General features: G+C 42.8%; 2 protein-coding genes across 2 annotated transcripts; both read right to left on the bottom strand.

Annotated features, from left to right (window-relative positions):
• Positions 1-26,654: 26,654 nt before the first annotated feature.
• LOC125509132 (ABC transporter A family member 7) lies at positions 26,655-33,267 on the bottom strand. Its single transcript, XM_048674021.2, has 18 exons — positions 33,069-33,267; positions 32,279-32,663; positions 32,098-32,180; positions 31,852-31,996; positions 30,495-30,608; positions 30,133-30,257; positions 29,880-30,038; positions 29,621-29,783; positions 29,380-29,505; positions 29,216-29,299; positions 28,770-29,131; positions 28,486-28,686; positions 28,280-28,389; positions 28,100-28,184; positions 27,795-27,923; positions 27,597-27,702; positions 27,391-27,479; positions 26,655-27,312 (listed from the first exon to the last, which is right to left on the bottom strand). Exons 1-18 carry the CDS (start codon positions 33,141-33,143, stop codon positions 27,013-27,015), a joined length of 2,841 nt encoding a protein of 946 aa, XP_048529978.1. The 5' UTR covers positions 33,144-33,267; the 3' UTR covers positions 26,655-27,012.
• A 10,727-nt stretch (positions 33,268-43,994) lies between these two features.
• Positions 43,995-46,538, bottom strand: LOC147971520 (uncharacterized). Its single transcript, XM_087522794.1, has 4 exons — positions 46,427-46,538; positions 45,261-46,261; positions 44,863-45,142; positions 43,995-44,732 (listed from the first exon to the last, which is right to left on the bottom strand). Exons 1-2 carry the CDS (start codon positions 46,465-46,467, stop codon positions 45,940-45,942), a joined length of 363 nt encoding a protein of 120 aa, XP_087378920.1. The 5' UTR covers positions 46,468-46,538; the 3' UTR covers positions 43,995-44,732; positions 44,863-45,142; positions 45,261-45,939.
• Between the last annotated feature and the right edge of the window lie 25,551 nt (positions 46,539-72,089).

Raw genomic sequence — 72,089 nt, 5'->3', positions numbered from 1 at the left:
CGAGCGTCTTCTTGTTGTCGTTCTTGAAGAACTTGGCGCTGATCGCGACGAGCTCGCGGATCTGACGACACGGTGGAGTCGCTGTCGAGGTGGACCCGGCGAGTCAGCGATCTTGGCCTTCGGGGTGGAGAGTGCACAGTAGTTGCACCCCCACCAGTCTGTCGTCTCTGGCTCGTGCCTGGCTGGCTTGCCGCGGCTGAGACGTGCTCGGCTGCCGTGGAGAGTCGCCATTGGCGAAGCCGATGAGACTCTGGATAGTGGCCCTCCAGTCGTCGATCTTGTCCGCCGCTGGAGGGTAGTCTAGGAGCAGCTGAGCTCGTGCCAGAGCTTCTGCTGCGGTGGTGGGTGGCGGTGGCGAACGGTGCGAGGAGCGGGATATGCTCGGACTTCTAACTACGTTAGAAGGAGCAGTATCTCGTCCAGGCGACCGTGTCTCGCTCGCGCCAGCAGGTTGACGTGCATGGTGGTCCTGAGCGCTCCGAGATCCACCAGCTCGATCTTGATCTAGCGAACGCATGGTACCGTGAGTACCATGACGCTGCCGGTCCCGCGCCTCCTGAGATGGGCGCGGTGCATGCACGGACGCCGAGGTCTTGGAGTGCGCCCGGTCATTGTGGGAGCCGGCTACGCCGCCGATGGGCAGCGCAGCCTTGTCCTGGGACCTGGCAGCACCGTGAGTTCCCTCGTCGATGCGTGTCCTTCCGCCGGCGCCTGCCCCACCAACTGTTTGCTCCGGCGGTGGCTGGCTCGGCGCGGACGGAGCAGCTGCCTCCGAAACTTTCTTCTTCGGCGGCATGTTGATGAAGATGGTGAAGATCTAGCTCGCGAGAACGCCGGATCTGGTTCGCACAACTTCGACCCCCCTACCTGGCGCGCCAGAGATGCCGGGGTGCTGATCCACGGGCACCTATGGGACCGGCGGACCGGGTCCCTTTCGGTTCGGTGGGGGCGGAGGTCGCGCAAAGAGCAGATCGAGGCGAAGCACGCGAGCGATTTACCCAGGTTCGGGCTGCACGGATGCGTAAAACCCTACTCCTGCTTTGTGGTTTGGTATTGATTTCTAGCTCAGGAGCGCGGAGTGCTACAGTACACACCGGCGGCTAGCAAGACCGAGCGTGAGTGTTCGAAACGTTAAGCGTGCGGACGCTACGGGTTCGAGAACTATGTAGACATGACCAAGACACGTCTCCGGTCAATAACCAATAGCGGAACCTGGATGCTCATATTGGCCCCCGCATATTCTATGAAGATCTTTATCGGTCAGACCGCATAACAACATACGTTGTTCCCTTTGTCATCGGTATGTTACTTGCCCGAGATTCGATCGTCGGTATCTCAATACCTAGTTCAATCTCGTTACCGGCAAGTCTCTTTACTCGTTCCGTAATACATCATCCCGCAACTAACTCATTAGTTGCAATGCTTGCAAGGCTTAAGTGATGTGCATTACCGAGAGGGCCCAGAGATACCTCTCCGACAATCGGAGTGACAAATCCTAATCTCGAAATACGCCAACCCAACAAGTACCTTCGGAGACACCTATAGAGCACCTTTATAATCACCCAGTTACATTGTGATGTTTGGTAGCACACAAAGTGTTCCTCCGGTAAACTGGAGTTGCATAATCTCATAGTCATAGGAACATGTATAAGTCATGAAGAAAGCAATAGCAACATACTAAACGATCGGGTGCTAAGCTAACGGAATGGTCAAGTCAATCACATCATTCTCCTAATGATGTGATCCCGTTAATCAAATGACAACCCATGTCAATGGCTAGGAAACTTAAGCATCTTTGATCAACAAGCTAGTCAAGTAGAGGCATACTAGTGACACTTTGTTTGTCTATGTATTCACACATGTATTATGTTTCCGGTTAATACAATTCTAGCATGAATAATAAACATTTATCATGATATAAGGAAATAAATAATAACTTTATTATTGCCTCTAGGGCATATTTCCTTCAGTGTCCCACTTGCACTAGAGTCAATAATCTAGATTACACAGTAATGATTCTAACACCCATGGAGCCTTGGTGCTGATCATGTTTTGCTCGTGGAAGAGGCTTAGTCAACGGGTCCACAACATTCAGATCCGTATGTATCTTGCAAATTTCTATGTCTCCCACCTGGACTAAATCTCGGATGGAATTGAAGCGTCTCTTGATGTGTTTGGTTCTCTTGTGAAATTTGGATTCCTTCGCCAAGGCAATTACACCAGTATTGTCACAAAAGATTTTCATTGGACCCGATGCACTAGGTATGACACCTAGATCGGATATGAACTCCTTCATCCAGACTCCTTCATTTGCTGCTTTGTTTAGGACTGCACCAACTGACAGCTCCACCATTCAATGTAAATACGTATCCGGTTTGCGATTTAGAATCGTCCGGATCAGTGTCAAAGCTTGCATCAACTTAACCGTTTACGATGAGTTCTTTGTCACCTCCATAAATGAGAAACATATCCTTAGTCCTTTTTAGGTATTTAAGGATGATCTTGACCGTTGTCCAGTGATCCACTCCTGGATTACTTTGGTACCTCCCTGCTAGACTTATAGCAAGGCACACATCAGGTCTGGTCCACAGCATTGCATACATGATAGAGCCTATGGCTGAAGTATAGGGAACATCTTTCATTTTCTCTCTATCTTCTGCAGTGGTCGGGCATTGAGTCTTACTCAACTTCACACCTTGTAACACAGGCAAGAACCCTTTCTTTGCTTGATCCATTTTGAACTTGTTCAAAACTTTGTCAAGGTATGTGCTTTGTGAAAGTCCAATTAAGCGTCTTGATCTATCTCTATAGATCTTGATGCCCAATATATAAGCAGCTTCACCGAGGTCTTTCATTGAAAAACTCTTATTCAAGTATCCCCTTATGCTATCCAGAAATTCTATATCATTTCCAATCAACAATATGTCATCCACATATAATATTAGAAATGCTACAGAGCTCCCACTCACTTTCTTGTAAATACAGGCTTCTCCAAAAGTCTGTACAAAACCAAATGCTTTGATCACACTATCAAAGCATTTATTCCAACTCCGAGAGGCTTGCACCAGTCCATAAATGGATCGCTGGAGCTTGCACACTTTGTTAGCTCCCTTTGGATCGACAAAACCTTCCGGTTGCATCATATACAACTCTTCTTCCAGAAATCCATTCAGGAATGCAGTTTTGACATCCATTTGCCAAATTTCATAATCATAAAATGCGGAAATTGCTAACATGATTCGGACAGACTTAAGCATCGCTACGGGTGAGAAGGTCTCATCGTAGTCAATTCCTTGAACTTGTCGAAAACCTTTTGCAACAAGTCAAGCTTTATAGATAGTAACATTACCGTTAGCGTCAGTCTTCTTCTTGAAGATCCATTTATTCTCAATTGCCTGTCGATCACTGGGCAAGTCAACCAAAGTCCACGCTTTGTTCTCATACATGGATCCCATCTCAGATTTCATGGCCTCAAGCCATTTTGCGGAATCTTGGCTCACCATCGCTTCTTCATAATTTGTAGGTTCGTCATGGTCTAGTAACATAACTTCCAGAACAGGATTACCGTACCACTCTGGTGCGGATCTTACTCTGGTTGACCTACGAGGTTCAGTAACAACTTGATCTGAAGTTTCATGATCATCATCATTAACTTCCTCACTAATTGGTGTAAGTGTCGCAGAAACTGGTTTCTGCAATGAACTACTTTCCAATAAGGGAGCAGGTACACTTACCTCATCAAGTTCTACTTTCCTCCCACTCACTTCTTTTGAGAGAAACTCCTTCTCTAGAAAAACTCCGAATTTAGCAACAAAAGTCTTGCCTTCGGATCTATGATAGAAGGTGTACCCAACAGTCTCCTTTGGGTATCCTATGAAGACACATTTCTCCGATTTGGGTTCGAGCTTATCAGGTTGAAGCTTTTTCACATAAGCATCGCAGCCCCAAACTTTCAGAAACGACAACTTTGGTTTCTTGCCAAACCACAGTTCATAAGGCGTCGTCTCAACGGATTTCGATGGTGCCCTATTTAACGTGAATGCGGCCGTCTCTAAAGCATAACCCCAAAACGATAGCGGTAAATCAGTAAGAGACATCATAGATCGCACCATATCTAGTAAAGTACGATTACGACGTTCGGACACACCATTACGTTGTGGTGTTCCAGGTGGCGTGAGTTGCGAAACTATTCCGCATTGTTCGAAATGTACACCAAACTCGTAACTCAAATATTCTCCTCCACGATCAGATCGTAGAAACTTTATTTTCTTGTTACGATGATTTTCAACTTCACTCTGAAATTCTTTGAACTTTTCAAATGTTTCAGACTTATGTTTCATTAAGTAGATATACCCATATCTGCTTAAGTCATCTGTGAAGGTGAGAAAATAACGATATCCGCCACGAGCCTCAACATTCATCAGACCACATACATCTGTATGTATGATTTCCAACAAATCTGTTGCTCTCTCCATAGTTCCGGAGAACGGTGTTTTAGTCATCTTGCCCATGAGGCATGGTTCGCAAGTACCAAGTGATTCATGATCAAGTGGTTCCAAAAGTCCATCAGTATGGAGTTTCTTCATGCGCTTTTACACCGATATGACCTAAATGGCAGTGCCACAAATAAGTTGCACTATCATTATCAACTCTGCATCTTTTGGCATCAACATTATGAATATGTGTGTCACTACTATCGAGATTCAATAAGAATAGACCACTCTTCAAGGGTGCATGACCATAAAAGATATTACCCATATAAATAGAACAACCATTATTATATGATTTAAATGAATAACCGTCTCGCATTAAAAAAGATCCATATATAATGTTCATGATCAACGCTGGCACCGAATAACAATTATTTAGGTCTAATACTAATCCCGAAGGTAGATGTAGAGGTAGCGTGCCGACTGCGATCACATCGACTTTGGAACCATTTCCCACACGCATCATCACCTCGTCCTTGGCCATCTTCGCTTAATCCGTAGCCCTTGTTTCGAGTTGCAAATATTAGCAACAGAACCAGTATCAAATACCCAGGAGCTACTGCGAGCATTAGTAAGGTACACATCAATAACATGTATATCACATATACCTTTGTTCACCTTGCCATCCTTCTTATCTGCCAAATACTTGGGGCAGTTCCGCTTCCAGTGACCAGTCTGCTTGCAGTAGAAGCACTCAGTCTCAGGCTTAGGTCCAGACTTGGGTTTCTTCTCCTCAGCAACAACTTGCTTGCTGTTCTTCTTGAAGTTCCCCTTCTTCTTCCCTTTGCCCTTTTTCTTGAAACCGGTGGTCTTATTGACCATCAACACTTGATGCTCCTTTTTCATTTCTACCTCCGCAGCCTTTAGCATTGCGAAGAGCTCGGGAATTGTCTTATCCATCCCTTGCATGTTATAGTACATCATGAAGCTCTTGTAGCTTGGTGGCAGTGAATGAAGAATTCTGTCAATGACGCTATCATCCGGAAGATTAACTCCCAGTTGAATCAAGTGATTGCAGTACCCATACATCTTGAGTATATGCTCCCTGACAGAACTATTCTCCTCCATCTTGCAGCTGTAGAACTTATTGGAGACTTCATATCTCTCAATCCGGGCATTCTTTTGAAATATAAACTTCAACTCCTGGAACATCTCATATGCTCCATGACGTTCAAAATGTCGTTGAAGTCCAGATTCTAAGACGTAAAGCATGGCACACTGAACTATCGAGTAGTCATCAACACGTGACTGCCAGACATTCACAATGTCTGCAGTTGCTGGCGCAGGTGGTACACCTAGCAGTGCTTCCAGGACGTAACTTTTCTGTGCAGCAATGAGGATAATCCTCAAGTTACTGACCCAGTCTGTGTAATTGCTACCATCATATTTCTACTTTGCTTTCTCAAGAAACGCATTAAAATTCAACGGAACAACAGCACGGGCCATCTATCTACAATCAACATAGACAAGCAAGATACTATCAGGTACTAAGTTCATGATAAAATTAAGTTCAATTAATCATATTACTTAAGAACTCCCACTTAGATAGACATCCCTCTAATCCTCTAAGTGATCACGTGATCCATATCAACTAAACCATGTCCGATCATCACGTGAGATGGAGTAGTTTCAATGGTGAACATCACTATGTTGATCATATCTACTATATGATTCATGCTCGACCTTTCGGTCTCCGTGTTCCGAGGCCATATCTGTTATATGCTAGGCTCGTCAAGTTTAACCTGAGTATCCCGCGTGTGCAACTGTTTTGCACCCGTTGTATTTGAACGTAGAGCCTATCACACCCGATCATCACATGGTGTCTCAGCATGAAGAACTTTCGCAACGGTGCATACTCAGGAAGAACACTTATACTTTGATAATTTAGTGAGGGATCATCTTATAATGCTACCGTCAATCAAAGCAAGATAAGATGCATAAAAGATAAACATCACATGCAATCAATATAAGTGATATGATATGGCCATCATCATCTTGTGCTTGTGATCTCCATCTCCGAAGCACCGTCATGATCACCATCGTCACCAGCGCGACACCTTGATCTCTATCGTAGCATCGTGGTCGTCTCGCCAATCTTATGCTTCTACGACTACCGCTACCTCCTAGTGATAAAGTAAAGCATTACATGGCGATTGCATTGCATACAATAAAGCGACAACCATATGGCTCCTGCCAGTTTCCGATAACTCGGTTACAAAACATGATAATCTCATACAATAAAATTTAGCATCATGTCTTGACCATATCACATCACAACATGCCCTGCAAAAACAAGTTAGACGTCCTCTACTTTGTTGTTGCAAATTTTACGTGGTTGCTACGGGCTTAGCAAGAACCGTTCTTACCTACGCATCAAAACCACAACGATAGTTTGTCAAGTTGGTGCTGTTTTAACCTTCGCAAGGATCGGGCATAGCCACACTCGGTTCGACTAAAGTTGGAGAAACTGACACCCGCCAGCCAGCTGTGTGCAAAGCACGTCGATAGAACTAGCCTCGCGTAAGCGCACGCATAATGTCGGTCCGGGCCGCTTCATCCAACAATACCGCCAAACCAAAGTATGACATGCTGGTAAGCAGTATGACTTATATTGCCCACAACTCACTTGTGTTCTACTCGTGCATATGACATCTACGCATAAAACCTGGCTCGGATGCCACTGTTGGGGAACGTAGCAATTTTAAAAAAATTCCTACGCACACACAAGATCATGGTGATGCATAGCAACGAGAGGGGAGAGCGTTGTCCACGTACCCTCGTAGACCGAAAGCGGAAGCGTTTAGCACAACGCGGTAGATGTAGTCGTACGTCTTCATGATCTGACCGATCAAGTACCGAACGCACGGCACCTCCGAGTTCAACACACGTTCAGCCCGATGACGTTCCTCGAACTCCGATCCAGCCGAGTGTTGAGGGAGAGTTTCGTTAGCACGACGGCGTGGTGACGATGATGATGTTCTACCGACGTAGGGCTTCGCCTAAGCACCGCTACAATATTATCGAGGTGGAATATGGTGGAGGGGGGCACCGCACACGGCTAAAAGATCAACTGATCAATTGTTGTGTCTCTAGGGTGCCCCCCTGCCCCCGTATATAAAGGAGCAAGGGGGGGTGCGGCCGGCCAGGAGAGGGGCGCGCCAGGAGGAGTCCTACTCCCACCGGGAGTAGGACTCCCTCCCTTTTTCATAGTTGGATTAGGACTTGGGGGTGGAGGAGAAGAAGGAAAAGGGGGGGCGCCGCCCCCCTCTCCTTGTCCTATTCGGACTAGGGGGGAGGGGCACGCGGCCCTTGCCCTGGTCGCCTCTCCTCTCTTCCACTAAGGCCCACTATGGCCCATTAACTTCCCGGGGGGTTCCGGTAACCTCCCGGTACTCCGGTAAAATCCCGATTTCACCCGGAACACTTCCGATATCCAAACATAGGCTTCCAATATATCAATATTCATGTCTCAACCATTTCGAGACTCCTCGTCATGTCCGTGATCACATCCGGGACTCCGAACAACCTTCGGTACATCAAAACATATAAACTCATAATATAACTGTCATCGAAACGTTAAGCGTGCGGACCCTACGGGTTCGAGAACTATGTAGACATGACCGAGACACGTCTCCGGTCAATAACCAATAGCGGAACCTGGATTCTCATATTGGCTCCCACATATTCTACGAAGAACTTTATCGGTCAGACCGCATAACAACATACGTTGTTCCCTTTGTCATCGGTATGTTACTTGCCCGAGATTCGATCGTCGGTATCTCAATACCTAGTTCAATCTCGTTACCGGCAAGTCTCTTTACTCGTTCCGTAATACATCATCCCACGACTAACTCATTAGTTGCAATGCTTGCAAGGCTTAAGTGATGTGCATTACCAAGAGGGCCCAGAGATACCTCTCCGACAATCGGAGTGACAAATCCTAATCTCGAAATACGCCAACCCAACAAGTACCTTCGGAGACAACTGTAGAGCACCTTTATAATCACCCAGTTACGTTGTGACGTTTGGTAGCACACAAAGTGTTCCTCCGGTAAACGGGAGTTGCATAATCTCATAGTCATAGGAACATGTATAAGTCATGAAGAAAGCAATAGCAACATACTAAACGATCGGGTGCTAAGCTAACGGAATGGGTCAAGTCAATCACATCATTCTCCTAATGATGTGATCCCGTTAATCAAATGACAACCCATGTCAATGGCTAGGAAACTTAACCATCTTTGATCAATGAGCTAGTCAAGTAGAGGCATACTAGTGACACTCTGTTTGTCTATGTATTCACACATGTATTATGTTTCCGGTTAATACAATTCTAGCATGAATAATAAACATTTATCATGATATAAGGAAATAAATAATAACTTTATTATTGCCTCTAGGGCATATTTCCTTCACACACTTCTATTTATTTACAACTCAATGATTACAACTCGATACTAGAACAAAGTATGACTCTATATGAATGCCTCCGGTGGTGTACCGGGATAGCAATGATGCATGAGTGACTTATATGAAAGAATTATGAACGGTGGCTTTGCCACAACTAAGATGGCAACTACATGATCATGCGAAGCAATATGACAATGATGGAGCGTGTCATAGTAAACGAAATGGTGGAAAGTTGCATGGAAATATATCGCGGAATGGCTATGGAAATGCCATAATAGGTGGGTATGGTGGCTGTTTTGAGGAAGGTATATGGTGGGTGTATGATACCGGTGAAAGGTGCGCGGTATTAGAGAGTCTATCAATGGTGGAAGGGTGAGAGTGCGTATAATACATGGACTCAACATTAGTCATAAAGAACTCACATACTTATTGCAAAAATCTATTAGTTATCGAAGCAAAGTACTACGCGCATGCTCCTAGGGGGTAGATTGGTAGGAAAAGATCATCGCTCGTCCCCGACTGCCACTCATAAGGAGGACAATCAATAAATACATCATGCTCCGACTTCTTAACATAATGGTTCACCATACGTGCATGCTACGGGAATTACAAACTTCAACACAAGCATTTCTCAAATTCACAACTACTCAACTAGCACGACTCTAATATCACCATCTCCATATCTCAAAACAATTATCAAGTTTCAAACTTCTCATAGTATTCAACACACTCATAAGAAAATTTTATTATTAATCTTGAATGCCTAACATAATTAAAGCAAATTACCATGCTGTTTTGTAGGACTCTCAAAATAATCTAAGTGAAGCATGAGAGAACAAAAGTTTCTATAAAACAAATCCACCATCGTGCTCTAAAAGATATAAGTGAAGCACTAGAGCAAAAACTATATAACTCATAAGATATAAGTGAAGTACATAGAGTATTCTAACAATTTCCAAATCATGAGTGTCTCTCTCAAAAAGGTGTGTGCAGCAATGATGTTTGTGGAAAAATAAAAAACAAAGACTCAAATAATACAAGATGCTCCAAGCAAAACACATATCATGTGGTAAATAAAAATATAGCTCCAAGTAAAGTTACCGACAGAAGTAGACAAAAGAGGGGATGCCTTCCGGGGCATCCCCAAGCTTTGGCTTTTAGGTGTCCTTAGATTATATTGGGGGTGCCATGGTCACCCCCAGATTAGGCTCTTGCCACTCCTTGTTCCATAATCCATCAAATCTTTACCCAAAACTTGAAAACTTCACAACACAAAACTTAAAGTAGAAAATCTCGTGAGCTCCGTTAGCGAAAGAAAACAAAACACCACTTCAGGGTACTGTAATGAACTCATTATTTATTTATATTTGTGTTAATACTACTGTATTACAACTTCTCTATGGTTTATAAACTATTTTACTAGCCATAGATTCATCAAAATAAGCAAACAACACACGAAAAACAGAATCTGTCAAAAACAGAAAAGTCTGTAGTAATCTGTAGCTAACGCAAGATCTGGAACCCCAAAAATTCTAAAATAAATTGATGGACGTGAGGAATTCATCTAATAATCATCTGAAAAAATAATTAACTAAATATCACTTTCCAAATAAAAATGGCAGCAGTTCTCGTGAGCGCTAAAGTTTCTGTTTTTTACAGCAACATTAAAAAGACTTTCCCCAAGTCTTCCCAACGGTTCTACTTGGCACAAACACTAATTAAACACAAAAAACACAACCAAAACAGAGTCTAGATAAATTATTTATTACTAGCAGGAGAAAAAATCAAGGAATAAAAATAAAATTGGGTTGCCTCCCAACAAGCGCTATCGTTTAACGCCCCTAGCTAGGCATAAAAGCGAAGATAGATCTAGGTATTGCCATATTTGGAAGGCAATCCATAAGTGGCTATCATAATGGATTCATAAGGTAATTTAATTTTCTTTCTAGGGAAGTGTTTCATGCCTTTCCTTGATGGAAATTGAATCTAATATTCCCTTCCTTCATATCAATAATTGCACCAATCGTTCTAAGGAAAGGTCTACCAAGAATAATAGGACAAGAAGGATTGCAATCTATGTCAAGAACAATAAAATCCACGGGCACATAATTCCTATTTGCAACAATAAGAACATCATTAATTCTTCCCATAGGTTTCTTAATAGTGGAATCTGTAAGGTGCAAGTTTAAAGAGCAATCATCAAAATCACGGAAACCTAGCAAATCACACAAAGTCTTTGGAATCGTGGAAACACTAGCACCCAAATCACACAAAGCATCACATTCATGATCTTTAATATTAATTTTAATAGTAGGTTCCCACTCATCATAAATTTTTCTAGGTATAGAAACTTCCAACTCAAGTTTTTCTTCATAAGATTGCATCAAAGCATCAACGATATGTTTGGTAAAGGCTTTATTTTGACTATAAGCATGAGGAGAATTTAGCACGGATTGCAACAAGGAAATACAATATATCAAAGAGCAATTATCATAATTAAATTCCTTGAAATACAAAATAGTGGGTTCATTAATATTTAAAGTTTTAACTTCTTCAATCCCACTTTTAACAATTTTAGCATCAAGATCTAAAGACTCTAAATATTTGGAACGCCTTCTAGGTAAAGGTGGATCATATTCAGTCCCATCATTATCAAGATTCATATTACAAAACAAAGATTTAATAGGGGACACATCAATAACTTTTAGATCTTCATCTTTATTATCATGGAAACTAGAAGAACACGCTTTTATAAAGCAATCTTTCTTAGCACGCATCCTAGCGGTTCTTTCTTTGCACTCATCAATGGAAATTCTCAAAATGGGAATCGGCCGACCCGGCCCTGGCCCCGGCCCTGGCCCCGTGGCCCCAAGGTCAATATGTGAGGCCACGGGCTGGCCCATTTCATCAGAATTTTGTGGCCCCATTGGCCCATTGGGTACATGAGGCTGACCCAGAATTTAGCAAATGTTTACACAGCCCAGAGGATTACAGGTATTTTGAACCAAATGTTTGCACAGTCCAACAATTGTGGCCTCGCCAAATTACTAATAAGTCCCCAAAAGATTAGATATGTCAGCAAACGTGTACACAATACAGTAAAATGAAAGGTCTAACCTTTTCACATTTAGTAAAATGGCAAGATCATGAGATTACATGTTTCAAGAGCATCAAGCAAAAGAACTCAATCCAACAGATTCGAACAAGATCAAAAGATTAGAAGTTTCAAAGAACGTCAAGCTAATGACCTCAATCCAACAGACTCAGACAAGATCAAAATATTACAGGTTCAACATGCTAAACTTTTCACATCTAGTAGGTTATAGAGAAAGTTGGCATATCTTTGCTTCACCATCTGCTTCAGGTTCAACATCAATTGCTCCAACAAGCATCAGTCCTCGATATCTGTATTTACAAAGAAATGTTACAAGAGTGATTCTGTGCACATTAGCTAAATAGTATATTTATCCCTCAAAAAAACTAAATAATATATTTATGAACAGAGGAATATTCTTTGTAGCAAAGGCGTGTTCCAGAAAACCAATTCATGATCAGGTTTGCAAGAAAATACACTTCTAAATATCCATTATACACTACTCGTCATCCACTCCGCAACATATTCTAATCAAGTTACTTTAGTTAGCAAATGCATATATTTAATATAGTTTGGCGATGAAAAAAATGAATCTGAACTACACATTCATATCTGAGAGAAAAAAGAAATATATATTAGAGATCAAGTATAACTTGGGGAAACCAAAAACAAAAAGCATTAGTTCTGTGTGTAAAGCACTCTATATATTCATCTACATGTTTGGGCTGCATCTTGCAAATAGTTCCCTGGAACAAACTGTAGATATGAAATCCCTCATTAAAAAGCAGACCATTAATTTGCATCCCTAGAAAAAGATAGATTAACAATACTCACCATGATAAGCTCTACAAATGTTTATCGAAGAAGGAGACACCCCTGGGGGTGGTTGAGCCCTTCTCATTGTCGCACCGGATATCAACGATGAACCACCACTTTGGTATTCCTCATGGTCCCCTTGTTCCTCTTCCATTTTTCTGATCAGAGGGAAATATAGGAACATTAGAGAGCATTAACTTTCAAAATCAACAGCATATGTAATACACAAATTTCATTTACTTGTACTAGTGCAGGACAACCAACAAATTTTGTATATGAACTTAACAGAATTTGGTTTGAGAATCCAAACACTTAATAGGATTCGGGGGAAGAAATTTACAAAGCACTGATAATATCTGAACACACACACGAACATACATCAATGGAGCCATACACTACTAAACCGCCTCATCGGCGAGAAAATTCTGCGCATTTATTGATCACAACTACACAAACAAACTGCTACGAATTAGTTATCAGAAGTCATAACATGTTCCAAATTTGATAAATAGTACTATCACAAACCAATCCGGTCCAGGCATGGTTTTTGTTCTACTTTGACAAGCAAAATAAACAAAGGTACTACCATGATCCCCAAATCTGTTGCTTGCCCTGGGCAAAATGATCCACTATAAAACATTTCCAATCAAATATGATCTAGTTCTTCATGTAATTGTTCATGTACACTGACTGAATGACAGGGACCAACACTGTAGGACTACTACAGAACCAACACTGCAAGTAACAGGTCCCATGGCTACAGAGTACACTGATTGAAAGTAGCAGAATCAATACTGAAACAATTGCAGACAACACTGACCAAGAACCAAAACAAGATCGGTGCTTGCATTGCAGCTGCGCTGGGACAGGGAGGAAGCCAGCAAGAGTCTCACCTGCGAGATGATGACGTTGAGGACGGCGACCGGAATGGCGAGGTAGACGGTGGACGGGACCGCAGGTCAGCGAGCTCGACGGCGACCAAGACGATGAACGAGAGGCGGGAGGAACGTCGGCGGCAGCAGGCCAGCAGAGATGTTCAGGGGCAGCCGGCGGCGGCGGCAGGTCGACAGAGAAGGTCGGGGGCGGCCGGTAGAGAAGGTCGGGGGAGGCCGAGGGCGGCAGAGATGGCCGACGGCGGCAGAAATCGTTGGGAGCGGCCTACAGAGACCGTGGGGGGCGGCGGCAGAGATGGACTAGGGCAGCGCAATCAGACGGCTGGGTCAACTCGTCTGGTCCATCGGGTCACACGGTGCCGGCTCCGCTGACCCGTTTTATGTTTCGAGGCCAACCCACCTGGCCCATTGGCCCCGAGATTTCGGGCCGGGTCAGTGACCCAGCGGGCCGACCTGACCCATTCCCATCTTGAGGAAATTCTCATGGCTTTGAGAGACTCATTGATATCATGCTTAGGAGGAATAGATCTAAGTTTCAAAGAATCAACATCAAGAGATATTCTATCAACGTTCCTAGCCAACTCATCAATCTTAAGCAATTTTTCTTGAATCAAAGCATTGAAATTCTTTTGCGAGGTAATAAATTCTTTAATATTAGATTCAAAATCAGAGGGTATCTTATTAAAATTTCCATAAGAATTGTTGTAGGAATTACCATAATTATTAGAGGAATTAGTAGGATACGGCCTAGGATTAAAGTTTCCTCTATAAGCGTTGTTACCAAAATTATTCCTACCAACAAAATTCACATCCAAAGATTCATTATTATTCTCAATCAAAGTAGACAAAGGCATATCATTAGGATCAGAAGAAACACTTTTATTAGCAAATAATTTCATAAGTTCATCCATCTTACCACTCAAAACATTAATTTCTTCTATCGCATGCACTTCCTTATTATTAGATCTTTCGGTGTGCCATTGAGAATAATTAACCATAATATTATCTAGGAGTTTAGTAGCTTCTCCTAAAGTGATTTCCATAAAAGTGCCTCCCGCGGCCGAATCTAAAAGATTTCTAGAAGCAAAATTCAATCTGGCATAAAAAATTTGTATAATCATCCACAAATTCAAACCATGTGTAGGGCAATTACATATCATTAATTTCATCCTCTCCCAAGCTTGTGCAACATGTTCATGATCAAGTTTCTTAAAATTCATAATATCGTTTCTAAGAGAGATGATCTTAGCGGGAAGAAAATACTTAGAGATAAAAGCATCTTTGCACTTATTCCATGAATCAATACTATTTTTAGGCAAAGACAAAAACCAACCTTTAGCACGATCTCTAAGCGAAAAAGGAAATAGCTTCAATTTAACAATATCATTGTCCACATCTTTCTTCTTTTGCATATCACACAAATCAACGAAGTTGTTTAGATGGGTAGCGGCATCTTCACTAGGAAGGCTGGAAAACGGATCTTTCATGACAAGATTCAGCAAAGCAGCATTAATTTCACAAGATTCAGCATCGGTAAGAGGATCAATCGGAGTGATAATAAAATCATTGTTGTTCGTATTGGTAGTCACACAATTTGGTATTATCTTGAGCCATCGTGACAAGCAAGCAATCCGACACACAAGCAAACCAGAAACGAGCAAAAAGAGGCGAATAGAGAAAGAGAGGGAGGACGGAGAGAGAGAGAGGGTGAATAAAACGGCAAGGGTGAAGTGGGAGAGAGGAAAACGAGAGGCAAATGGCAAATAATGTAATGCGGGAGATAAGGGTTTGTGATGGGTACTTGGTATGTTGACTTTTGCGTAGACTCCCCGGCAACGGCGCCAGAAATCCTTCTTGCTACCTCTTGAGCACTGCATTGGTTTTCCCTTGAAGAGAAAAAGGGTGATGCAGTAGAGCAGCGTAAGTATTTCCCTCAGTTTTTGAGAACCAAGGTATCAATCCAGTAGGAGGCCACGCACGAGTCCCTCGCCCATACACAAACAAATAAACTCCTCGCAACCAACGCGATAAAGGGGTTGTCAATCCCTTCACGGTCACGTACAAGAGTGAGATCTGGTAGATATGATAAGATAATTTTTTTGGTATTTTTATGATAAAGAGAAATAAAGATGCAAGTAAAATAAATGGGAAAGGAAATAACTAAGTATTGGAAGATTAATATGATGGAAAATAGACCCGGGGGCCATAGGTTTCACTAGAGGCTTCTCTCCAGAGCATAAGTATTACGGTGGGTGAACAAATTACTGTTGAGCAATTGACAGAATTGAGCATAGTTATGAGAATATCTAGGCATGATCATGTATATAGGCATCACGTCCAAAACAAGTAGACCTACTCCTGCCTGCATCAACTACTATTACTCCACACATCGACCGCTATCCAGCATGCATCTAGAGTATTAAGTTCAAGAGAACAGAGTAATGCTTTAAGCAAGATGACATGATGTAGAGGGATAAACTCATGCAATATGATATAAACCCCATCTTGTTATCCTCGATGGCAACAATATAATACGTGCCTTGTTGCCCCTACTGTCACTGGGAGAGGACACCGCAAGATTGAACCCAAAGCTAAGCACTTCTCCCATTGCAAGAAAGATCAATCTAGTAGGCCAAACCAAACTGATAATTCGAAGAGACTTGCAAAGATAACCAATCATACATAAAAGAATTCAGAGAAGATTCAAATATTGTTCATAGATAAACTTGATCATAAACCCACAATTCATCGATCTCAACAAACACACCACAAAATAAGATTACATCGAATAGATCTCCACAAGAGAGGGGGAGAACTTTGTATTGAGATCCAAAAAGAGAGAAGAAGCCATCTAGCTAATAACTATGGACACATAGGTCTGAAGTAAACTACTCACACTTCATCGGAGAGGCTATGGTGTTGATGTAGAAGCCCTCCGTGATCGATACCCCCTCCGGCGGAGCTCCAGAAAAGGCCCCAAGATGGGATCTCGTGGATACAGAAAGTTACGGCGGTGAAATTAAGGTTTTGGCTCCGTATCTGGTAGTTTGGGGGGTACATAGGTATATATAGGAGGAAGGAGTACGTCGGTGGAGCAACGTGGGCCCCACGAGGGTGGAGGGCGCGCCTGGGGGGGTAGGCGCGCCCCCCTACCTCGTGCCTTCCTCGTTGATTGCTTGACGTAGGGTCCAAGTCCTCTGGATCATGTTCGTTCCAAAAATCACGTTCCCGAAGGTTTCATTCCGTTTGGACTCCGTTTGATATTCTTTTTCTGCGAAACCCTAAAATAGGCAAAAAAACAGCAATTCTGGGCTGGGCCTCCGGTTAATAGGTTAGTCCCAAAAATAATATAGAAGTGTATAATAAAGCCCAATAATGTCCAAAACAGGATATAATAATATATCATGGAACAATAAAAAATTATAGACACGTTGGAGACGTATCAAAGAACATATACTTCTTCCTCAAGCTTACCATTGAGGAATGCACTTTTCACATCAATTTGATATATTACGATAGTTAACGTAAGCAAGCAATATGTGAATAGCCTCAAGTCTAGCAACAGGTGCAAAAGTTTCATCGAAATCAATTCCTTCAACCTGTGTGTAGCCTTGAGCTACAAGCTATGCCTTATTCCTCACCACAAGGCCATTTTCATCTTGCTTGTTACGGTAGATCCATTTGCTGCTGATGATATTGTGCTTGTGTGGGTCTAGTCGCTTGACAAGTTCCCACACATTGTTGAGCTTGAACTGATATAATCCCTCTTGCATTGCTTGAATCCACTCAGGTTCCAAAAATGCCTCATCTACTTTGGTGGGCTCTGTGATAGAGACAAAAGCAAAGTGCCCACAAAATTTAGACAAATGTGAAGCTTTTGAGCATGTGAGAGGACCTGGTGCTTTGATGCCGTTGATGATTCTCTCAATCTGCACTTCATTAGCAACGCGAGGATGAGTTGGTTGACGACGTTGAGGGGGCTCAGCATTTTCTTCAGAGCCATTTTCCTCAGGTGCACCAGCATGATGTTCTTCACGATCAGGAATAACTTCTTCAACAGATTCTTCGGTAGGGATGACATCCTCAGTGGCCTTGAACTTAATGGATTCCTCAGGTGGTCTTTCATCTAGCACGGGAGGTAGGTGCTCTCTTTGCGAGCCGTTAGTTTCATCGAACCACACATCTACAGTTTCAACAACCTTGTGGTGATAGGTGTTGAAGACTCTGTAGGTGTGCGAGTCCTTTCCATAACCAAGCATAAAACCTTCATGTGCTTTCGGTGCGAATTTAGAATTGTGATGAGGATCTCTAATCCAACATTTAGCACCGAAGACTTTGAAATAACTTACATTGGGTTTCTTGTCAGTGAGGAGTTCATATGAGGTCTTTCTGAAGAATTTGTGAAGATATACCCTGTTGATGATGCGGCACGCAGTATCAATTACCTCAGGCCAGAAGCGAGGAGGCGTCTTGTATTCATCAAGCATAGTGCGGGCCATCTCAACAAGAGTCCTGTTTTTGCGCTCCATGACGCCATTCTGCTGAGGAGTATAAGGAGAAGATAACTCGTGAGTAATACCAAGTTCATCAAGATAGTCATCAAGACCAGTATTCTTGAACTCGGTTCCATTGTCACTTCTGATGTGCTTGATCTTCACACCAAAGTTGGTCGAAGCCCTCGAGGAAAATCGTTTGAAGACTTCCTGCACTTCAGTTTTGTAAGTGATGATATGCACCCATGTGTAACGAGAATAGTCATCAACAATGACAAAGCCATATAAAGATGCAACATTAGTAAATGTGGCATAATGAGTAGGGCCAAAGAGATCCATGTGAAGCAATTCAAATGGATGAGTGGTAGTCATGATGGTCTTTGAGGGATGCTTGGCATTGGTCATCTTTCCAGCTTCACAAGCTCCACACAGATGGTCCTTGAGGAATTTTACACCCTCGATGCCAATGACATGCTTCTTCTTCGCTAGAGTGTGCAAGTTCCTCATGCCAGCATGACCAAGTCCTCGATGCCATAGCTAGCCTTATGAAGCTTTTGCAAGTAGACATGTAGCAGGTTGTGGTCCTGTAGAGAAATCAACAATATACAGATCTCCTCTCCTAAAGCCTTTGAATACTTTGGAATTGTCAGCTTCCATGATCACAACACAACGATACTTGCCAAAGACAACAACCATATCAAGATCACAAAGCATTGAGACGGACATAAGGTTGAAACCTAAGGACTCGACAAGCATGACTTTGTCCATGTGTAGATCCTTTGAAATCACAACCTTACCTAGACCCAATATCTTGCTTTTGCCTTTGTCAGCGTAGGTGATATGCTTCAGATGTGATGGAGACAAAGCAGTGTCCATCAATAAGTTCCTATCACCAGTCATGTGATTTGTACATCCACTGTCGAGGACCCACTCAGTGGCTTTGGGTTGATCATCCTGCAGATGAATTAGTGCATCTTACGAACTCATATACTTCAGTAGTGAAGAATATGACATCAATTTCACCAGATCAATTTCATCAAGCGATAGAACAGAAATAGCAGTATGAAGACGTGAGAAATGAAAATTCATTTCTTCATGATTAGCTTGCATCCTTTCAAGCATGTTCAGATCTCCAGCAAATTCTTCAGACGTTTAGTTTCGTCTGGAGACTTGACACTTCATAAGAGATTAGTTCTTTTTCTTCACCGCCCACATCTGGAGGGGTGGCAAAGAGTTCATCATTCCGCGAGCTCCATATGAAAAAGGTGGCATAGAAGCCAATCCACTTTATTTCACATGAAAGGGGTTAGAGTAAGCATATGAATAAGCAGAGAAATTCTTCAAGGACTTATGAACATAATGATTTGAAGAATAATGCACATATTCATAACCCTTAGATCTTCCCTGTGAAATAGAAGTGTTAGCACGATGATGTTCATATGAAGATCTGGATCCGTATGAGGAATTTGATCCACGTGAGGAATTTGGTCCATATGAGGACTTGGATCCATATGAAGACTTTGGTCCATATGAAGAATTTGATATAGGGTTCCTATTCTTCACAGGTGGTGTCATGATGACATTCACCTGAAGACTTTCAAGGCACCTTTTGGGAACCCAGATTTTCCTCATAGGGGGACTGTTCCTGCAGTTAGTGCCAACATATCTAGCAAATACTTCACCATTCTGATTTTTGAACAGTTTATAGTTGGAGTCAAATGAATCACCAGAAGAATATGAAGATTCACATGTAAAGCCAGATAGGGTAGATGGATCCACTGAAGGTCCCTTTGCAGCAACCCATGAGGTTTTGGGATACTGCTCAAGTTACCAGTAGGTCCCATCAACATTGAGTTTCCTCTCAAAGGCAATACCCTCTTTCTTAGGGTTCCTGATGAGGATTTGCTTTTTAAGCACATCACAAAGTGCCCGATGCCCTTTGAGGCTTTTGTACATGCCTGTCACATACAATTCCTTCAGCCCCTGCATGGTCAGTGATACTAGCAGCATCCTCAGATGAGGAATTAGTGATAGCAGAGATAGTTGAAGAATTTGCAGCAATAGAAGCATTTGTACTTTCAGGTGAAGAATTAGCAGATTCACGTTCAATGCACTTCAAACATGGTGGAACGAATTCAACCTGAGCAGAACTGATTTGTTGAGCAAGTAATGAATCGCGTTCCTTCTGAAGATCTTCATAACTCGCCCTTAGCTGCTCAAGATCTTGCTTTCTTTGAAGAAATTCATAAGAAAGCTTCTCATGATCAGATAAGAGAGTGTTATGATGACTCTGAAGATTATAAAACTTAGTCTGAAGTCTCTAAAGATTTTCAGTCAAATTTTTAGTGCGTTCCATTTCTTCACCCAACATATCATCGCTTTTGTCTAGCATATTTTGAACCTTTTCAAGAGCCTTCTGTTGTTTCACAACAATTTTAGCAAGTTTAGAATAGCTAGGCTTGAGGCTTTCATCAGATTCATCCTCACTTGATTCAGAGGAGGGATATTTGAGTACCTTTGCACCTTTTGCCATGAAGCAATAGGTGGGAGCGTAGTCATCATCGCCATCATCAGCAGTGTTGGGGAGGTCATTTTCCTTAGAGTTGAAAATGGACTTGCTGACGAACGCGGTAGCGAGGGCTAGGCTTGCCACACCAGAGTCTGACTCATCAGATGCCTCCTCTTCCTCCGGTTCAGCCTCAGAGTCCATTTCCTTGCCAATGAATGCCCGAGCCTTCTTGGAGCTGCTCTTCTTGTGAGATGAAGACTTCGAGGATTTTGATGAAGAGGACTTTGAAGATTTCTTCTTCTTCTTTGAATCATCAGAACTATAGTCCTTGTACTTCTTCTTCTTTGATTCCTTTTCCCATTAAGGACAATCTTGAATGTAGTGACCGGGTTTCTTGCATTTGTGGCAAAGTCTCTTCTTGTAGTCACAGGATGAGGAATCTGATCTTATGTCATCACTTCTTGAGGATTTGCCAAAGCGACCACGTCTTTGGAACTTCTGGAATTTCCTCATGAGCATTGCTAGCTCCTGGCTCAGTTCTTCAGGATCACCAAGGCTGCTGACAGAATCCTCACCTTCGGATTCAGATACTGCCTTGGCCTTTAGTGTGCGTGATCTGCCATAGCTCGGTCCATAGAGATCTCTCTTCTCAGCAAGTTGGAACTCATGGGTGTTTAGCCTCTCGAGGATACCAGTGGGATCAAGTGACTTGTAGTCTCCACGTTCTTGTATCATCAGTGCGAGCGTGTCAAATGAGGAATCAAGCGATCTCAACAATTTCTTCACCACCTCATGTTCGGTGATGTCAGTGGAACCAAGTGCTTGAAGCTCATTTGAAATGTTAGTGAGGCGATCGAAGGTTTGCTGAACATTTTCATTGTCGGGTCTTTTGAAGCAGTTGAAGAGATTGCGAAGAACGTCAACTCGAGAGCCGCACTGTGTTGAGACTCCTTCATTGACCTTGGAGAACCTATCCCAGATAAGCTTTGTTGTCTCCAAAGCACTCACTCTACCATACTGCCCTTTGCTCAGATGGCCACATATGATGTTCTTCTCTTGAGAGTCAAATTGCTTGAATCTCTTCACGTCAGCAGCGTTGATGGTAGGAATGACAGAGGGAATGCCATTTTCCACAACGTACCAGAGATCGTTGTCAATCGCCTCAAGGTGCATTCACATCTTATTATTCCAGTAGGGGTAGTCCGTCCCATCGAAGGTAGGACACCCAGCAGAGACCTTGATCATACCTGCATTCGACATAACTAAAACTCCGGGCGGTTAAACCAAAATCACACAGAACAAGGGAGTACCTTCATCTGATACCAATTGAAAGTGCGTTAAGTCGACTAGAGGGGGGTGAATAGGCGATTTTTACAAATTCGGCACTGAGGAAATTCCTAAGTCACGAACGACTAGCAGCGGAATAAGTACTCAGATGCAAGCACAACAGAACAGAAGCACAGTCATCATGATGAAAACAAGCACAAAGTACAGAAAGCGTAAACACAGGATTAAGCAGGCTGAAGACAAACTGACTGAAGAAATAGGATTGAGGAAATGGAGAAAGTATTCAGTCAAAGTCTTCAAACAGTAACGATCAAGAACAACAACATAGTAATGAGGAAATGAAAGGGTTGAGAAAATAGAACCAATTAGCTTGGTGAAGACAGTGATTTGGTAGACTAGTTCCAACTGTTGTGACAGTTGCACGTTTGGTTGGAGCGGCTGGGTATTTAAACTTGAGGACACACAGTCCTCACCGTATTCTCCTTGAGCTAAGGTCACACAGACCTCGCCCAATCACTCGTGGTAAGTCTTCAGGTGACTTCCAAACCTTCACAGACTTGGTCACTCGGCGATCCACAATTTCTTCTTGGATGCTCTAGACCATGAAGCCTAACCGTCTGGAGGATGCACAGTCCTCAAAGGTAACAAGCGTCGGTTCCACACAGAAACAATCTCTTCAGTGATGCTCAATAACTTTGGGTTTGTTGGTGTTTGGTTTGGGGTTTTAGGTTTTTCCTCACTTGATGATTTTCGTTCAAAGTCCTCGAAGGATGGGATGCTCTCAATGACAAGTGTCAGTTTCTCACGAAGCAGCCAACCAGCTAGTGGTTGTAGGGGGTGGCTATTTATAGCCTAGGGAGCAGCCCGACATGATAAGACATAAATTCCCTTTGATATGACCGTTAGGTGGGTAGATATTTTGGGACAGCTGACGCACATCACAGCTACGGTCGGAAATTTGGCTATCAAATTCCTCATGGCTATCATGTTCCTCACTTGTAGGAAATCCGCACTGGCGAATTCCTAACTCCTCAGTGAGAACAAATTCCTCAAAGACCAGAAGAACTTCGTCTCTATCACTGAAGAAATGGACTGAACTGTATGAGATTTCCAATGGCTTCACTCGAAAGGATTGGTAGGTGTAGGATTTTGAGATGAGCATCACTTGGAAACTTTTCCTTAGTTTTTCCTCGACCCCCTTTAACAATACGTTGTTTCCTATGACTCAAGAAAGAGAAAAACGAAACTACAAAAACAAGAGTCTTAAGCTTCATATTCGTCGCATGAATATCAAGTCTTCACGGTCACACCAATTTCTTCATTTTCAAAGTCTTCAGAAAGCTTCAGTTGAAGACATTCATTTTTAGGGGTCGACTTTCTCTGTAAATATCAAACTCCTCGTAGACTTATAGACCTATGCACACTCACAAACACATTAGTCCCTTAACCTATAAGTCTTCAATACACCAAAATCACTAAGGGGCACTAGATGCACTTACAAACACACTTATTTAGTTCTTTGCTTCTATACCCAACTACTTGGAAGTTTGCATATATGTGCCTAAGACAGAATCTTTGAGGTGAATCAGGGAACACCTCATTTATTGCCTTAAGTAACCCCTATACATTCAGAAAACAGGGTCACACATGAACACACTGAAATAGTTCTATGAAGTACTATACTATAGCAACAATGATCAATGATTTACTTGCTAACCTTTTGCTTGTCAGATATTATTGTGTATGTTCCAAATTTGTTACCACTACCAATGCAGCATCTCAGCTAAGTTAAAAGCCAAGTCCAACTGTCTCCATCTTCCTTGTCAACCACACCAAAAGCTATGGGGTAGATGTTGTTGTTGCCATCCCTTCCTGTGGCAGCAAGAATTTGTTGTCCAGTGGTTAACTTGATGAAACACCCATCAAGCCCTGGATGCAGTAAAACATTAGCTACAGACCAAATATGACCCAAAATTCATAATAGTAAATTCAACAACAATTACCTATAAATGGTCTGCAACCATTCAGAAACCCTTCCTTTGAAGCTGCCAAATAGTAGAACATGTACCTGAATCTAGGAGTGGGTGCAGGGTTTTGTGGGTCAACAAATGTTGTTACAATACATCTGCTCCCAGGGTTTGTGTCAAGAACAACTTGAAGATAATCCCTCAGTCTCAAGTATTGTTGCTTGTGGTCACCTTGCTTCACATCAACAACCTTCCTCCTTGCCCTATATGCCACACTTCTTGAAACATCAACTAAAAACTTAGTCTTAGTCTTTTTTATTAATGCATCCATAGGTGCTCTAATGTCTTCTCTCAATGCTGGTTGTACTGATTTGGACAACCACTTTATAGTAACCTTTGTGTTCTCTGCACATGCTCCACAAGTGTGCAGCATATCACACTTCTTGATGCAGAAAGTTTTCTCATGAGCTATCTTAGAGGCACAGATATAAAAATCACATCCATGTGCTCTCTCTGAGCACCAAACAATAATCCTATCAGGGGCATTTCTGTGATACTGGAAATTCCTCAAAGTTCTGATGTGAAAATCTCTAAGTGCATCTCTGAACACATAAACATTGGTGAAGCACAATCCCTTACAAAGCTGTTCTTGTGGATCTGGAAGCTTTTCATTGAACCATACCCTTTCCTTTATCTTCTTCAACCTTCTCTTCCTACCACTTGGTAGTTTGAAAGCTCCTTCAAGCTTAGCTTCTTCATCACTAATTCCAGGATCACCAGGAAAACAAAATTCATCTGCTTCAGGAAACCAATCTGGTTTTTCCTTCTTCTCAACCTCATGGTGCGATCTACTTGTTGGACCAGGATTTCTCACTGCCTTCAGCTTCTGGACCACCGATCTATTTTGTATTGCAGCTTCTTCTTCAGAGGAGGAGCCTATATGTAATTCCACATTGTTGTCATCTTCATCAGAAAGAAATTCAGACACATCAGTGTCACCTTCAAAATGGTTAAGGTCAGCTTCTCTCTGAAGATTGTTGTTCTTAAGCTCATCCTTTTTGTCTTTGGTTGCATCCACTAGTTTCGTGCAACTTTGTTGTGTGTTAATGCAATGTTCAGCAAAATAACTATCTCTATTTTCATCTGCATTAGAAGGCTCATCTGCTCTGACAACTCGTATGTTCACAATCTTTTCCTTATCTAATTGGATCAACATCTGCTGCACATCATCTTCACAATCAACATGCTCTAGACCTTCTATTCCTTTCTCCTCATCAACAACATAGTACATATAATCATCAGCTCCACAGCCCTCACACGCAATAAGAGAAACCAGAGTAATATATGATATGTCTGACTGGTAAATTCTTCTAACCACAGATTCTCTGGCTAGGAAATGAAACCAAATTTTCCACTTTGGGTCATCAATACTGCAACATAGATTAAGATAGTTATAATTAAACAGCCTGGATAATATTAAGATTTCAGACAATTAACTATTTTTCAGTTCTCTCACAGTTTGGATTCACTGAAAACACAACACAATGTTAAGGTTCCTAACAGATTTCAATTAACCATTGTGCACAAACATGGTTCTAATCTGAATCTAAGTGTGCAACTAGCCTATATACCATGCTTCTAAAATTAACCTAAAATTACATAAACACTATGAGAAATCAGTTGCCATACCTCGCTCCGCCATCAGGACGAGGAAGCTTGCGCCGGCCTCGACCTACGCTTCTTCTCGTCGACGGTACTACAACCGGAGGCGGCCTCACCGACATCTGGGACGGCTGTCATTGCGGTTGGGAAGGCTGTGGAACCACGAAGCTTGTGCTGCCTAGCCACTTATCAACCTCGGAGAAGCCGGCAACAGCGCCTCCCACCATGTCGGGGGGGATGCCTCCAAGCGATTCAGCGCCGGAGTTTGCATCCATCGCTGCCATGAACGCCGCCGGCTAGGGTTAGGAGAAGAGCTCGAGGGAGAGTGATGGAGCAGGTGGGGACGAGCGGCCCGGTCGGCCAGCTTAGTCCTGGTCCGACCAGGTGCGACCGACGACCGACCCTAACGGCTACGCGCGAGCGCCGTTAGCCATTATCGTTGGCGTCCACTTGACATGTGGGCCACTGCTGTCAGAATCGGGTTTAAACGCTCTAAAACGGTCGTTTCGTCGACTTGGTAGTTTTTAGTCACGCGATTCCAATTTTTTGGTAGTTATCAGCCACTTTTAAAAAAGTGGTAGTTCTATGGGACGGAAACCCCAATTGTGGTAGTTTTTTGTCAAACACTCACCAAAGTACTAATATATTTACAGAATACATGAAGCAAAATATGATGAAAATGCTTTGTTTTACAAATGCTCTCTCCTGATTTAAAAAGGAATGACGTTTAGACATACCCAACTTTTTTTTACCTTTAACTTCAGCTAGAATATAAGTATAAATCCCAATGTTTGTTGTATTATAAAAGTATCTTCCAAGAAAAAATATATACATATAATTTTCACACATCCCGTCAAAATACTACCTCTAGTCCTTTTTCACTTCGCGTATTAGATTTGTGTCAAGTCAAACTCAACAAAGTTTGACCAAATTTATATTAAAAAATATCAACATCATGTCAAAAGATTTTACAAACTATGAGTGATTCAAATTTAAAACCTTAGAAATAAATAAATACAAAATGTTAAGTTGCTTGGGGATTGAACAAGGTGTTCGGAAATGCAAAATGGAATTTCACTTTCAGAAAGTGTTCAGGAAATAAATCTATCTGACAAACTAAAGTAACCAACGATTCTGCTCTGCAATAACACTGTCAAGAATCTGTCTCTGTTTTTCCTTTTTCCTTTTTGCACTTTCTCTCGAAAAGTTGAACCACATAAAAAATCATAGATAAATAAGGTTTTCCCTTAAAAAAAACTACATGCTATGATTTTTTACCCTAGCACAGCCTACATGCTATGAACTCACAAGATTATCTACGAAGTCACATGGAATGCTTGGGGTTGGGGTCCCTTGGCCGTCCATGACGAAGACACTCTCCAGGTTACAATCTATGCAACATCATTGAACACCGGTGATCCCTTGGCAACCTTGATGAAGACATCCTCCAAGGTAGTGTCAACGAGACCCCAGGCATGTATACTGAGCCTGCTTTTCGCCCTCTCAACTGCATGAAAGACATCGGCTATTCTCACATCCTGCTTCGGCAGCTCAAACTTTTGAGTGCCAGAAAGACTGTAGATCTTGTTTGCCCTTGGTGATAGACGATGGACTAGCTCTTCGATCTCCGGCTCTTGTTCTGGAGATGTTGTCACAGTAAATATGTATGCACCCCCGTATCTTGCCTTCAGCTGTATGGCATTATAGTGATAAATATTTTTAGAAGTGTTGCTACAGTAATTTTTATAAGGTTTAAGAAGATAATGTACCTCTTTAGGGTTTCCGAGGCACTGGAACTCGCCATCGACGAATATGCCAAGTCGGTCACAAAGTACTTCTGCCTCCTCCATCGAGTGTGCTGTCAGATGCATTTGAACAGATGATATTCATTGTTATTTTCAGATGCAGTAAAATGGTGGACAGGAGAGTCTATGATGGAGATGCATGAGTGGACAGGGAAAAGAATCATAATTACTAGTAAGAACAATTGCACGGTTTCTCTTAGCCTCCTTCACAATGTTCCACAGGTTATTTCTTGATGCCGGATCTAGTCCTGTACTTGGCTCATCCATGTAGACAACCTAAGGAATGTTTCCTTCAGCTTCAGAACCAATTTGCAAATAAATTTCTACAGTAAGGGTTGAAACTTGAAACATAAAAGCAAGAAGAGTACTTTGGGGTCTCCGATTAATGATATTGCCACACTGAGCCTTCTTTTCATGCCTCCGCTGTATTTTCCCACTTGCTTATCACCAACACCACCATGAAACAGATTTACACTTTTCAGAGAATCATTAACAGCCTGATAATGAAAGAAAAGTTGATGTGTTTAAATGGGGCCAGCAATGCTGAAGAATAATACTGTACATACATTGAGATGCTGAATAATATGGCTGATGAATGAAGATAGCAGTTTGAATTCTCTTAAAATGAAATGCAAGTACTAGACCAAAACAAAGTTACAGAGATTAGATGTACCTTCACTAATGCAGCACCTTTAAGATTCTTCAACCTAGCATAGAAGAATAGATGCTCTTTTCCCGTCAATGTTTCCCAAAGTAAGCTGCATTTCAGACAAGACCAGTTACCATGAGAAGACAATGTGATGTGGTAAAGAAAGCTAATGGCCAGATGAGCTATAAGTTGCAGTATAAATACTCATGCTGTGGGCACACGCCCATATTTGTATATATGTTATCCATATCCATCCTTATATCCATTCCATGTGCATAAGCAGTACCAGATGTAGGTTTAGTAAGTCCAACCATCTGAGGAAAGATCAGGTCAAAGTTAATCAAGGTGTGTGGCAATACTTTACGCAACTTCCACGAAAAATGCCACTGCATGCTGTTTCAGTACTGTACCATACTAATGAATGATGTTTTCCCAGCTCCATTTGGGCCAAGCATTCCGAAGCATTGGCCTTTTGGTAGGGCCAAAGATAATCCTCGCACAGCCAGCTTGTCTGGGTTTCCATCCTTTCCAGGATAAACCTTCCTCAGATTGTCACAGATGATAGCTTGGTTTGCATTGGAATCCATCAATAATTGCTCAACTACTTGTCTCTGAATAGATATCAAAGCACGAGTATTAATACAAATGTGCTGTAGAAAAAGATGGAAGTGCCAAACTATGGCAGGTAACCTACTTCTTGAGCAACATCTTCTTTCTCCATATCAACGGCTACTTTATGATTCTGCTGCACAAAGCTACTTTGTAATGGTGGTGCATGTTTCTTCTGCAGACATCTAAAGAAGAGTAAGGGGTTTCCTACACTGCCACCTATTGAAGAGACTTGATCCAAATAGAATGCTAACACAAGCATCAATGCCCATTCTACAGTCATTACGATCAAGATATCACGCATTCCATTGATTGGGTCTTTCAAATTTTCCCACGTCATGCCAGTGGCTCCCATAGCATTTCCAGAGAATGCATATTGACCAAGCTCATACAGTCCTCGATAGAGCGAAAATCCTGGGACAATCTCCATAACTAATATCCAACCACCTGAGTAGACAATATGAACCTTGTTACTCATATGGCCATATAACATATAAATCGAATTGCAGATTGGCTAGGCCAGCAACTTACGGGGAAAATTTATGTCCTCAATAAAAAAGCGGAAAAGAAAGGCCCCTAGTAAGCCAGAGCCAAATACATAGATGTAACCAATCACTGCAGCAGGGGGGTAGACGAAATTTGTCAATTCCAAGAAGAAAATTTAGACTTCGATATTACAGGTTTAAGTCACTGACCTGTGGCTATCTTGACAGATGAAAAGAAAGATGCCACAAAAAAGGCAAAAGCAATCTGTAAATTTATATAGACAAAGAAAAAAACAATCTGTATGCCATAGCTATTGACTCTGAAGAAATTGAGACCTGCACAAAATAAGGTCAATTTGGAATACATATATATTTTTCCCACAAAAGCAGCTTCATGAGTAAAATTGGTTCTTTCAAGAATACTCGTAAATAAATTGTGAAAACTCATTACCTATCAAGGATCCAAAAATCACAAAAAATGTCATATACACAACCGATAGAATGAAGAAATAACCATAAGATATCATCCAGTAAGGTCCGTCCTTCAGACCTTGCATCTTCATCATAATTTTTAACTTTTGTTGCTTTTCATACACCAGATACGTCAACATAACCTGGAAAGGAGAGTTAATTTCCAAGCTCTACTGACTCTGTAATACGCCCAGCCCTTTTGAGTGCACTTAAGGAATGTTACATCTCATCATACTCACTGGGAAAAGCAGTTCAACGATCCATGTGAAGAATAGCGGACTGATAAGAGAAGAGAGGTCGAACCTATAACTTGTTCCAACTTTGGGCATATCTTTTACATATTCCAATAACACTTCCATCCCAGGTCCTCGGATATATTTGAGATATGCGTTGGATACCTGTAGGAAACGAACACGATGTAAGAAAAGTTGCCATGTTCCACAATAAATTGGAAATACTCAGAGATGAATTAATGGGAAACAGAGCACATACAGCATTCACCAAGCGTGGAACTCGTAATGCTGCGATAAATGAAAATGCGGTTTTACCGCCATAGGTAGAGTTGTACCACACGTTTATACCGAGGCCATACTCCGTTGAGCTCAAGAAGTCATAACCTGCAAAGAAGAACACAACTATAAACTATACATGGATGCAAAATAAGTGTTGCTAATGAGATTTCATTCTCATATTTGGGTAGATGAGCTCAAGCAATTATTAAGAACACGGGCAGCATTCAAGGGCCAGTTTATCAGAAGTTATTACGAAATTGTTTAACAAAATCTCACTGCTGTGTAAACCTGCTACAAATGCAAAGAGGCAAAAAATTGGTGCTACAAAGATAGGAAGATAACCTGCAATAAACTCGTTTGTTTTTCCTCCTCTTTGTATATAACCCTTTAATAATACATCATTGATAACTGATGTACTCTCACGCCACAACAACACACCTTCAACACACTGTATATCTGGTTCATTTCATAAAGACGTCAGAGCAGCAATAATAGCAGGTCTAAAAAAGAATCCAAACAAAAGATTAACATGTCTAATTATTCTGGTCAAACAGACTACACAAAAAGTCAGTGTTCCGTAGTCAGTACCAGTAATTATAACCATACCAAGATACAAAATCCACTGATTCACAATTAGTTTTTCTCTAACATAGTAACTAGTCAATTTGTTCCTGTCTGATTGTATTAAAAGCAGAATGCAAACAAGAAAATGTGAAAGTGAATTATGAATTATTTATAATCCATGTTTTGAATAGCGGATAGCAGGTTTGTATTCTTTGTAGTGGATTAGCTTCACTATAACGGATATTGGATAGTGGGTGCTATAGCGAACGCTATATTCCCAGATCATTTATGAAAATATTCATCATTTTGAGTTATGTGTATAACTGTATATGCAGAAAGGTTTGTTGTAAAAAAACTAACATGGAATAAATACTATGTATTTATTTACGGGACATAATACACACATATTGTCAAACAAAACTGCAATTTCAACTTACACATTGCTACAGTTGCTACCTCACATCGCTACAAAGGTACCGTTGCTCTCTCGGCTGCACAATACCGCTTGTTTTACTCTAGACCATCATTCTGAACCACTATGTTTTACCCTGCCACCGCTAAACAGAAGCTACACCGACTGTCAAGTATATAATATATATAATTAGGAGAATCTTTATACAGAAGTATGTTTTTTTAGATATTTGCATGCTTCAGTTATTTTCCACACAAAAAGGGCATGCACTTTAACTAGTTATGAATATTCCAACATAAGATCCATGTAAAGGCACTCGCAGTCACCCAACACTTAGAGCTGTACGAGGTTGTTCTGCTAGTCCACAGTAACTGCCATTTGCAAAGTTTGGACCTTTTGGTGTTTCTGTATTTTCTCATCTTCTTTTATGTTTGTCGGTCATTTTGAAGCCTAGGGTGTTATTGTATTTGTCATTCTGTGGTCTTCTTCTTTCTAATACAAAGATGTGCAGGTCACTTGCGTATTCGAGGAAACAGAAGGACCCATCAAAGACTGAACTATTGAAAGTCCACATCTAAATAGAGTTCCTTCAAATGCAGATAAATTTTGGTGTAAAACAGTACGTCACATATCTACACTTAAGCTACTTTCCAGTAAATTAATTTAAGTTTCCCAATACAAAACTGTAAATTAAATACCTTACGGAAGGAAGTTTTAACTTACTTAGCAGGAGGGGTATGCCCCCGGCATTATATGAAATGGTCTGCGACAAGTAGGGCACACACTGAGGCTGGAGCAGATACAAAGTATCCGAAGAAGAAAATGCAGGCTCTACCAATTGTGTATACCCTGGAATGGTGTCTGAACCCTGAGACAAATCAACACAACCAGTACTTCCGTAAACACAACAAAAGAAGCCATGCAACTTATACAAGAGAAAAAGCTTAATTGGGCATAGAAGGAACTCACAACAACTATCCTGGAGAGAGCATCAAGATAATCTGTCACATTAAGAGTGGGAGCGAAAACAGGAAACAGACCTCCTGCAACACCTGTCAATTGGAAAATGGGAAGTACTCAACAAGTAAGATACATCGATCTTAATTATGAACAGTTGGTATGCATAGAGTTGCATTGTGGAAGCACGTACTTTCAGCAAACCTTCGGTCCTTTCCAGTGATGAGGACACTGGCAGGGCAAGACAAAGAGTCACGGCATGACATATCGGGCAAATCATCAAATGGCTGGGAGACGGTTCTGACAGCCCGGAACTGAGGCTGGGGAACCTGAATCAGTGCTGGCCACCGCGGCGGGCTGGGAATCGCGCAGCTCCAGACCTGCTCCAGCGTCGAGTATTGGACGCCACACTCCCTCTTCCTGCAGGTCCCGTACATGTCGGTGTCGACGCAGGCACAACCGCAGTTGTACTTGGGCTTGTCGAGCTCATTGTTGATGATGTTCTGGAGCACGAGGAGCAGAACGCAGATGAGGATCGGGAAGATGGTGATGCCGATGTTTGTCTTGAGGTTCCGTTTCTGCATCGCAGTCAGCCATGAAGAGGGTCAGATGCTGCATTACTGCGTTATAAGAATGTGCATGCCTACAAGAAATCTTATTAAAGGGCATCAAGGTTTTAAGAAACATGCGGCGTTCCATGCTGCCATGTACTAGTCTGCAACGCCGTCGAATCCTAGAAAAGCTGGACCAGCAGATTTATGCCGAACTCGGCTGGTGCCAAAATTTCAGCGGCGCCACTGGAAATTCTCGAAACACACAGGATCAACGGAACTTTCCGCGCTCTACCCACCGGGAACCAATTGCGTCTCCGAGAACCGTGCAGGCATACTCACAAGCACGTGGTGGGCGCACCCAAAGCGGCGTATCAACTATCAACACAGCACAGAGTAGATAAAAGCGAACAGGCAAGGGAGGAGAATTGCCTGGAGGCAGAGGTTCTTGCGGAGGAGCGCGTTGGCCTGCGTGAGGAAACCCGCGGGGCGCCTCCGGGAATCCATGGGGAGGATGGCTTAGGTCTGGAGGAGGAGGAGGCGGGGAGATGGGGAAGAGGAGCAGATGCGCATGGAGGCGTTCAGAATCAGGAGAGCTGGGATTCGGGACGAAACCGATCGAGGGGTTTAACTTTACCCCGGTTATATAGCCGTCGGGATGAAGGACTCCCGCGCTGGCCGAGCTTTATGTGTGGGCGAACTTTTCTTTCTCTGGTCCTGATCATCCGCCGACCAAGCTGTTTTCCACCAACCACCCCTGGAGCTGTGTGGGTGTGTGGACTGTGGAGTGTGTGACTTTTGGAAGCTTTGTGCCAACTGTACCCTTCCGTTTTGAATTATTAGATGTTTTACTTCTTTTCTGAATCAAATGTATATAGACGTATTTTTGCGTGTTTGTTCACTTATTTTGGTATGTATTTAATTTATTTAAAATGTTTTATAATCCGAAACAAATGCTATACATATCTACTATATTCTATATACCATTAGAAAAAGAGCGAGTTGCGAAGATCTAGCGCATCTCACCCGTTCAAACGCGTCTATCCAATGGTCTATGTTGCTCCGGTGTTTTTAGCGTGTAACTAAATCGTACCTAATATCAACTTTAGTGGTAGCCACGTAACTACATCCTACCCAATATCAACATGCGTGCAACGCAATTGATATCTTTCCTAATATAGTGTTTTAATTATATTCTACTCCCTTCGTTTCACAATGTAAGACGTTTTTTCAAGCTAAACTAGCTTTAGAAAACATCTTACATTGTGCGATAGAGTAGTACCTAATATCAACCCGCAAACTATATCTTTTTTAATACTACTACTAATGTGCAATGCAATTAATATCTTTTGTGATATGATAACATGCATTGCACGTACACAATTACTAGTGTACACAAATACGGCAAGTACTCCCTCCGTAAACAGGTACAAGATGTTCTACGTACCTCTTTCTTATTAAGATGTATATAGACACATTTTAATGTATTTATTCACTCATTTCAGTCTGTATCTAGTCCATATTAAAGTATCTAAAATGTCTTACGTTTGTGTATGGAGGGGGTATTATTTTCTGATGGGAAATATGACAAGCATTAATTCTGTCAAAATTATCACACAACTGTCCGATTTGTTTCGTATTCCATGGAATTGTACCTGTGCTGCGCGAAGAAATGAGGGCGGCGTCCCTTAGTTGATCTCATTATTTGTAAAGCTTCAAATTAGTTTGGTAGCAGAGTTTTTTAAAGCCCATAGTATTTGAAAACTTAGCTATATCAGCATAAGGGCAATGAATATTTTAATTTTTCAAAAACTGTGGCTTTTCACAGTTTTGGCAATACTACCGAAATGTCTGGCCGGCACTGCCTTTGTCATAGTTTTGACCGGTAGATACGCATGGACGAGGGTTGAACGTACTAACTCAGTGACACTTAACATTGTGCTGCCAAACACATCAAAGTACGTATTTATAACCATGCGATTATCTGAAAACTCCAAAAATATTGCGCTGCCAAACGTAGCCTTCATGTTTTATGGCTGATATATAGAACCGAGTAAAATGACCCGGCGGCGTTTAGTGCAATAGATCATCACAGCCATATGCCCATATCGAGTCTTTTGCGGGCCCTATAGAAGTTGCAATTGCATACTTGCACCCAATTTGCAGTTACCGGACTGTGATCTGCTGAACTTACTTTATGGTTTGGCGTGAGAAACAGTCACGACAACATAAAAGGAGACTTGGTCCACTGTGATGTTATGCCAAACGGAACAAACCGAAGATAAAACGCAGGTGTGTATGCTTTTGACAGAGGGAGCGCATACCGCCGCAGAGGGTGAAAGCAAGCCAGTCTTGCGTTTGTCACATCGTATCATCTGGTCACAACACCGTGTCCGTGTGGCGTGGTCATATTCATGTTGCCATGCCATGTGGCGAGGGACGCACGCAGCAACTCAACTCTTTGTTGTGATTGCCATTTTCCCCATCCGCGTATACTGGTTTGTTTCTATTGTACTCCCTCCGTAAAGAAATATAAGAGCGTTTAAATTACTACAATAATGATTTAAATGCTCTTATATTTGTTTACACAGGGAGAGTACTTCTCAGGCTGTCAGCCAGCTCCGCACCCGGCCACCCACTAGAAAGAGAAACCTTGTAGTATGATTCATTACGTACAGAGATAAAATAATTGGTACAGGTTAATCAGTACCAGCAACAGAGGGTACCAATAACAGAATTGAGTTCAGTCTTCAGTCTTGTGGTAGGTAACGTGCACACAGCTTTTGCTGCAAGATCAGGCACCAGAGGCGCAATCTGCTTGCTAACCGACAGCAAAGTGAACAGGCGCCGGGTCTGTACGAACTCTACGAAATCGGTATAAGCATTTGAGATTTGAAAAAATCGCAGTAGTAGCATGTATGCTATCAGCAGCAGGTATCATCCAAGATCCTAGTAGAGAGCAAAATCAAGATTCTGAAGCAGCGATATGGCGCTAATCCGTGCTGCAGGAGAAGAAACACAAGTGCTAATGTGATCGGCTATTTCTGCTTCACGTGTCTCTGCGTTCAGATAACTGCACGATCAAAACCGAAACTGATGCAATTTTCAGGCGCGCATGGTCAGCTGCTCTCTGCTTTCTGTTAGATTTATTAGTAGGCCTCAGCTCACTAAATCTTTGGACACCTGCCGCGCGGTAGGCCGTCGGCCCATGTAAGCTTCCGTGCACTCGGGACGAACAACTGTTACCTTGGCACATCCTCCTCCTTCTCTTCTTTCTTCTTATTCGAAGACGATTCTTTCTCCTCCTCTTCATTTTCTTCTCCTTGTTCTTCTTCGGACACCTTTCCCGCTGCCGCCGCATTCGGTTGCTTGGAGTCGGCGTCCCGTGGCTTTACGGCGGGCGGCGGCACGACGCCACCCTGTGAGGTCGTCCGTGGTGCCATGAAAAGGCCGCGCGCGAGGCTGGTGCTTGGAGGAGGGCCGCCTGCGGCGAAGCCGAAGCTCATCCCCGCACTAGGGTTTTTGGCAGCGGCAGAGGGGTCGCGGGTGTAGGGAGGGGTTGGGGGATGTCGGCGCGGCCTTCCATCGGTCGGATTTCGCCGGCGGCAGCGCGGGGCGGGGCGACCGAAGAGGTTGGCGGCAGTTGGTCGCGGGCGCTCGAATGTCCAGCGCGCGGTAGCGGGCGCACGAAATAAGCTGTGCGCGATGCCGTTTTCCTCCGCGCGCTGAACCGGTTATACCATGCGCACGATTTTTGCGCGACTTCTGGAGCGCCCGTTTTGGCTTCACGCACGCAAAAAAACAGTTTTTTTCCAACGCGCGGCTAAGATAGCGCACGATTTTTGCGCGACTTCTGAAACGCCTGTTTTGACTCCACGCGCGCAAAAAACAGTTTTTTTCAACGCGCGGCTAAGATAGCGCACCTGATGAAGATGCTCTAATGAGAATCTGAACCGGGGTGCGATTGCAACCGTCTGCCGGGGTAAGGACGGCATTTTCCAAGGAGCGTCGGCAGTGGTCTTTAATGGGAGTGACTGATCCTGCTACCCTCGAAGCAAATGCATATAGAGAAGCCATTGCTTTGGTGGAGGACTTGCATGTAGATAAAGTACTAGCAATGTGTCTGTGCGTGCAACGGATACAAAGTAGAATAATGTGTTCATAAACTTGGAAGAAAAACACTCGAATTTTGATCTATATCACTAAAAATATACTTGTATTAGGTTTCACTTAGAATATATTCCTTATGGTTATTTTGGTGAGGTGAGGTAGAGATGTGATTGGTTTCAAGATACTAAGGCTAGTCATAGTGAAAAGTAACTTACACTAGTGTCATGCATATGACATTAGTCTATATTACTATCTTCATGATGGGGAGTAACATAGAGATAGTGTCATAGATGGTTGTATTTATTAGCTTGTAGACTCATATCGCCTTGAAAAAGTGTTATGTGATGGTAACATAGTATGTTACTCCAAACACCCCTCTCCTCATTAACTATCTGCCACATAGGCAAACTTATCTTGGGGTACGTTATGTTGCTGGCTAAGTTACTTCCACTATGACCAGTCTAAGGGGTTTTCTACAATTGAAGCAGAGAAGTGAGGTCTTGTTTTAAAAATGCCACAACTTACTTCACAGTCGTTAGATGCATATCTGATGGTCAGAAATGACAGATGACAGATACACCATCATCACCAACTGAATCTTTTATAGGAGTAAAAAAATGTTGCAACAGACTGTATGAGAGTCGTCAACGAGCTTTGAGATGTCACACATTTTGACCCCTACCTACCGCATGGTTCTCATAGATATTCAGACCAGGGCAGCGACACCATATGAAGTATCCTTTAGACATGAAAAACGTGAGTCCATGATGAACCACATAGATTAGCCAAGCTAGCAACTTATTTAGATGTGGATAGACGTGTTTGGCTGGATTTACCACTAGATCACCTTTGTATCCCTCGGACTTTTGAATTTTGAATTTATAAATTGCATGCCATTACTAAACAAAATTGTGTATGAGAATATTAAAAAATGTTAAACATGTATAAAAATATTTCTGATGTATGCGACAAATGTACAACATGTAAAAAAGGTAGGCATTAAAAACATGTATTTAAAAAGTGTAATCATGTATTAGATAAATGTTAAGCATGTTACTAATGTATACAAAAATCTAAGGCGTACATGAAGAAAATAGACATCAAAACATATTTTTGTTTTTTTTGTTAATTACGTATAAAAAATGTTTTTGATATATACAAAAAATGTACAACCTGTATTAAAAAGTAGTCATTGAAAATATATATTGTGAAAAATGTTAATCATTTATTTAAAAAATGCTAAACATGTATAAAAATATCCTTAATGTATAAAAAATGTATATTATCCGTGAAATAAGTAGATATGTGTTGAAAAAGGAAAAATAAACAAATAAAACCGATGAAAACTAGAAAGAGAAAAGGAAACCGACAAAAGAACAACGAAAATAAAATAAAAAATAAAACCGAAAGAAAAAAGAAGACCAAAAAACAAAGCAAAAGGAAAACGTTTTTTAGGCAAACAAAAGGAAATCGTAAAAAATGCATTGAAACCTGCTCCAAGAAACCCCTATTGGGCCGGCTCATCTCGGGCTCGCTGCAGTAGGCGAGACATAGCTCTCGCTGGCTTGCAGACCCATAAGCCAACGTTTGCCTTGGAGCCCGCCTCAGGGCTTGGTTTTGCAAAGTTCAATGTTGATGGTGCAGTTTTACGAAATGATAGAAGGAGTTGTTGTGGCTATTTGCCGAGAGCAAAACGGCCTCTATCTTGGCTCATCTTAGTTGCATTTAGTGGCATAATTGGTGTACGACTCTAGAAGACCTAGCATGCCGGGAAGCCCAAGAGCCAAGACCTTGCCAATAACCTAATAGCTTTGGATTGTGTCACAGTTGTAAAGGATATCTTCGATAAAGTAGGTTGGCATCATGGAGCGATAGTCAATTAATGCTCGTGTAATTTCGAGAAATGCAACTTCACATATAACAGTCGAGGTAGAGTTGATGTTTAGGTAAATACTCTCTAGATTTTAATTTTGGATGTCATGTCCGGCTTGCCGCACCACATGCTCATGTAACAATTCCTCTGTTTGCAGCCAATTCTTTTTATATTTTCTGTGTTTTCCATTAAAAATGTTCACTAATTTTACTAAAGTGACCTAAATTTTATAATAATATATATTCATGAGTTGAGTATAAAAAAATTCATGTATTTTGGAAAATGAAACCAGAGAAACAAAAACAAAAATGTTCATGAATTTAGAAATCTTTGTGGATACTAAAACTGTACATGGTACTCTTTATAATCGATCATGTACTTTCATATTTCCAATCATGTTCAGTACACAAACAATTTGTACAAGAGAGCTACAAGTTTTCTGTTAGGTATCAAGCTATCAACAACAGCATGACTTGTTATAGCACCTTGCTAGCAACGACGATCACGATGCAATCTCGCCTTTCTCTAGGTCTTCTTCGAAGCTTTGGCGGTGCTGCTGCTGCTGCTGCTTTCGGTCATCGTCGTCAAGCTTGAGGCAGAGTCCAATCTGCCGCAACAAGTTGTAGTTGTTGGGCCTCGCCGTGTTGTACTCATCAATGCCGAGCCTCTTCAGATCCTCTGGGTGTAGGGTATCGTCGGGCATTGCCGTCTTCTCCATCTGGAGCAGCTCCTGACGGGCCTTCTCCCTCGCCCGGGCTGACCACGCATGCGAGACAGGGCTTCCGGTGCAGCATGGCGGCGTGCGCGCGGGAGGTGTAGGGCGGGGGAGGCGTGGGGCGGAGGAGCTTCGGCTACGTGCGGGGGAGCTGCGGGGGAGCCGAGTAGGGGAGCTCCGGCGCGGGAGAGGAGCGGGGGAGACGACATGAGTTAGGGGCTTGTCGGGAATTCGCTGGGTTTTTTTTTCCTGAAAAAAGACCACGAGGACAAGATTTATGGGACGGAGGGAGTATTTAGGAACGGAGGAAGTATATTTGAATTCTTTGCAACAATATTGGACTTCAGACCGTGTTGCCCGGCATGCTTGCAAGGACCGGTATGTTTGGTTTGATGTGCTAGAGGTTAGAGGTTGGAAAAACTTCACACCGACGACTCAAGCTGCTACAATAGTGGCTTGGTGGACGGCAACGAGTGAGGTGCTGGGGGGGGGGGGGGGGGTGAACACACTAATCATCCTAGTCTTGCATTCCATCTGGAAGGAGAGGAATCGTAGAGTGTTCGACAACGTGGCTATGACTAGGAATGGTTTGGTGTCGCTTATTTGGGATGAGTGGAGCGTGTGGCAGTTCATGCGGCGGTACAAACTAGCTGGGCATGGTAAGGTGGGCTTTAGGGAGCAGTAAACTTGCAATGTTACCAGTGGTGTGTGGTGCCTAGGGAGTGGGGACCTCATATATCTCGAGTGCGCCGTTGTAAAGTTTCAAGTTTTTCTTCTCATAATGAATCGAAGCGCAAGTCTCATGTGCGTAACAAAAAAAAATCTTTGCAACAACCAACAATGAACTTTCCTTTCTTGTAGATTGATGCGATTCTGTTTGAGATAGAGTTTCATAGCTTGCTCAAACATTTGGAGGTGGCTAGCCCTGAATCTGGCAACAAGACGATTGTGGGAAGGCTCTTAGAAGCAAAAGCAAGAAAACTAACGCCATAGAAGAGGTGTCTACAGTTGCTTGATGAATGGTCATCAGTTTTTTGGGTTGTCCTTATGGCATGGCCTGCCTTTCTGGATTTGGCCGTGTATGTGGTCTTCGGCCGAGGTTCTCTTGTTGGGGGTTTCTTTGTGTTGTGGAAATATGGGGGTGGTGCTCATTGCATTTTGGATATGGTTGTCAGATTAACCGTGCGCTCACTGGGTTGTATGCTCTATGAGTAGCTCGCATGTGGTTTGTTTGTATCTGTTTTCGTCCGGTTTTATGTTAATTAATTGGGCAAATCTCTTATGCTTTAATTAATCGGTGAGGCAATTTTTTGCCTCCGTTTAAAAAAACTTTCATTTCTTGTCATGGATAGCAACCCCATTGGTTCCCTTTAGACTATCTTCAATCAAAAGAAAAGCATCAAAGTTAGGGCATGTTTGGTTACTTTCTAAGCAAGGCCTAGTTGGAAGGAGGAAAACGAGTCAGGCTAAGCAGGGCTTGGTTAAGAAAAAACGAGGCAAAAGACGACGTTGTCAAGTAGTTTCGTTGTATGCATAAAGTGTCTTGCCATTGTGAAAGCAATTTTCACATGGTGTTTGGTTGCATACATACATGGTGATTAGAAGTTAACAACTACACTTAACAGGAAGATTACAGTACATGTGCTTCGGCCGCAACCAAAACGACTATGGCAGAGGGAACCACGGGCACGTCTACCGCTCGGCACCAGCACTGCCGTCGATGCTGGTGTACCAGCCGCCGCCCGCCATCGCTATTAACGAGGCCGGGCACAAGGACGACACAACGTAAATGGCGGCCGCCGCGAGAAGCGAGACGACTACCCATGACGACGGGAAGAAGTGCAGTACGTAGCCGCCACCTCCGGCAGCACCTCTTCATCACGTACTCATGCATGGCCGACCCCACCATGTCGCTGCACTCCTCCCACGTCACGTCCGGGCGCACGCCCAACATCGCCTTGATCTCCGCCTTGTTGACAAACTTGCCGGCGTCCACCAACGCATACAACCACTGCTTGGCGAATCGTAGAGCGTGGCGAGGTCCGTGACGTTTTGCAGTCGTCCGAGCACGCGGCCCCGCGTGTCCGACGCCTCCCGCCACCACCTCCGTCTGCAATGCCTCTAGCTCCCCACACTGCCGTGCGTTGACGAGCCCCGTGAAGTAGGCCGAGTCGGCGTGCGTGGCCACCTACACGACAGGGTGCGTGAGCCCGTTCCCGATGGCCACGCCGCAGAGGATGTTCGCCGACGGCGGGCTGGTCCCTGGGGATGAGGACGACCGGGTGACGACACGACGCTAAATCTGATGCCAAGCGATTGTTGAGGAAGAGCAGCAGAAGCGGCGATTCCAGGCAAAGGGGTTGCGGGGGAGCACGGGGCCTCCAGGGCCAGTGCCCGGCGGAGCTATGGCGACTGGCGACATGGCGTGGGGCGAGGACGAGGACGAGGTGGATGCGCCGTGTAGGAGGTCAGGGAGGCCGGATCTGGCGTTTTTTGGCTATGTTCCCACCAAAGGTACTACTAGACAATTGCTATCAATTCCATCGATGATGCCTGCCTCAAAACTGGCGACTAAACTTGATCTGCTGGCAGTGCTCACGAGTAGAATTCCCACTCATGTTTAAACCAGATTTTTCTCATATATTTTTGTGATAGTCACATCGATTTGCCTACAAATGACTAATAAATTCGAAGGGTTACAAATCTCCTTGTTTATATTGTTCCTTACAAAAATGGGTGATTTACGTGAAAATGACCGCTACTCGTACCCCTGCCACCGCTTCGATGACACCATCCCGATGACTATCGCAAAAGTACCCGATGTTGATTCATAGTACAGGCGCCCCAATATCTGTGTCTATCCATTTGCACTATATAAAGGAGAGGAAAACCCTCGAGGAGTCTGAAGGGTTTTGAGTTTGCCACTTTACCTTCCCAGTAGTCACCATTCCCATCCACGTCGCCTTTGTGCTGCCACCATCGCCATCTCCACCACCATAGCCTCCATCTACATTAGTTTAATTACTTGCAATCGATATTACATCATGATCATGAGCATTGTAAGACTTGCAATCATTTATCTTCAAGTAACTTTGCTTATAATGTCTATTCTTTGTGATTTATTCGCGATGTGTGAATAGTCCCCTCGGGCTAAGGGCTGAGGCTTAGCTTCGCAGCCCCATGTATGTGCATTAGGAGATTGTTAGTTTACTTTGAGATAATATTATTTATATATGTTGTGAAACTATACTGAAGATCGAAACACAGAGGGTTAAAGTGTTGAGAGGAGTTGAAAGCTATGTTAAACGTCGGTTATAGTAAGATTAATATGATAGCTGGAATAAAACCTTTAGTGGTAATTATGGTGTAGTCAGTAAACGCCTAATGTGTTTGTCTGGTTATCATTAATAACGGAGATAACCCCATGAGTCAGATAGGGTCTCGGTTGGACAACAGAACCTCGATTCGGTGGTAGTCGGTCCTGGGGTTGGACGCATTTCACACATACCTCATGCACTACATATGTAACAATATTTACTAGTGCCATGTTGATTTATCTAGTTTGTATCCCGAGCCCATGTGCACGAGTGCGGATGAAATCTTAAGTCTGGGCCTATTTCTTTATTAATGCTTTCACCGCTTCTGCGATTGGTCTGGCAAACTCGAACGTCTTGAAATAACAAGTATTTGCAGATATTTTTGTATCAAGCATCATCACTTTGTGGATTTGATAAATTATAGGGTCTCTAGAGAAGAAGGCTATATCTACATCCAAAACAGGATCGATGATAATCAACCCTTTTTCTGGCTCCACTCACAAAGAAGATTCTTCCCTAGTAAGATTACTCTATTTTCACGTCAGTTTTAATTTATTTTTGTCGTTAATCTATTTTTTGCAAGTTAAGAAAACTCAATAATTTACCATTATGGCCACCAAGAAACTTGGGACTTCAGTGCTTCCAAGAATGATTATATGTGTGCACCTATTCGAAAATGGCCTTTGGTGGCCGAGCTACCTGGAGGACGTAATCAGCCCCGTCAGTGCCCGTCGCGATCGGTGCCAAGGGGTATGACGCTACTGTATTCTGCATGTATTTGCAGAAGAGGACGATACACCGCACTCGTATTTGCCAGTAAATAAACAATGCGGGCTCACGTATACTGGCAGGCACAGGAGTGCTGTACAGCTGCATGTCGTGGTCACAGTGCGCATCCGCTCAGAGACATGTGTACACGGCACAGGATTGACTCCGCCAACATGTCCCACGACAGGGAGCTGTTTGAGTTCGGACGTTGAGGAATCTAACCGTTGCCCTGGTCTCACCGGCTACTTATAGCAGAGATGGGTTGGTCTTCCTTCTCAAACACAATCGACATGGCTTCATCTTCATCCTCAGTTCATTCCAGGGAAAGGCTTCTGCCGCTCATCATTTGCCCAGAGTGTGGCGAGGTTCAGGTGGAGACCAACATCAGCGGGGTAGACGGTGGCTGTCATTCAAAATAAGAAACCCGCACATTAAGTGACGTTTTTTCCCTGAGAAGCTTGAATCTTAAGTGATACACCAATCAAAGAAATACAGTTTCATCACCAACAGATTGGAAAGGACCGAACAAGAGATTTCAAACTGAAAACACAGAGTCTCCAACTAATTATCCACAACAACGAAACTACAGATACAGAGATTCACTAATATATGGCAGAGTCACTAGCAGTCTGACAGCCAACATAAACACAGCTACATGAACTGTTATACTTCAACCATAAAAACAAAACAAAATCAGTCGTAGAAATCTGCAATGGGCGCGTTGGTGTATGTGTTCCTTCTGTGGCCTGTCAGACTGCACCTTTAGCAGCGAGGCGACTTCCTCGGCGCCTTGGGAAGATCGCAGCGCTACGGACACATAGTGCTCTTGTGCCCTTGCCCACGGCAGATCGAACATAACCGGCTCCTTTTAGCTGGCTGTTCATATGGCGCTTTCTCGTGGCTTGTCATAGGTCGCCCCGCTGGTCTCTTCTTTGATGGTGCCCCAAAGCTATCTGAACATTGCGAGACACTCTGTGCCTGATTTGTTGGACCAAAATGTTGCTTGTGCGCTATAGATGAACCTGCAGAATCACCCGGCAACTCTTCGTCGGATAACCCCATGCCATCACGTACAATAGCCACCGGCTCCGCAATGCTTTCACATTTCTTAGCTGCTCCATGGCAAGAGTATATGCATCCACATTGTTGTCACCAAGTCTAACAATTTCAAGGCAAAGCAGATGCAGATTGTTATGTCGCCGTGAGGAGTACTTGAGAGGGCCTTGGTCTTTCTGGTAACGGAGAAGCTCTGGAGGCGGTATATCCATTGCATCCCTTGTCCAACGCTTCAGCACGTGTTTGACTGGAACCTCCTGCAGACCAAGTTGGATCATCAGCTGAGAATAAAAAGGCTCAGTGTCAAAATGTACCATTTTTCTGATCTCGGTAATAACTTGTCTTGCAGACATAACAAAATAACATCATCAACAACAAAAACCACACCTTTAGTGCATGGCTGCACACCATGCCGAAATGCTCAAACATTCCACATTCACACTTGAATTCATCAACAAGCTCATTGACCTGGACGAGGAATTCATTTTTACACCATTTGTCTCGAGAATCTTTCTTACATGCCTTGCTATGTATTCACAGCGAGGCACAATTTCAATCAGAACACATGACCCACCCTCATATAGCATCTCGCCAAAATTTTCAAGCATAGCGCTTGTGTGGATGCATGAATCTCGATAGGTAGGTTCTGAGCTAGGACAACACCACCCTGCGTGTGGAGACATATAATTAGCACGTGCTGCACATGATGTTCATCACCATCATGGCATGATTCATGGTAAGATAGAAAATGCATGTGGGTGAACATATAAACATTGTACTCTTACCAGTTTGGTTCTGTTCTCCTGATAACTCTCCTTAGAATCTCTGTCAAATTGCATCTTCTCATATTGCCTAACAAACAGGTGCATCCGCGATCCTGGTGGCACATATCTCCAGCCCGCATTGCGTTGAACACCTCTATTGTCTTTGTGGCATCATTGTCTGATTGCTCTCTGTTAAGTTTTCCACAGAGTCTTCAGAGATCTCTTTGTGAATGGCACCTCCTTCACCGATCCAAAAAAACCGCCCACTAAGCTGTAAACCTTGCTTAGGCTTATATTGTCTTCTCTTAGCTGTTTCGCCAGAAGCCTCAAGCGCAAGGACTCTGCTTGGGTTGGCATCCCTCTCTTCTGCCTTGTCAATCCTAATACTACAATCTTCCAAAAAATGGTGTTAACTGTATTTTCTAGCAATCGAGACCGAGATAAGAAGAGTAATTCTTAAAAAATTAGTACTGACCATTCATACAAAATCATGCATTAATTGTGGTTTAAAAATTGTGGTTTCAAGCTAGCATCAATACTATAAGAGGGGAATATTTTTTTTCTTTCCTCCATGGGCGAACTCTCTTTTTTCTGACGGAGGGGCGAACTCTCCCATGGGGTGTGTTTTTGCTACAGGAAGTGCAGGACGCTAGAGTCACTGGTACAAAAGAAAAGTAATGACAAAACAACCATGTGTTTGTTACCGTCGACTCCAGCAGGAGCCCTTTGAATTGTTGACGATGGCACCCTCTGCATCTCCATATTCTCTCACAGATGCAGCCGTCGCACACTCAGGAGCCATGTCATTTGAGTCACCAACGACCTCACTTTCGCCGTTGCAGTATAAGCCAACATTCGCCTCCACATCTCGGGACTGCTCTTCGCCGTCATTGCCATCCATGGATTCAGAAGAGATCACATGAGCGGAGCGCCCGCGAGCTTCATGGATAGAAGCAACCACAGACTCCACAACATCGATTCCGCCACCCAAAATATCACCCGCATCTACCCTAGGAACCAATCTACAACACATACACGATACCCATCCAGTCAGATCCAACAAAACAAAGGGAGAAGAAGAACTCAAGAACCAATACCGAAATCAAGCAGCAGAATACCAAGTCAAAATAGATCTCCAATCGGAAGAAGTAAGAGCAAGATAAATAATATGGCAGTTTGGTTCTCACCCAGATTCTGCTTCCTCAAAGAAAAACTCAAGGCCCTCCATGGCGAATCGCCGCTCCGCACAGCTACCACGGGAAGAGACGGATGTTCTGACGAAGGGAAGAAAAAAGGCGGCTTCTTTGGTTAAAGAAGCTGCAGCGCCAGATCAGCCCACCAAAGCGAGCATTAGTATCGCACCAGCCACCGCTCCAGCTACATGTGATATTTTTAAATCAGCCCAGCAGACGCATGAGGTGCCTGTACCCCGCGTGCCCCCGAGGCCCACTTAGAACGGTAGCACACCAGCCCATGGCACGCATGTATTTCAACATATGAGCCATCGTATAGAACGAGCGAGAAAATAGGAGCACACATCGCGGTGCTATATTGCACGGTGCGAGATTACGGCCTGCAGGGTGCTCGGCCACCAAAACGCCACTCTCTGCACCTATTGTACAATATTATGTTGGGGTTAAGCAATATAAGATTAAGCCGAACTTGGTTATCTCCGCCCATGTTATTGATAATTTGCAAATCAAAATTTTTAAGTAATAAAATCTAATGAATGACGCCGGGTTTTGCATGTTTCTTAGTAAAGAGATACTTTAGACCTTGATGATCTATATCAACTGTTACTTTTAAATCAATAATATATGATCTAAACCTATCAAAGGCAAAAACAATAGCGCACTTATGAACATGCCTTGTTACCTCACTGCAACGAACATTTGTTGGAGGAGTGTGCTTCTTCCTGGCGCGCTTCACTGTCGGCCTTGGCAACAGGGAGGCGATGGGTTTGTGAAACCTGTCACGGAAGTTGGACACAACGACATCTCCCCACAGTCCGTTGTGCTCGGCCTTGTCTCCGGATAGACTGGCCAGAAAAATCTCCAATCTGCCTCCAAGGAAAACCATATTTGCCGCATGTTGCAACATACTGTTGGGGTTGCGCACAGGGGCGCCCCCGACTGGGCCGAACCCTATTCCCCACATAGGTCGCTTGGTAGCGAGTAATCCTATCACCGTGTGATCATTATGCCCGACATTGAGCCAACCATATTTTTCATGTTCGGCATACTCCATGTTCTGAATATGGGAAGGATCTAAAGCCTTCCCACACCACTTTTTGTTTTTGTTTTTTGCATGTTCTTTTTATTCTGGGTTTTCCCTTTCCTTTTTCTCTTTTTTCATTTTGCGACCATCTTTCAAATCCATGAACATTTTTTCAACATGCGAACATTCTTAAAATCGTGAATATTTTTCCAAAAATTTGAACATTTTTTAAAAATCGTGAACAAGTTTTTGCAAATCATGATCATTTTTTTGAAATCATGAATTTTTTTGAAATTGTGACTTTTTTGAAATTGCGAATATTTTACAAATCTGCTAAAATTTTAATTTGAACTTTTGTTCAAATCGTGACCATTTCCTAAATTCATGAACACTTTTCGAGATTGTGAACATTTTTAAAAATATGTGAACATTTTCTGTAATATCTGAATTACTTTTGAAATTTAAGAATATTTTTCAATTTGGAAATATTTTTCCAAACCTGTGAAATGCAGAACTATTTTCTAAATCCTGAACATTTAAAAAAATAAAAACAAACAAAATAAATAGGAGTGTCCAACCCCACAATATCAAAGTTGAGTTCAGTCTTGTGGTTCCTAACGTGCACACAACTTTTGCTGCAAGATCAGGCACCAGGGGCCCTCTCGTCCGAAAAGCGCAATCTGCTGACCGACTGTAAGGTGAGCAGGTGCCGGATGAGTACAAACTCTCCGAAATCGGTATGAGCCCTTGAGATTTGATAATCGTACTAGCAGTAGTATATGCTATCACCAGCAGGTATTATGGAAGATCCTAGAGAGCAAACTCAAGATTCTAATGCAGCGATATGGCGCTAGCCCGTGCTATAGGAGAAGAAACACAAGTGCTAAAGTGAAGAGGAAAGTCGACAATGTCCTCCAAAGACCAAAGTTATATGTTTTTTTTGAGACATGACCAAAGTTATATGTGATCGGCTATTTCTGCTTTATATGTCTTCGCGTTCAGAAAACTCCACGATCAAAACTGAAACTAAAGAAAATTTCACGCGCGCATGGTTAGGTTCTTTTTTGTTTTTTGAGAAATGCGCATGGTTAGGTGCTCTGCTTTCTGTTAGATTTAGTCGGCGTCGGCCCAGTAAATCTTTGGACACCAGCCACGTGGTGGGCCGTCGATCCCATGTAAGCCTCGGCTTACCTCAGTATGATGTGCATGAAAGTATTTAAAAAACCCTCAAAACAGAAAGTATTTAAAAAATATTAAACATGTATAAAAATATTCCTGATGTGTACGACAAATGTACAACTTATATGAAAAATAGTAAGCATTAAAAACATATATTGAGAAAATGGAATCATGTATTAAAAGATGTTAAATATGCTACTGATGTATATAAAAATCTAAGGCGTACAGGGAAAAAATAGAGATCAAAACATATATTCGAATGTAATTATTTATTTGAAAATTTTAAACATGTACAGAAAATGTTCTTGATATATGCAGAAAATGTACAACGTGCATGAAAAAGTAGTCAACTAAACATATATATTGGGGAAGTGTTAATGATTTATTTAAAAAATGTTAAACATGTATAAAAATATTACTGATGTATGCAAACAATATATAGTGTGTATGAAAAAAGTAGTCATTAAAACATATATATTGGTGAAGTGTTAATAACTTATTTAAAAATGCTAAACATCAATAAAAATATCCCTGATGTAAAAGAAAATCTATATTGTGCTTGAAAAAGGTAGACACGTGTAGGAAAAGGAAAAAGGAAAAGTAAAGATACAAATAAAAACCGATGAACCGAAAAGAGAAAAGAGAAACCAGAAAACAGATAAAAGAACAAAGAAAACAAAATAAAACCAAAAAAATGAAACTACCATAGAAAACCGGAAATAAAAAAGAAGACAAAAAAACCAAACCAAAGGGAAAAAGGAAAAATACACCAAAACCTGCTCCCAGAAACCGCTATTGGGCCGAAGCATCTTGCGCTCGCCTACTGCGAGTCGGAGTTATATGTCTGACACACATAGCTCTCGCGGGTTAACATGTCCAGAACCTAGGGTTTGCCTTGGATCCTGCCTCAACGGTTGGTTTTGCGAAGTTCAATGTTGATGGTACAGTTTAAGACACGATGGGAGCTATTGAGGCTACTTGATGGGATCAAAGTGACCTCTATCTTGATTCAACTTCAGGTGCATTTAGTGACATAATTGATGTACCGACTCTAGAAGACCTAGCGTGTCCGGCAGCCCAAGAGCCAGGACATTGCCGATGATCCACTAGTCATGCGGATCCTAATAGCTTTGGATTGTGCCAAAATTGTAAAGGATATCTCGGATAAAGTAGGCGGGCATCATGGAGCGATAGCCAATCAATGCTCGTGTAATTTCGAGGAATGCAACTTCATCTATGACAGACAAGATAGCGATCATGAAGCTGAAGTTTAGCGAAATCCTCTCTAGATTTAAATTTTGGATGTCATGTTCGGCTTGCTGCGCCACATGATTCTGTAACAGTTCCTCTGAACATTGTTGATCCATAAAATGCAGCCAAGTCTCTAACAAAAGGCAACTGTGTGTAGCCAACATTTTTATATTTTATGTGTTTTTCAATTAAAAAATGTTTAGCAATTTTTTTTACTGAAAAAGGCTTTCAGTCTGCTTTTTTTGTAAAACACCGATCCAGAAGCATCATGATACAAACTCACGTCACCACTGCACATGGCACACACAGCCAAGGCAAGATACAATGTGCTGAGCACCGCCGCACCACACCCAACGACTACCAAGCCACTACAAATGCGCAAGGACGAACCGCTTGGAGCCAACAGAGACCTCGTCCGAGGAGAGGTGAGACGGAAAACAACGGAACAAGGACTCCAAGATGGTGCCTCCTAGAAGGGAACGATCACTGATAACCACCATCATCCGATCCCAAAGATCGAATTTTCACTCGACGCAACTCGAAGGAGTAAGGACACCATGACGGAGCCTTCATGAAGGATACAGTGTCCACGAACGCTGGTGCTATCGGCCAATACAAGATTTGGCAAGTGATGTACCCCGGCATGACCACCCCTCCGATGCATCCTAGCTCCGCCAACCACCAGCGACCACCCACCCACGTGGCCATGGCCTCTGGGCCGCACCACAGGTGCAAGTTCTGCCCACGAATGTCGTGCCTCCCGCCGCCAGGGCTGCCACTCTGCATCGGGACACCCCCAAGACCGACCAAAGTGACCGGCTTTGGGCCAAAGGGTGCACCCGACCGAAGAGACTGCAACATACTCCCACCTTGAACAAAGTAGGAGCCCCGTAGCCCACACACGACCGGGGAACGAGGGAGGAGGGGAAGCGAACGCATCCAGGACGACACACCCTTGCGCCAGTGACAGGTGACCTGAACTCGTCGGCGCCTCCCATCCCTCCAGCCTGCCAGTGACAGGTGACCCGAGTTTCATTGTATGCATAAGGGGTCTTGCCATCGTGAAAGCAATTTTCACACGGTGTTTGGTTGCATACATGCATGGTGATTAGGAGTTAACAACTACACTTAACAGGGAGATTACAGTACATGTGCTTCGGCCGCTAACGAAACGACTATGGCAGAGGGAACCACAGGCACGTCTACCGCTTGGCACCAGCACTGCCACCAATGCTGGTGTACCAGCCGCCGCCCACTGAGGGAGTCCTGGATTAAGGGGTCCTCGGGCGTCTGGCCTGTTAGTCATGGGCCGGACTAATGGGCTATGAAGATACGAATACCAAAGACTGCACCCGTGTCCGGATAGGACTCTCCTCGGCATGGAAGGCAAGCTTGGCGATCAAATATGTAGATTCCTTTCTCTGTAACCGACCTTGTACAACCCTAGTCCCCTCCGGTGTCTATATAAACCGGAGGGCTTAGTCCGGATAGGGCGACAATCATTACCATAATCATAGCCAGACTAGACTTTTAGGGTTTAGTCATTACAATCTCATGGTAGATCAACTCTTGTAATACTCATATTCATCAAGATCAATCAAGCAGGACGTAGGGTATTACCTCCATAGAGAGGGCCCAAACCTGGGTAAACATTGTGTCCCCCGTCTCCTGTTACCATCGATCCTAGACGCACAGTTCGGGACCCCCTACTCGAGATCCGCCGATTTTGACACCGACATTGGTGCATTCATTGAGAGTTCCACCGTGCCATCCCCAAAGGGTTTGATGGCTCCTTCAATCATCCACAATGAAGCTGTCGTAGGGGAAGTCTTCCTTCCCGGACAAATCTTCGTGTTCGGTGGCTTCGCACTGCGGGCCAACTCACTTGGCCATCTGGAGCAGATCGACAGCTACGCCCCTGGCCGTCAGGTCAAATTCGGGAGCTTGAACTACGTCGTGGATATCCATGGAGACTTGATCTTTGACGGATTCGATACCACGGCAATCGCTCCCCGTCACCTCGATGAACATGACTTAGATCTATCATCGGGCCATACCCAGGAAATTGCACATGTAACCACTCTGGCCTTAGATCCGGAGCAGGTCACGCCATCCGAGGATAGGAAGCTTAACCCCGCCACGGAAGCCGCAGACTCCACGGCGTCGGAGCCGCATGCAGACCTAACCTCTGGTAATGCCTGTTGCTACCTCTTGAGCATTGCGTTGGTTTTTCCTTCAAGAGGAAAGGGTGGTGCAGTAAAGCAGCGTAAGTATTTCCCTCAGTTTTTGAGAACCAAGGTATCAATCCAGTAGGAGACCACGTGCGAGTCACCTCATACCTACACACACAAATAAGAACCTCGCAACCAATGCGATAAAGGGGTTGTCTATCCCTTCACGGCCACTTGCAAGAGTGAGATCTGATAGAGATGATAATAATAAGATAAATATTTTTGGTATTTTTATGATATAGATTGAAAGTAAAAGATAGCAAAATAAAGTATATTGGAAACTTGTGTGATAGAGAATAGACCCGGGGGCCATAGGTTTCACTAGTGGCTTCTCTCAAGATAGCATAAGTATTACGGTGGGTGAACAAATTACTGTCAAGCAATTGATAGAAAAGCGAATAATTATGAGAATATCTAGGTATGATCATGTATATAGGCATCACGTCCGAGACAAGTAGACCGAAACGATTCTGCATCTACTACTATTACTCCACACGTCGACCGCCATCCAGCATGCATCTAGAGTATTAAGTTCATAAGAACAGAGTAACGCCTTAAGCAAGATGACATGATGTAGAGGGATAAACTCGTGCAATATGATATAAACCCCATCTTTTTATCCTTGATGGCAACAATACAATACGTGTCGTTTCCCTTTCTGTCACTACGATCGAGCACCGCAAGATTGAACCCAAAGCTAAGCACTTCTCCCATTGCAAGAAAGATCAATCTAGTAGGCCAAACCAAACTGATAATTCGAAGAGACTTGCAAAGATAAACCAATCATACATAAAAGAATTCAGAGAATATTCAAATATTGTTCATAGATAAACTTGATCATAAACCCACAATTCATCGGATCTCGACAAACACACCGCAAAAGAAGATTACATCGAATAGATCTCCATGAGAATCGAGGAGAACTTTGTATTGAGATCCAAAAAGAGAGAAGAAACCATCTAGCTACTAGCTATGGACTCGAAGGTCTGAAGTAAACTACTCACGCATCATCGGAGGGGCCATGGAGTTGATGTAGAGGCCCTCCGTGATCAATGCCCCCTCCGGTGGAGCTCCGGAAAAGGCCCCAAGATGGGATCTCTTGGGTACTGAAGGTTGCGGCGGTGGAAATAGGGTTTCGTGGTGCTTCTGGATGTTTGCGGGGTATGTGAACATATATAGGAGGAAGTAGGTCGATGGAGCTACGAGGGGCCCACGAGGGGGGAGGGCGCGCCTGGCCGCCTCGTTGATTGCTTGATGTCCACTCCAAGTCCTCTGGATCACGTTTGTTCCAAAAATCACGTCCCCGAAGGTTTCATTCTGTTTGGACTCTGTTTGATATTCCTTTTGTACGAAACACTGAAATAGGCAAAAAAACAGCAATTTGGGTTGGGCCTCCGGTTAATAGGTTAGTCCCAAAAATAATATAAAAGTGTAAAATAAAGCCAATAACATCCAAAACAGATAATATAATAGCATGGAACAATAAAAAATTATAGATACGTTGGAGACGTATCAGCATCCCCATACTTAATTCCTGCTCGTCCTCGAGTAGGTAAATGATAAAAACAGAATTTTTGATGTGGAATGCTTTCTAGAATATTCTTCAATGTATTCTCCTCTATTGTTGCATGAATGTTCAGATCCAAAAGATTCAAGATAAAAGTTTATTGTTGACATAAAAATAGTAATACTCCAAGTATGCTAATCAAGCAATTATGTCTTATCAAAATACCATAGCCAAAGAAAACTTATCCCTACAAAGTCATATAGTTTGGCCATGCTTCATTTTCGTCACACAAAATGCTCTCATCATGCACAACCCCGATGACAAGCCAAGCAATTGTTTCATACTTAGCCTTTTGAAACTCTTTCAACTTTTACGCAATATATGAGCGCGAGCCATGGACATAGCACTATGGGTGAAATAGAATACGATGATTGAGGTTGCGTGAGAAGACAAAAAGGGAGAAAGTCTCACATTGACGCGGATAATCAATGGGCTATGGAGATGCCCACCGATTGATGTCAATGCAAGGAGTAGGGATTGCCATGCAACGGATGCACTAGAGCTATACATATATGAAATCTCATCAAAGAAACTAAGTGGGTGTGCATCCAACTCGCTTGCTCACGAAGACCTAGGGCATTTGAGGAAGCCCATCATTGGAATATACAAGCCAAGTTCTATAATGAAAAATTCCCACTAGTATATGAAAGTGACAAAATAAGAGACTCTCTATCATGAAGATCATGGTGCTACTTTGAAGCACAAGTGTCGAAAAAGGATAGTAACATTGTCCCTTCTCTCTTTTTCTCTCATTTATTTATTATTATTATTATTATTTTATTTGGGCCTTCTTCCTTTTTTTCTTTTTGCCTCTTTTCTTTCTTTCTTTTTTCGTCCGGAGTCTCATCCCGACTTGTGGGGGAATTATAGTCTCCATCATCCTTTCCTCACATGGGACAATGCTCTAATGATGATCATCACACTTTTATATTCTTACAACTCAAGAATTACAACTCGATACTTAGAACAAAATATGACTCTATATGAATGCCTCCGGCGGTGTACCGGGATTGCGATGAATCAAGAGTGATATGTATGAAAAAATTATGAACGGTGGCTTTGCCACAAATATGATGTCAACTACATGATCATGCAAAGCAATATGACAATGATGATGCGTGTCATAATAAATGTAACGGTGGAAAGTTGCATGGCAATATATCTCGGAATGGCTATGGAAATGCCATAATAGGTAGGTATGGTGGCTGTTTTGAGGAAGATATAAGGAGGCTTATGTGTGATAGAGCGTATCATATCACGGGGTTTGGATGCACCGGCGAAGTTTGCACCAACTCTCAAGGTGAGAAAGGGCAATGCATGGTACCGAAGAGGCTAGCAATGGTGGAAGGGTGAGAGTGCGTATAATCCATGGACTCAACATTAGTCATAAAGAACTCACATACTTATTGCAAAAATCTACAAGTCATCAAAACCAAGCACTACGCGCATGCTCCTAGGGGGATAGATTGGTAGGAAAAGACCATCGCTCGTCCCCGGCCGCCACTCATAAGGAAAGCAATCAAAGAACACCCCATGCTTCAAATTTGTCACATAATGTTCACCATACGTGCATGCTACGGGACTTGCCAACTTCAACACAAGTATTCATCAATTTCAAAATTACTCAACTAGCACACTTCTAATATTACCACCTTTATATCTCAAAACCATCTATCAAGCATCCAACTTCTCTTAGCATTTAAAATTTATAACCAAAGTGAATTACCATGCTGTTCTAAAGACTCTCAAAATGATATAAGTGAAGCATGAGAGATCAATTATTTCTATAAAATAAAACCACCGCCGTGCTCTAAAAGATATAAGCGAAGCACTAAAGCAAAAACTATATAGCTCAAAAGATATAAGTGAAGCACATAGAGTATTCTAATAAATTCCAATTCATGTGTGTCTCTCCCAAAAGGTGTGTACAGCAAGGATGATTGTGGTAAACTAGAAAGCAAAGACTCAAATCATACAAGATGCTCCAAGCGAAACACATATCATGTGGCGAATAAAAATATAGCTCCAAGTAAAGTTACCGATAGACGAAGACGAAAGAGGGGATGCCTTCCGGGGCATCCCCAAGCTTAGGCTTTTTGGTGTCCTTGGATTTTACCTTGGGGTGCCTTGGGCATCCCCAAGCTTATGCTCTTGCCACTCCTTGTTCCATAATCCATCAAATCCTTACCCAAAACTTGAAAACTTCACAACACAAAACTTAAAAGAAAATCTTCGTGAGCTCCGTTAGTAAAAGAAAACAAACCACCACTTCAAGGTACTGTAATGAAATCATTCTTGATTTATATTGGTGTTAAGACTACTGTATTCCAACTTTTCTATGGTTCATAAACTCTATTACTAGCCATAGATTCATCAAAATAAGCAAACAACACACGAAAAACAGAATCTGTCAAAAACAGAACAGACTGTAGTAATCTGTAGGTTTCCACCACTTCTGGAACCCCAAAAATTCTAAAATAAATTGCTGGATGTGAGAAATTTTTCTATTAATAATCTGAAAAAATAATTAACTAAATAGCACTCTCCAATAAAAAATGGCAGCAATTCTCGTGAGCGCTAAAGTTTCTGTTTTTTACAGCAGGATCAAAAAGACTTTCCCCAAGTCTTCCCAACGGTTCTACTTGGAACAAACACTAATTAAACACAAAAAACATAATCAAAACAGAGGATATATAAATTATTCATTACTAAACAGGAGCAAAAATTAAGGAATAAAAATAAAATTGGGTTGCCTCCCAACAAGCGCTATCGTTTAACGCCCTTAACTAGGCATAAAAGCAAGGATAGATCTAGGTATTGTCATCTTTGGTATGCAATCCATAAGTGGCTCTCATAATAGATTCATAAGGTAATTTTATTTTATTTTTAGGAAAGTGTTCCATGCCCTTCCTTAACGGAAATTGGAATCTAATATTCCCTTCCTTCATATAAATAATTGCACCAATCGTTCTAAGAAAAGGTCTACCAAGAATAATAGGACATGAAGGATTGCAATCTATATCAAGAACAATGAAATATACGGGCACATAGTTCCTATTTGCAACAATAAGAACATCATTAATCCTTCCCATATGTTTCTTAATGGTGGAATCTGCAAGGTGCAAATTTAGAGAACAATCATCAAATTCACAAAAACCTAGCAAATCACACAAAGTTTTTGGAATCGTGGAAACACTAGCACCCAAATCACACAAAGCATAGCATTCACGATCTTTAATTTTAATTTTAATTGTAGGTTCCCATTCATCATAAAGTTTTCTAGGGATAGAAACTTCCAACTCAAGTTTTTCATCGTAAGATTGCATCAAAGCATCAACGATATGTTTAGTAAAAGCTTTATTTCCACTATAAGCATGAGGAGAATTTAGCACGGATTGCAACAAGGAAATACAATCTATCAAAGAGCAATTATCATAATTAAATTCCTTGAAATCCAAAGTTTTGGCCTCTTCAATCCCACTTTTACCAATTTTTGCATCAAGATCTTAAAACTCTGAATTTTTGGGACACCTTCTAACTAAAGTTGACTCATCTCCAGTCCCATCATTATCAAGATTCATATTGCAAAACAAGGATTTAATAGGGGACACATCAATTACTTTTAGATCTTCATCTTTATTGTCATGAAAACTAGAAGAACACGCTTTCACAAAGCAATCTTTCTTAGCACGCATCCTAGCGGTTCTTTCTTTGCACTTATCAATGGAAATTCTCATGGATTTGAGAGACTCATTGATATCATGCTTATGTGGAATAGATCTAAGTTTCAAAGAATCAACATCAAGAGAAATTCTATCCACGTTCCTAGCGAGCTCATCAATTTTAAGCAATTTTTCTTCAATCAAAGCATTGAAACTCTTTTGCGAAGTAATAAATTCTTTAATACTAGATTCAAAATCAGAGGGCATCTTATTATAATTTCCATAAGAATTGTTGTAGGAATTACCATAATTATTAGAGGAATTACTAGGAAAAGACCTAGAATTAAAATTACCTCTATACGCGTTATTACCAAAATTGTTCCTACCAACAAAATTCACATCCATAGATTCATTATTATTCTCAATCAAAGTAGACAAAGGCATATCATTAGGATCAGTAGGAGCACTCTTATTAGCAAACAATTTCATAAGTTTATCCATCTTTCCACTCAAAACATTAATCTCTTCAATTGCATGCACCTTTTTACTAGTAGATCTTTCAGTGTGCCATTGAGAATAATTAACCATAATATTATCTAGGAGTTTGGTAGCTTCTCCTAAAGTGATTTCCATAAAAGTGCCTCCCATGGCCGAATCTACAAAATTTCTAGAAGCAAAATTCAATCTGGCATAAAATTTTTGTATAATCATTCATAAATTCAAACCATGTGTAGGGAAATTAGGTATCATTAATTTCATCCTCTCCCAAGATTGTGCAACATGTTCGTGATCAAGTTGCTTAAAATTCATAATATCGTTTCTAAGAGAGATGATCTTAGCGGGAGGAAAATACTTAGAGATAAAAGCATTTTTGCACTTATTCCATGAATCAATACTATTTTCAGGCAAAGACGAAAACCAAGCTTTAGCATGATCTCTAAGCAAAAACGGAAATAGCTTAAGTTTAACAATATCATTGTCCACCTCTTTCTTATTTTGCATATCACACAAATCAACAAAGTTGTTTAGATGAGTAGCGGCATCTTCACTAGGAAGGCCAGAAAACGGATCTTTCATGACAAGATTCAGCAAAGCAGTATTAATTTCACAAGATTCGGCATCGATAAGAGGAGCAATCAAAGTGCTAATAAAATCATTATTGTTGGTATTGGCAAAGTCACACAATTTAGTATTATCTTGAGCCATCGTGACAAGCAAGCAACCCAACACACAAGCAAACAAGAAACAGGAAAAAGAGGCAAACAAAAAAGAGGCTAACGGAAAAGAGAGGGCAAATAAAACGGCAAGGGTGAAGTGTGGGAGAGGAAAACGAGAGGCAAATGGAAAATAATGTAATGGATAAGAGTTGTGGTGGGTACTTGGTATGTCTTGACTTGGCGTAGATCTCCCCGGCAACGGCGCCAGAAATCCTTCTTGCTACCTCTTGAGCACTGCGTTGGTTTTCCCTTGAAGAGGAAAGGGTGGTGCACTAAAGCAGTGTAAGTATTTCCCTCAGTTTTTGAGAACCAAGGTATCAATCCAGTAGGAGACCACGCGTGAGTCACCTCGTACCTACACACACAAATAAGAACCTCACAACCAACGCGATAAAGGGGTTGTCAATCCCTTCACGGCCACTTGCAAGAGTGAGATCTGATAGAGATGATAATAATAAGATAAATATTTTTGGTATTTTTATGATATAGATTGAAAGTAAAAGATAGAAAAATAAAGTAGATTGCAAACTTGTATGATGGACAATACACCCGGGGGCCATAGGTTTCACTAGTGGCTTCTCTCAAGATAGCATAAGTATTACGGTGGGTGAACAAATTACTGTCAAGCAATTGATAGAAAAGCGAATAATTATGAGAATATCTAGGTATGATCATGTATATAGGCATCACATCCGAGACAAGTAGACCGAAACGATTCTGCATCTACTACTACTACTCCACACATCGACCGCTATCCAGTATGCATCTAGAGTATTAAGTTCATAAGAACAGAGTAATGCCTTAAGCAAGATGACATGATGCAGGGGGGTAAACTCATGCAATATGATATAAACCCCATCTTTTTATCCTCGATGGCAACAATACAATACGTGTCGTTTCCCTTTCTGTCACTGGGATCGAGCACCGCAAGATTGAACCCAAAGCTAAGCACTTCTCCCATTGCAAGAAAGATCAATCTAGTAGGGCAAACCAAACTGATAACTCGAAGAGACTTGCAAAGATAAACCAATCATACATAAAAGAATTCAGAGAAGATTCAAATATTGTTCATAGATAAACTTGATCGTAAACCCACAATTAATTCGATCTCGACAAACACACCGCAAAACAAGATGACATCGAATAGATCTCCAACAGAATCGAGGAGAACTTTGTATTGAGATCCAAAGAGAGAGAAGAAGCCATCTAGCTACTAGCTATGGACCCGAAGGTCTAAAGTAAACTACTCACACATCATCGGAGGGGCCATGGAGTTGATGCAGAGGCCCTCCGTGATCAATGCCCCCTCCGGCGGAGCTCCGGAAAAGGCCCCAAGATGGGATCTCTTGGGTACAAAAGGTTGCGGCGGTGGAAATAGGGTTTTGTGGTGCTCCTGGATGTTTGCGGGGTATGTGAACATATATAGGAGCAAGAAGTAGGTCGGTGGAGCTACGAGCGGCCCACGAGGGGGATGGCGCGCCCAGGGGGTAGGCGCGTCCCCCTGCCTCGTGGCCGCCTTGTTGATTGCTTGACGTCCACTCCAAGTCCTCTGGATCATGTTTGTTCCAAAAATCATGTCCCCAAAGGTTTCATTCCGTTTGGACTCTGTTTGATATTCCTTTTGTACGAAACACTGAAATAGGCAAAAAAACAGCAATTTGGGTTGGGCCTCCGGTTAATAGGTTAGTCCCAAAAATAATATAAAAGTGTAAAATAAAGCCCATTAACATCCAAAATAGATAATATAATAGCATGGAACAATCAAAAATTATAGATACGTTGGAGACGTATCACCTGTCTCACTGAAACCTCAGGCTCGTTTCCGGTTAAAAGTTCCTAACTATGTGTGTCTGTGCATATCGAGCATGATCGGTTATCGATCGCCAAATTCAGCGCCGCAAATATCTTCTGGCACTCACCCTTGGTCGATGTGCTTCATTAAAAAAATCTATCCTTAGCGGGGGATTCACAGCCGAACTATATCCGGTTCGAACTAGAAGCTGATGACAGGGACTTTCGCTCCCTGCCCGCCACCCACTTTATAGCCAATGTCGAAAACTTAACAGACATGCTCGATTACGGCTCCGAAGACATCGATGGTATGGACGACGATGCAGACGTGGAGCATGGCCAAAACCCGCCGTTTACCGGACGCTGGACGGCCACTTCTTCGTATGACGTATATATGGTGGATATGCCTAAAGAATCTAACGATGATGACAAAGAAGATCTAGTCGAGGACAAACCTCCTGAGACACAACCTAAGCACCAACGTCAGCAGCGCCACTCTAAGTCACGTCGTGCAAAAGATAGCAATACCGGCATAGGAGAAGATAATACTCCTGACGGTGCCGATGATAATGAAGACCCCGTTGAAGCAACTCCTAAACAAGAAGAATGGGAAGATGGGCAAGTTAGCCCCGACAAGTAGGCCATCAACGAAAACTTGGAGGATAGTAATTATCTTCCGCTCTCCGAGGATGAGGTGAGCCTAGGAAACGAGGATTTCATCGTTCCTGAAGAACCTCTCGAGCAGGAGCGCTTCAAGCGCCAGCTAATAGCCACCGCAAGAAGCCTGAAAAAGAAGCAGCAGCAACTTCAAGACCTGTTAAATGATAGATGGACTGATATCCTGATAGCCGAAGAATACGGCCTTAAGCGCCCAACCAAAAGCTACCCGAAGTGCAAATTGCTACCTCAGTTCGATGATGAGGCGCTGGAGCCCATACCATCATCACGCAATGAGGCTGACTGACTACCATGTGGTCGGGATAAAGCGGCAACTCAAGCCGAACACCAGCCCGCCCCGCCTCATTATAAAGGCAGAGATAAAACAGCTCATGGTCACACATATGACCTCCAGCAGGACCTGAACAACAGAACAGGGCATACCAGATCGATCTATGGATCGCGAGAACGTGCCTCGACACCTATTGACGGCTATCTATTCCGACGTGACAAGCCTAGTCATGCACGGGCCGAACACTGCAGACGGACTCCATCAGAGCTACGTCACGATGCGGCCCGATATAGAGGCGCCGCACACCCTCTTTGCTTCACTGACGAAGTAATGGATCATGAATTCCCAGAAGGGTTTAAACCCATAAATATCGAATCATATGATGGAACAACTGAGCCTGCGGTGTGGATCGATGACTTTATTCTCCATATTCATATGGCTCGTGGAGATGACCTCCACGCCATCAAATACCTCCCTTTAAAACTCAAAGGGCCAGCTCGACACTGGCTAAACAGCCCGCCCAAAAATTCTATTGGCAGCTGGGAGGACTTGGAAGAAGCCTTCCTTGACAACGTCCAAGGTACATATGTCCGGCCACCAGATGCCGATGACTTAAGTCACATTGTCCAGCAATCCGGAGAGTCAACCAGGAAGTTCTGGACTAGGTTCTTAGTTAAAAAGAACCAAATCGTCGACTGTCCGGACGCGGAAGCCCTAGCGGCCTTCAAACACAGCGTCCAGGACGAGTGGCTTGCTCGCCACCTCGGTCAAGAAAGACCAAAATCCATGCCAGCCCTTACCGCTCTAGTGACCCATTTTTGCGCGGGAGAAGACATCTGGCTCGCTCGTAGAAGCAACAGTGCCAGTGATCCGGGCACTTCCGAAGTCCGGGACAACAATGGCAAACCACGACGTAGCAAATACAAACGCCACAATGATAACGAAAGAACGCATGACACAGCGGTTAACGCCGGATTCAGCGGCCCCAAATCCGGTCAATGGAAGAAGCCATTTAAGGCAAATAGAGATGGACCATCCAATTTGGACAAGATATTGGACCGGCCCTGCCAGATTCATGGCCACCCCAACAAACCAGCTAATCATACCAACAGAAGTTCTTGGGTCTTCAAGCAGGCCGGCAAGCTCAATGCCGAACACAAGGGGAGGAGGCCGCCAGGCGATAGCGATGACGAAGAGGCTCACCAACCAAATTCCGAGGGTCAGAAGCAATTTCCGCCCGAAGTGAAAACAATGAACATGGTATAGGTGACACACAACTCTACAGGGGAGCAGGAGAGACACTCCCTCCGAACTAAGGATCACACTACGGTGACCTCAGCTGAAGTACAAAAGCGGTCTCATTAAACCGCATACCTTGTTGGCCGTTAAGCCACCGGTCTCCATTCAACAGGATCGACCAAGTTTGGAGCAGGACTAGCAGTTTGGCTTCCACCGTCCGCCTCATATACCTGCGAAATGTGTACCGCGTATACATAACTATGCACTTAAAATAGCCTGGGCATCGGCGGAAGCACAACACGGACGGGTCTACAAGTACTCCCATAACCTACTTACTTTTTTCCTTTTTATATATTACTCTTTCTTTTTCCATCATCTTTCACCACAGGTAGCGCAAAGGCTGGTCATCTCATGGACTATATCAGAGTCCGGGTTCATAAATTCACCCAAATGCTACTCCTGTTAAGGAGCCCCTTCCCGAGGAAAGGCGGCGCACACGTGCGACAGGAGGTCCAAAATAACTTTTTGTAGATCGCACTCCCTATTTTTCGAGCCTGTAAAGTGCATGTTTCCTCAGCTGCCGACCCCTGGCATGTCAAATAGCCGGGGTTGTGGCGTTATTATCCATAAAATGACAATTGGCATGTCAGTTAGGTTCTAGTGAACATACTTCGTATCTGGTATTCACTTTTATATAAATAACCGAATTTTGCTCCTTTTTGTTGTTTCACACACCCACCCCGGCATACCTTGCCAGGGGCTTGACATTGGAACAAAATGAGTCGCCAACAAAGTCCGAACAGCTTCGTAGCATACTTCGGCGTTGCGAGTTCGGCCTTATATGCATCAGCTCCGAATCATGTCTTGGGTCAATAGTTGGGTTGCCCGGCTCCTGTGATTGCTACCTTACGTTCCTCTCTATCGGCTAGGTTAGTAAAGGGAGAACTATTGCGATTGTGTTTCTGGTTCACCTGGTTAAACACCTCAGTAGAGAAAGCCGAAAACTGACTGTCATGATGCGGCGAGAGCTGGTCAACCGCTCGACAACTTAACGGGATCCTTTGATATTCCTCCGTATTATATGAAGGACCTTCTTTTGGGTCATACATGTAACGCACCGCATTGGGATAGCTGCGTACATAACATGATCTATATCGTAGATCCACCATAAAACTCCTATGGCTAAGTGAAAGTGTTAATGCCCTATAGTCCGATTGCCTAGTTCACTGCATTGACACCTTCTTTTCGGACCAAGACGTTGGGTTAAGAGTGATCACTTGCTTTTTCGAACACCCCTGTATTTCCTACGAGGGGGTTGAAGCCGACAACTGGTAATCTTTCAGATTATATAAAAACGTCCGCACAGGAGGATTCAAAGCTTTTAAGTAACTCTAAAATAAACTTTATTATTTCATAAAATTGTCTTTCACAATGTCAATACATCTCACTCGAATATTATATCTTTCGAGCACTGACCCTCTATCAACCGGGCAGCCGCTAGGACATCTTTGAAGTAATGCTCTGGTCCGTAATGGTCCTTGCCCTTGGGTGGACTCTTCGCTGCAACATCGATGGCCTTCATCTTCGTCCAGTATGTTTTCACACAGGCAAGGGCCATCCGTGCACCTTCAATGCATGTTGATCGCCTATCAGCGTTGATGCGCGGCACCGCGGCAGCAAGTCGCCGCACCAAACCAAAATAACTATCCGGAATTGGCTCGGCCGACCACAGCCGGACTATGACGTCTTTCATGGCAGCGCCAGATATCCGGTACAGTTCTGCCCATTGGGTCATCTGCTCGTTCAGCAACAGTGGGTGCTTTGATGCACCAAATTGCGACCAGAAAAGTTTCTCCGTTGCATGCCCTTCTTGCGCTAGGTAAAACTGCCCCGCATTGGAAGCACTCTTCGGCAAATCCAATAAAGCATATGGAGAACTCCACACTGATTAAGCGGAGCATAATTTGGATCGCCGAACTTAGGTTGCAGTAAAAAGGGCTTACTAGCCGCGATCTCCCTAGCTTGCCGAATCTCCTCCTGGGACGCTCTAGATTTGGACCGGGCCTCTCTTGCCTCTTGTAAGGCCTTGTCAAGATAAGCCATTTTGGCTTTATTATCCCTCTCGAGAAATCCACAGCGGCTAACGGCCTCCTTTAGTTCAAGGGTCATCGGGGATATTTTCTCCTCGCATAGGTGCCGAGCAGCTTGTTCGGCCTTTAGCTCGACAGATGCCTTTTCGGCAGCCGCACTACTAATCCGGGCCTGCTCCTTGGACCGGGCTAGCTCAGCCCGAAGGACCTCGACTGCGGCAACACCATATGCAGATATGGACATCTTATTGCACAATTCTTTGCATCATGCTTATACTGTAAAAATGTGCATAGTATGGCTGCCCCAAAAAACATACCTTGCGCCTCGTCAAGTCGACTGTTGATAAGCGTGATATCCTTATCCGCCTCATCAATCTTATGTTGCAAATCCGCAACTTCTGTAGTCCAGGCAGTTACCGGGGAGGTCACAGCCTGTGTTCCAATTGATCAGATTATTTCCTGGGCATATCTTTTGATCCTCTGATTGCCTCCCTCGGGAAGCCAATCAGAGTCTCAGGGGCTACTATCTATACACAGGTGTATTTTTTGAATAAAGCATAATCGAACATATTACAGTACGAACCTCGAAGCCTCTTAGTAGGCTCACGAAGGCCTCATTCAATCCACTTTTCACGGATAGGACCTTTTCAACCACGGTGCCCATCAAGGTACGATGTTCCTCTGAGACGGATGCCTGCCGCAGCATGTTCTTCAATGTATCCGGCGCCTCTGGGTCCCCAGAAGCTGCTGAAGGAGTACAACCTCCCTTTGAAGGAATTCGTTTATTCGTATCTGGCTGTAGACCGGACTGCTCAGGACCTCCATTGTTGGCCCCCGGACCCTGGTCCTCCGAAGTATCACCTTCGAATGGTGTCTTAATCCCTTGCACCACTTGTTGATCGGGGGAGACCCTCCGCGACGATACCTCGAAGTCGTACGCCCTATTGGGCGAGGAGACCGGTGGAGGCGTCTCGCTTTCCACCATCTCCGGGAGAAGGTCCCCCGAGGAAGAGGACTGTTGAAGAAGACTATGTGCCGAACTGCAAAAAACATATATTCTAGATGTTACAAGAAAGGAAAAGGACATGTTTAAAACATCCTTGTTCACTTATGATTTGGCATGAGGCTTGTCCTCACCGTGGGACTGCGCGATGACATCATCCTCCAAGCCCGGGCCACCCGTTAGAGGCATTTTGCCTCGCTTAGGAGCCTTTTCCTCCCAATGTTTGTCACTAAGCGGTAGCGATAGTCGTGGAAGCATAAGATTGGCGAGACGACAACGATGCTACGATGGTGATCAAGGTGTCGCGCCGGTGACGATGGTGATCACGACGGTGCTTCGAAGATGGAGATCACAAGCACAAGATGATGATGGCCATATCATATCACTTATATTGATTGCATGTGATGTTTATCTTTTATGCATCTTATCTTGCTTTGATTGACGATAGCATTTTAAGATGATCTCTCACTAATTATCAAGAAGTGTTCTCCCTGAGTATGCACCGTTGCGAAAGTTCTTCGTGCTGAGACACCACGTGATGATCGGGTGTGATAGGCTCTACGTTCAAATACAACGGGTGCAAAACAGTTGCACACGCAGAATACTCAGGTTATACTTGACAAGCCAAGCATATACAGATATGGCCTCGGAACACGGAGACCGAAAGGTCGAGCGTGAATCATATAGTAGATATGATCAACATAGCGATGTTCACCAATGAAACTACTCCATCTCACGTGATGATCGGACATGGTTTAGTTGGTTTGGATCACGTAATCACTTAGAGGATTAGAGGGATGTCTATCTAAGTGGGAGTTCTTAAGTAATATGATTAATTGAACTTAAATTTATCATGAACTTAGTCCTGGTAGTATTTTGCAAATCATGTTGTAGATCAATAGCTCGTGTTGTTGCTTCCCTGTGTTTATTTTGATATGTTCCTAGAGAAAATTGTGTTGAAAGATGTTAGCAGCAATGATGCGGATTGGATCCGTGATCTAAGGTTTATCCTCATTGTTGCACAGAGGAATTATGTCCTTGATGCACCGCTAGGTGACAGACCTATTGCAGGAGCAGATGCAGACGTTATGAACGTTTGGCTAGCTAAATATGATGACTACTTGATAGTTTAGTGCACCATGCTTAACGGCTTAGAATCGGGACTTCAAAGACGTTTTGAACGTCATGGACCATATGAGATGTTCCAAGAGTTGAAGTTAATATTTCAAGCAAATACCCGAGTTGAGAGATATGAAGTCTCCAACAAGTTCTATAGCTAAAAGATGGAGGAGAATCGCTCAACTAGTGAGCATGTGCTCAGATTGTCTGGGTACTACAATCGCTTGAATCAAGTGGGAGTTAATCTTCCAGATAAGATAGTGATTGACAGAATTCTCTAGTCACCATCACCAAGTTAGTAGAACTTCGTGATGAACTATAGTATGCAAGGGATGACGAAAACGAATCCCGAGCTTTTCATGATGATGAAATCAATGAAGGTAGAAATCAAGAAAGAGCATCAAGTGTTGATGGTTGACAAGATCACTAGTTTCAAGAAAAGGGCAAAGGAAAAAAGGGGAACTTCAAGAAAAACAGCAAGCAAGTTGCTGCTCAAGTGAAGAAGCCCAAGTCTGCTCCTAAGCTTGAGACTAAGTGGTTCTACTGCAAAGGGATTGGTCACTGGAAGCAGAACTACCCCAAGTGATTGGCGGATAAGAAGGATGGCAAAGTGAACATAAGTATATTTGATATACATGTTATTGATGTGTACTTTACTAGTGTTTATAGCAACCCCTCAGTATTTGATACTAGTTCAGTTGCTAAGAGTAGTAACTCGAAACGGGAGTTGCAGAATGAACAGAGACTAGTTAAGGGTGAAGTGACGATGTGTGTTGGAAGTGGTTCCAAGATTGATATGATCATCATCACACACTCCCTATACTTTCGGGATTAGTGTTGAACCTAAATAAGTGTTATTTGGTGTTTGCGTTGAGCATAAATATGATTTGATCATGTTTATTGCAATACGGTTATTCATTTAAGTAAGAGAATAAATTGATTGTTCTGTTTACATGAATAAAACCTTATATGGTTACACACCCAATGAAAATGGTTCGTTGGATCTCGATCATAGTGATACACATATTCATGATATTGAAGCCAAAAGATGCAAAGTTAATAATGATAGTGCAACTTATTTGTGGCACTGCCGTTTAGGTCATATTGGTGTAAAGCGCATGAAGAAACTCCATGCTAATGGGCTTTTGGAATCACTTGATTATGAATCAGTTGATGCTTGCGAACCATGCCTCATGGGCAAGATGACTAAGACTCCGTTCTCCGGAACAATGGAGCGAGCGACAGATTTGTTGGAAATCATACATACTGATGTATGAGGTCCGATGAATATTAAGGCTCGTGGCAGGTATCATTATTTTCTGATCTTCATAGATGATTTGAGCAGATATGGGTATATCTACTTAATGAAACACAAGTCTGAAACAGTTAAAAAATTCAAAGAGTTTCAGAGTGAAGTGGAGAATCATCATAACAAAAATGAAAGTTTCTACGATATGATCGCAGAAGTAAAATATTTGAGTTACGAGTTTGGCCTTCAGTTAAAAACAATGTGAAATAGTTTCACTACTCACACCACCTGGAACACCACAGCATAATGGTGTGTCCGAACGTCATAACCGTACTTTATTAGATATGGTGCGATCTATGATGTCTCTTACCGATCTACCACTATCGTTTTGGGGTTATGCATTAGAGACAGCTGCATTCACGTTAAATAGGGCACCATCTAAGTCCGTTGAGACGACATAATCTGAACTGTGGTTTGGCAAGAAACCAAAGTTGTCGTTTCTGAAAGTTTGGGGTTGCGATGCTTATGTGAAAAAGCTTCAACCTGATAAGCTCGAACCCAAATCGGAGAAATGTGTCTTCATAGGATATCCAAAGGAAACTATTGGATACACCTTCTATCACAGATCCGAAGGCAAAACTTTTGTTGCTAAATTCGGAAACTTTCTAGAGAAGGAGTTTCTCTCGAAAGAAGTGAGTGGGAGGAAAGTAGAACTTGATGAGGTAACTATACCTGCTCCCTTATTGGAAAGTAGTTCATCACAGAAATCTGTTCCTGTGACTACTACACCAATTAGTGAGGAAGCTAATGATGATGATCATGTAACTTCAGATCAAGTTACTACCGAATCTCGTAGGTAAACCAGAGTGAGAACCGCACCAGAGTGGTATGGTAATCCTGTTCTGGAAGTCATGTTACTAGACCATGACAAACTTGCGAACTATGAGGAAGCGATGACGAGCCCAGATTCCACGAAATGGTTTGAGGCCATGAAATCTGAGATATGATCCATGTATGAGAACAAAGTATGGACTTTGATGGATTTGCCCGATGATTGGCAAGCCATAGAAAATAAATGGATCTTTAAGAGGAAGACGGACGCTGATAGTAGTGTTACTATCTACAAAGCTAGAATTGTCGCAAAAGGTTTTCGACAAGTTCAAGGTGTTGACTACGATGAGATTTTCTCACTCGTATCTATGCTTAAGTCTGTCCGAATCATGTTAGCAATTGCCGCATTTTATGAAATCTGGCAAATGGATAAACAAAACTGCATTCCTTAATGGATTTACTAAAGAAGACTTGTATACGATGCAACTAGAAGGTTTTGTCGATCCTAAAGGTGTTAACTAAATATGCAAGCTCCATCGATCCATCTATGAACTGGTGCAAGAATCTCGGAGTTGGAATATACGCTTTGATAAGTTGATCAAAGCATATAGTTTTATACAGACTTGCGGTGAAGCCTCTATTTACAAGAAAGTGAGTGGGAGCACTACAGCATTTCTGATAAGTATATGTGAACGACATATTGTTGATCGGAAATAATGTATAATTTTCTGGAAAGCATAAAGGAATATTTGAAAGGAGTTTTTCAAAGAAAGACCTCGGTAAAGCTGCTTACATATTGAGCATCAAGATCTATAGAGATAGATCAAGACGCTTGATAAGTTTTTTCAGTGAGTACATACCTTGACAAGATTTTGAAGTAGTTCAAAATGGAACAGTCAAAGAAAGAGTTCTTGCCTGTGTTGCAAGGTGTGAAATTGAGTAAGACTCAAAGCCCGACCACGGCAGAAGATAGAAAGAGAACGAAAGTCATTCCCTATGCCTCAGCCATAGATTCTATAAAGTATGCCATGCTGTGTACCAGATCTGTTGTATACCCTACACTGTGTTAAGCGAGGGAATACAATAGTGATCTAGGAAGTAGATCACTCGACAGCGGTCAAAATTATCCTTAGTGGAATAAGGATATGTTTCTTGATTATGAAGGTGACAAAAGGTTCGTCGTAAAGGGTTACGTCGATGCAAACTTTGACACTAATCCAGATGATTCTAAGTTTCAATCTGGATGCATATTGAAAGTGGGAGCAATTAGCTAGAGTAGCTCCGTGCAGAGCATTGTTGACATAGAAATTTGCAAAATACATACGGATCTGAATATGGCAGACCCGTTGACTAAACTTCTCTCACAGGCAAAACATAATCACACCTTAGTACTCTTTGGGTGTTAATCACATAGCGATGTGAACTAGATTATTGACTCTAGTAAACCCTTTGAGTGTTGGTCACATAAAGATGTGAACTATTGGTGTTAAATCACATAGCAATGTGAACTAGATTATTGACTCTAGTGCAAGTGGGAGACTGAAGGAAATATGCCCTAGAGGCAATAATAAAGTTATTATTTATTTCTTTATTTCATGATAAATGTTTATTATTCATGCTAGAATTGTATTAACCGGAAACATAATACATGTGTGAATACATAGACAAACAGAGTGTCACTAGTATGCCTCTACTAGACTAGCTCGTTAATCAAAGATGGTTATGTTTCCTAACCATAGACAAAGAGTTGTTATTTGATTAACGGGATCACATCATTAGGAGAATGATGTGATTGACATGACCCATTCCATTAGCTTAGCACCCGATCGTTTAGTATGTTGCTATTGCTTTCTTCATGACTTATACATGTTCCTATGACTATGAGATTATGCAACTCCCGTTTGCCGGAGGAACACTTTGTGTGCTACCAAACGTCACAACGTAACTGGGTGATTATAAAGGTGCTCTACAGGTGTCTCCAAAGGTACATGTTGGGTTGGCGTATTTCGAGATTAGGATTTGTCACTCCGATTGTCGGAGAGGTATTTCTGGGCCCTCTCGGTAATGCACATCACATAAGCCTTGCAAGCATTGCAACTAATGAGTTAGTTGTGAGATGATGTATTACGGAACGAGTAAAGAGACTTGCCGGTAACGAGATTGAACTAGGTATTGAGATACCGACGATCGAATCTCGGGCAAGTAACATACCGATGACAAAGGGAACAACGTATGTTGTTATGCGGTCTGACCGATAAAAGATCTTCGTACAATATGTAGGAACCAATATGAGCATCCAGGTTCCGCTATTGGTTATTGACCGGAGACGTGTCTCGGTCATGTCTACATTGTTCTCGAACCGTAGGGTCCGCACGCTTAACGTTTCGATGATAGTTATATTATGAGTTTATGAGTTTTGATGTACCGAAGGAGTTCGGAGTCCCGGATGAGATTGGGGACATGACGAGGAGTCTCGAAATGGTCGAGACATAAAGATCGATATATTGGACGACTATATTCGGACATCGGAAAGGTTCCGAGTGGTTCGGGTATTTTTCGGAGTACCAGGGAGTTACGGAAATACGGGGGAAGAAGTATATGGGCCTTATTGGGCTTTAGGGGAGAGGGAGGGGCAGCCCCCCCGAAGGCCTAGTCCGAATTGGACTAGGGGGAGGGGCTGCGCCCCCTCCTTCCTTCTCTTCCCTCTTCCCCTTCCTTGTCTCCTACTCCTACTACATGGAAGGACTCCTAGTTGGACTAGGAAAAGGGGAATCCTACTCCCGGTGGGAGTAGGACTCCCCTAGGGCGCGCCATAGAGAGGGCCGGCCCTCCCCTCATCCACTCCTTTATATACGGGGGTAGGGGGCACCCCATAGACACAAGTTGATCTTCGTGATCGTTCCTTAGCCGTGTGCGGTGCCCCCTCCACCATATTCCACCTCGGTCATATTGTAGCGGTGCTTAGGCGAAGCCCTGCGACGGTTGAACATCAAGATCGTCACCACGCCGTCGTGCTGACGGAACTCCTCCCCGAAGCTTTGCTGGATCGGAGTCCGGGGTGCGTCATCGAGCTGAACGTGTGCCAAGAACTCGGAGGTGCTGGAGTATCGGTGCTTGGATCGGTTGGACCGGGAAGACGTACGACTACTTCCTCTACGTTGCGTCAACGCTTCCGCTTCGGTCTACAAGGGTATGTAGACAACACTCTCCCCTCTCGTTGCTATGTATCACCATGATCTTGTGTGTGCGTAGGAA

The sequence above is a fragment of the Triticum urartu genome, chromosome 5A (genome assembly GCF_056163025.1).
Source record: "Triticum urartu cultivar PI428250 chromosome 5A, HENAU_Tu73, whole genome shotgun sequence".
NCBI classification, from domain to species: domain Eukaryota; kingdom Viridiplantae; phylum Streptophyta; class Magnoliopsida; order Poales; family Poaceae; genus Triticum; species Triticum urartu.
The sequence above is the reverse complement of the archived record's forward strand: the minus strand, read 5'-3'. Positions and strand labels throughout refer to the sequence as shown.

Bases quoted from the DNA above. Each gene is read 5' to 3' on its own strand.
- LOC125509132 (XM_048674021.2), bottom strand. From the start codon at position 33,143: ATGGATTCCCGGAGGCGCCCCGCGGGTTTCCTCACGCAGGCCAACGCG. The intron at 32,181-32,278 runs GTACGTGCTTCC...TCCAATTGACAG, and splicing joins GGACCGAAGGTTTGCTGAAA to GTGTTGCAGGAGGTCTGTTT. The intron at 27,480-27,596 runs GTAATTATGATT...TGCATCTGACAG, and splicing joins CCGTGCAATTGTTCTTACTA to CACACTCGATGGAGGAGGCA.
- LOC147971520 (XM_087522794.1), bottom strand. From the start codon at position 46,467: ATGGAGGGCCTTGAGTTTTTCTTTGAGGAAGCAGAATCTGG. The intron at 46,262-46,426 runs GTGAGAACCAAA...TATGTGTTGTAG, and splicing joins TTTGAGGAAGCAGAATCTGG to ATTGGTTCCTAGGGTAGATG.